This window comes from Bactrocera neohumeralis, unplaced genomic scaffold (assembly GCF_024586455.1).
Source record: "Bactrocera neohumeralis isolate Rockhampton unplaced genomic scaffold, APGP_CSIRO_Bneo_wtdbg2-racon-allhic-juicebox.fasta_v2 cluster10, whole genome shotgun sequence".
Classification (NCBI taxonomy): Eukaryota; Metazoa; Arthropoda; class Insecta; order Diptera; family Tephritidae; genus Bactrocera; species Bactrocera neohumeralis.
The window spans coordinates 11338336-11410424 of record NW_026089623.1 but is presented as its reverse complement, the minus strand read 5'-3'; the positions used below and the strand labels follow the sequence as shown (position 1 = coordinate 11410424).

Genomic DNA, 72089 nt, shown 5'->3' with positions numbered 1-72089 from the left:
CTTCTCACTATGGCTCGAAGGACCAATGTTTCTTTCGCTATTACCAGCCACCACTTACCTCGGCACTTGTTACCTCACCGGCAAAAATGAACAAAGTTCTTATTTGATTTGGTTTAATTTAGTGTTTAGTTTAATGTTTCGGTTGGTTTGTTTAATTTAATGTTTAGTTTGATGGTTTGGTTTTGTTTGTTTAAATAAAATACACTGTTTGGGTAATCTTATTCACTGCCACTTCGAAAGACGGAAACTGACGCTGCGTGACGTTTGCTCGGTGCGAGATCGAAGTAAAAAAAGGGCCCTCGTCCTCTCGAGCGGTCGGTTTTGATTGTTGGGTAGTGTAGAGTTGTGGTGTGATGTCCGCATGTGTGGTGTATATTCGTGTGTAGTAGTGGGTGGTGTCTTCATGTGGAATGTCTGCATGTGTGGTGTCTTCATATGTGGATAGCGTTAGTGTGGTGTGTTGTCGTGTGGTTGTTCAGTGTCGGGTGTTTAGAAGGGAGAGCTAACTCATCTAGCCACTTAGAAATGAGAGGATTGAGAAATAAGTGGGGAATAATAATGAGAGTTATTGTTTTTCATCGTCAGAAGTGATCGTTTCATGATGTGCGATATGGTCCGCATAAGTATGTGGAGAGAGATCGATGTTGTCTGTAGGGAGAGAGAGAGTTTGGATGTTTAGAGATTCTGTTGTGGATATTTTAGGAATGACTGGTATGCTTATTTTGGTTGGGTTTGTTTTTGTTTGGAGAAACGTTAGGTTAGGAAGGTGTTTTGTAGTTTCTTTTGATGATGAGTTTGGATGGTTAACAATTACGAAATTGTTTTTGTTTTCTTTAATAGTTTGCTTTTGTTGTGGAAGAGGGTAAGCTGTTGGGGAATTTGGTAGAGTGTTTGTGGAGAGTGGTAGGGGAGGAGATGATGAGCGGTGGAAAATCACGTTAGTTTTTTGCTTGTTTGTATTTTCTTTTGTAACAGAAGCGAAGGAAGTGTTTGCGGGGGTCGGGAGTAATTGCTGTTTGTATAGCCGCATTGCTTCTCGCATTGAACATTTGTTTTCTGTTTTTATTTTTAGGATATTTTTGGATTGTAGGTACTTAGGGCAGCGTAAACACCACCAACAATGTCAGCCTAGAAATCCAACGCAGGATAACTCTTGCCAACAGGTGCTACTTCGGACTGAGTAGGCAATTGAGAAGCAAAGTCCTCTCTCGACAAACAAAAACCAAACTCTATAAGTCACTCATAATTCCCGTCCTGCTGTATGGTGCAGAGTCTTGGACGATGTCAACAACGGATGAGTCGACGTTGCGAGTTTTCGAGAGAAAAGTTCTGCGAAAGATTTATGGTCCTTTGCGCGTTAGCCACGGCGAATACCGCATTCGATGGAACGATGAGCTGTACGAGATATACGACGACATCGACATAGTTCAGCGAATTAAAAGACAGCGGCTACGCTGGCTAGGTCATGTTGTCCGGATGGACGAAAACACTCCAGCTCTGAAAATATTCGACGCAGTACCCGCCGGGGGAAGCAGAGGAAGAGGAAGACCTCCACTCCGTTGGAAGGACCAAGTGGAGAAGGACCTGGCTTCGCTTGGAATATCCAATTGGCGCCACGTAGAGAGAAGAAGAAACGACTGGCGCGCTGTTGTTAACTCGGCTATAATCGCTTAAGCGGTTTCTACGCCAATTAAGAAGAAGAGGTACTTAGGGCAAGAGCGTGAAGAGGAAGGGTGATCGCCTGAGCAATTTGCACAAAAGATGCGGTTGCATGGCGAGGGGAGATGAGGAGGGAAATTGCACATATCGCAGGCAGGATTGTTGTTGCAACGTTTCGTTGTGTGGCCTAGAAGCTGGGAACTTTTACACCTCATGGGGTTAGGGAAATATGCTCTAATCCGCATTGTGCGCCATGAGACTTCGATTTTTTCTGGAAGTTTGTAGAGGTCAAATGAAAGAAGTATCACACCACTAGGTCTTTGTTTGCCTTCTATATTTTTAGTGAATTTATAGACAGAAGTAACTCCCTGATCTTTTAAATTGTCAACAATTTCTTCTTCTGCAATGTCATTTAGAAATGGAGCGTAAATTGTACCTTTAGAGCAATTCAAATTGTCGTGTAACTTAACTTTAATATCGCAAATACCATTTAATTTCTTTGTTGTAAGGAATTTTTCAGCAATCTTTCGATTTTTAACAAGTAGGAGAAGATTACCATCACGTAATTCGGTGATAAATAAAATTTCCTTACTAATTGATTCTAAGTTTTGTGCACAGCGAAACAAGAGTATTTGGAAAGTGTTTTGTTCGAATCTGTTGCAGATATTAGAACAAACTTTGGGCAATCATTTTTAATCTGAGGCAGCTCTGGAAAATTTTCAAGTGGTTTGTATGTAAGTTTTTTCCTTTTGGGGTTGGGGCTAGAGGCATGCAAAGCAAACCTATTTTCCCCGAGGTTAGGCGGCCCTGGGGCGCGAGTAAACCGTACGATCAAAGTAAAACGAAAACACGTGCACTTATATGCGAAAGGAATATACGAATAAAGCGTAAAGCACAAAAGAAAAACCGCGATTAGAAAACACGTCCGCTCAATGAGAGAGATAGTCGAAGACTGTGTGTGCCAAATTTATTATCAGAATACGAGGAGGCCGACATTTTAAACGCGGTTGAGAGCGCTTTATTTTTAAAAGCATTGCTTGGAAAATACCTTTCCAAGCAGGGATACCGTAACATTGGGTTGGCGGCACCGAAGCTAATATACCCTTCACAGGTTCATTTCTTTTAGTAATTATGTGTTCAGTTTGTATGGAAGCTATATGCTATAGTAATCCGATCTGAACAATTTTTTAGGAGATTACATTGTTGCCTTAGATAATAGTCTATGCCAAATTTGGTGAAGATACATTGTCAAATGTGAAAGTTTTCCATACAAGAACTTGATTCCGATCGTTCAGTTTGTATGGTAGCTATATGCTATAGTTAACCGATCTGACCAATTTCTACGGAGATTACATTGTTGCCTTAGAAAATAATCTATACCAAATTTGGTGAAGATACATTGTCAAATGTGAAAGTTTTCCATACAAGAACTTGATTCCGATCGTTCAGTTTGTATGGTAGCTATATGCTATAGTTAACCGATCTGACCCATTTTTTCGGAGATTACATTGTTGCTTTAGAAAATAATCAATGCCAAATTTGGTGAAGATACATTGTCAAATGTGAAAGTTTTCCATACAAGAACTTGATTCCGATCGTTCAGTTTGTATAATAGCTATATGCTATAGTTAACCGATCTGACCAATTTCTTCGGAGATTACATTGTTGCCTTAGAAAATAATCTGTACCAAATTTATTGAAGATACATTGTCAAATGTGAAAGTTTTCCATACAAGAACTTGATTGCGATCGTTCAGTTTGTATGGTAGCTATATGCTATAGTTAACCGATCTAAATAACTTCTTCGGAGATTACTTTGTTGCCTTAGAAAATATTCTATACCAAATTTTTTAGATTGCCAAATGTGAAAGTTTTCCATACAAGAACTTGATTCCGATCGTTCAGTTTATATGGCAGCTATATGTTATAGTCTTCCGATATCGGCCGTTCCGACAAATGAGTAGCTTCTTGAAGAGAAAATGACGTTTGCAAAATTTCAAAAGGATATCTTAAAAACTGAGGGACTAGTTCGTATATATACAGACGGACGGACGGACGGACGGACAGACAGACAGACGGACATGGTTAAATCGACTCAGCTCAACATATTGATCATTTATAGTTTGAAATAGCAGAAAATTTAAGAGAAGAATCAGGCACGTAGCCAGGGGGGGGGGGTTTGGTCTAGAGGGCTGAAGAGCTCCCCCCCCCCCCCGAAATAAGGAAATTTTTTTAATAAATCGCAAATAAAAAAGATTTATCACTGACTGAATCTTTTGAAACTCTTATACACAACTCAGCTCAAACCTATAACAGTCGTATGCAACTACGGTGACTGACTGTCGCCGTTTCGTCCGCGTTAAGATCTACATATGCGAAATACAAAAAAATATGACACGCGCCAAATAAAACATTTACATTCAATTTATGTAGTGAGTATTTTAGATCAGTGATGCTCAATTGCGAAAGACGCAATAAAATACCAAACACTAGTGTTTGAGCGATAATTCTGCTACTGCGAAAAATATTACACAAACACGAAAGCGACTGAACACGTACGCTAGGTCTAGACCAGGCCTGTCCAACATACGGCCCCCGGGCCACCATCCGGCCCGCATAGGCCCTTCATCCGGCCCGCCATCTCTTATAGTCTTTGGGCATCCCAGTTGTATTGGCCTGAAACACGTGATGGATAAAGTAGTGCAGACAGTTAATTTTATACGCGCAAGAGGGCTTAACCACAGACAGTTCCAGGCTTTTCTGGCTGATGTCGGTTCAGATCACGAAGACATTGTATACTTCAGTCGCGTTCGCTGGCTCAGCAGAGCAGCCACACTAAAATGATTATATTCCCTGCTGGACGACTTAAAGATTTTTCTTGGCAACAAAGACCAAGAAATTACTTTCCTTACTGATGAGGAGTGGTTGGCTGATCTGGCTTTCCTGGTTGATATAACTAAATATCTTTCTGATCTTAACTTAAAACTACAAGGGAAAGACTAACTATGCACACAGTTATACGAACACGTTCTAGCTTTCACAAAAACCTTTTATTGTTGGAAAAGCAGCTGGAACAAAAGCAGTTGATTCATTGGGAGACCTTATCTACAAAAAAGCAAGATATTATTTCAAAATCCATTTGATGTTGAAATTGAAGGCTGCGCAGAGTTTACAGCTGGAGTTAATAGAATTGCAAAGCAGCTCTCATCTAAAAACAGCATATAATAATTGTCTTCCAAACTTAATTGAATTTTACAAAAAGAATATTACAACCAGTCAATACCCAAACCTTACTAAGCTGGCTATTCAACATATTTCTTTATTTGGTAGTACATATGTTTGCGAGCAGCTGTTTTCTCGCATGAAATTTAACAAATCAAAAACCAGATCATCTTTATTAGATAGCCATCTTAAAGGCATTTTGCGCATAGCCACTTCTAAAACTCCAGCTCACATAGATGTGCTGTGCAAACAGAAAAAATTTCAGACATCTCATTAATTAGATTTTAAGAATAAGAATATCTTTATATGCTAAGGCCATAGTTACATTAATAATGATATATTAAGATTTATGTGATGTTGCTTATTATAAAAAAATAAATATACCAAAACTGAAGGTAATTTTATTTTTTTTTGGCCCGCTACGGTTATGAAAATGCTAAACCTGGCCCTTCACAAAATTATGTTGGACGGGCCTGGTCTAGACAAAGAATCGGCGTTTGTTGCTGTTGTTCTCCAACAAACATACAAATTTGGCAGCGAAAACGTGTAGTAGTATTTGTGCAGCGCAAACGTAAAATGTACTAGTATTGAGGCTTGCACACGACTGTTTTAGATCATTGGCATACATACATATGTATACAAAAAAGCAACAACAAAATCTGGAGTGTCATACTATGCAATTCGGCGTAATACTACAAAATACCGTTATTTTGAGCATATACATGTTATGTGTAGGTATCTCACTTGTTTGGCTGGTTCATTATTGAAAGTTTTATGCAAGTGTAAAAAAGTGTCGAAAAATAAGATTAAAAAATAAATGAAAACTAAACCAAAAAGATGAAGCGATCAAAAAATCAAAAAACTATTACATCTTTTTTTAAAAAACCAAAGCAAAGTGGTCAGTGCTAAAATTTAACTCTAAATCTACTTCCTAAAAACCTAGTTAAATTTGGCAATGCATATTAAGAGTGATTATGGTTGATTTCAGGAGAAATTATTGATTATGTTAATCTAACATAATCCAAGTCACTGAATTTAAACAAACTACCAGTATGTTATTTATGTATGTAAATAACAAATAACAATAACAACAATAAGAAATAATAATAAATGTATATGCATAAATTCTTAAGAAAAGTGTTGACAAATTTAACTAGTTTTTGTAGTAAATAAAATTACGCTGTTTAAGTTCATACATGTGTTTGTTGTGATTATGGTTTATGTTTTTCTTCTATGTTGTTTTTTGTCTATTTGTTTAAATATTTATAGATGTTGTTTTGGAAAATCCAAGCAGTACAAATGTGTATAGTTCAAGTTCTTTAGTTGATGTCACTGAGAAAGGTAAAAAGAATGCAAACAAAATTATAAATTAAAGATTTTCAAATTTTTTTGTTAATACATATCTAGATCAGCATGACAGTTTAAATCAAACTCCTGAAATAGACATGGTTGATGCATTCCAATCTGAAGATAGTCTTGATATTTGGCAAGCGGATCAGTTTGACATTGCTAAGGCAAATAGCAAGTCTTTAGACGACACAACAAAAAAAAATATTCTCACATCGACATTGCTTCCAAAAGAACCACTTGAATTTCCAGCTACAGAAACAAAATCGCAAAAAAGATGTTTTCTAAAGAAGTGGACTACAGATGGAGATTTCGCTTGGCTTGCCTACTCTAAAAGTGGAGACAGCGTTTTTTGTAAGCCTTGTTGCTTATTTTTTCACGAAGGTGTGGGAAAAGGTGGGCATCAAAAACCTGGATATTTTGTGACTGTCTATCGAAAATGGAAGAATGCAAAAGAGAATTTTAAAAAACACAAGCAAAACATATACCATTTAGAATGTGTTCAAAAGGGCACTTTATTCTTAAATGTGATATCTAGCAAACAAGAGATAAGGTCTCGATTGGATATGCAGCGCGCAAAGGAAGTAGAAGAAAATAGAAATGCTCTCAAACCTATTATTGAAACAATCCTTTTTTGCGCAGAGCAAGAACTTCCTTTAAGAGGCAACCATGATAGCGGCGCGAGTTAAAGAAAAATAAGTCCACAAACTGCGAGTCAGAATAATATGTCTTTATTCATTAACCTCCGAAACTTCAATTAAAATTATTTCTAACTGCTTAGCCTATTTATAGTAGTGAGTAAACAAATATTTTATATCCGCTATCCTTACAATTTTTTGTTTGCTTAATCGGACCATTTAACGGTCGCTCTTTGGTTTTCATTACTGCTATGACAACAACAACATTAGCTACAGACATTTGTCAGGTGATTTGGCGGTTGTCCTGATCGCCGATGAATGTTATTTTATCACAGCGTTTGTTGCTGCACATGTTGCTGACAAACAAATGTCTTCATTGTTTGTTGTTGCATTATTTTGTATTACATTTTAACATCTCATTTGTTTACAAGTTATTGTTTTTCGTCTAGCTGTGCATGTACATATATATATGTTTATATTTAAGTAATTATGTGTAAGTATATGATAAGTATGTTTGTAAAATATATATTTATATATATATATGTATATATGTACTTGTATGTACATATAACTCCCCCAGGGCTGCTTAAAGAACTACCCCATATTCTTTTTATTTATTTATATATATTTTTTAAGCTAAGTTTACTAACTATTTTGATTACATATTAATTCATGTATTTTTATTTTCGTTTAAGCTTAAAATAAAGAACAATTTGAAAATTATATCCGTATGTAAATAGCTTAACTTATCTAATATTTAAATGATATTGGTGTAAGTGAATGGAAAGTAAATAATATGTAAGTTTTTCATATTAAAAATGTACTTTTTTTTTCAATTATGTACATATATGTATGTGTACGAAAATTTTTGTTTATTTAATCTTAATCCATGTCTCCTGCTAGTGCTATTATGCTTGAATTGTCATCAACAATAGAGTCATTAGTATCTCGACTTTCATTTTTTGAATGTTTGGAAGGCCTTTTTATATTAGATAAATGGACGTTGCTTAGTGGGTTTATTCTAAAGTAAGGTTGGTCTTTGTGCCGCACTCTTATAATTTTTAATTGGTCCTATTTCTCTACCTTCCTTATAGTCTTCTCTGGCTTTATTTATTTTATTTATTACTCTTTGTTTTACTTTATTTATATTATCATGCAAGATTTTTGGATCAATATTATTTTGAGCCATTCTTGGGGAATATTTTATAGTGGAATGGAATCGGTCATTGTAATTACCCATGGCTAGCTGCATCCGCATTTCGGTTGAGAGACTTGGGTCATCAATTCCCGTTAGCTTTTCTAACAGGGTTGAGTGCAGCCTCTCAATGTCCGCGTTACCGGTATGGCTGTTAGGCTTCGTTAAATGGACCTCAATACCTTCCTTTTTAAAATACTCAATAAGTTGTTCAGCCCTAAACTCATTGTCCATTATAACTTTACTGGGTTTACCAAATTTCGCGAATTGTTCTACTATAATCGCTTTCTTTGAGCGCCAATTTCGATCAGTAATGGTGTAAGCTGAAGCAAATTTTGTAAGCTTATCAATAAACGTAACCAACGATAACTTTTTAAAATGGAATATATCTATATGGATAATTTGATTTTTTTTGTTGGCGTTTCAGTAAAATGAAATAGAGGTCTAATTGGTTTTCTTGATTATTTAATTTGTTGACATTTTTCGCAATTATTAATAATAAGTTGTATTTGTTCTTTTAATTTTGGAAAATAAATTTTGTTTTTTAACGTATGATATGTCTCATTGATACCACTGTGCATAGACTCATTGTTATGGTATAAGGCTATTTGTTTGTGAAGTATTTCTTCATTTTCTATTTCAGTTACTCTTTGGGTACATTTAACAAAATTGATTTTATTATCATGTGAAAACATAGAAATTAATATTTGTTGTATTTTATGATAATCTTTATCTGATACTTCAGAAAAAATTCCTATTCTACCCATTGTAATATTATTGTTCAAAATATTTCTAATGATTGTTTCATTTTCAAGTGGATTTATTTGAATTATTTTTCTTTTATGCACTACTTTTACTTCAAATGAAGGACTAAATGTTAATATTATTTGAATTTTGTATTTATTTACTATTTCCTCTTTTTTAATAATATGCTCCAAAAGCTCTTCTGCTGCTGAATGAATAGTTTCTGACATTTCGAAATTCGATTCATTAGAATTATTTTCGTTTATTTTTGGAGAATTTTCTAGAGAATTTTTTCCATATATATTTGGCCTGAGGTAAGTAACAGCATAAATAATTGCAAGGAATTCCTTATCCGTTGTACTATAATTTTGTTCATGATTATTAAGGGTCCTGGATATGTAACATACCGGATGTCCTTGTTGGGATAAAACTGCCCCAATCGCATAATCACTAGCATCAGTTGTTATAACAAATTCCTTGTCATATTCGGGATATTTTAAAATAGGATGAGAAGATATTAATGATTTAAGATTCTCAAAACTTGCTATATATTGTGGATCATTTATATTAATTTTATAATCCTTTTTCAAATACTTTATCATTGGATACGCAATGTTTGAATAATCCTTAATAAATTTACGGTAATAACCCGTTATACCTAGAAATCCTTTTAATTGCTTTTCAGTTTTTGGAATCTGTAAGTTTTGTATTATGTCGATTTTGTTTGGATTTGGTTTTATTCCATTTGCCGTTAAAATATGACCTAAAAAAGGAGTTTCTTTTTGAAGAAAACTACACTTTTCGGGTTGGATTTTTAAATTATGCTCTTGTAATTTGGAAAAAATTTCCTGTAAGGATATTTCATGCTCTTCTAGAGAGGTGGAAAATATAAGGATGTCATCCAGGTATACCACACAGATTTTATTAATATATTCTCTCAGAACTTCATTAATTAATCTCTGAAACGTCGCAGGGGCGTTTTTGAGACCAAATGGCATTCTAACATACTCATACAATCCAGATGGTGCTACAAATGCTGTTTTCTCAATATCCTTTTCTGCCATTAATATCTGGTGGTAACCCTTTGCTAAATCCAAGGTGCTGAAGTATTGCGCTTTACCTAATTTATCTAAAATACTGTCGATATTAGGCAAAGGATACTTATCATCAATAAATAGTAAGTTGATTTAGCCTCCTATAATCCACTACAATTCTATACTTTTGAATACCAGACTTATCTTTCTTTTTTGGTACAACTATAATAGGAGAGCTGTACTTGCTTCTGCTCTTCCTTATGATCCCTTGTTTTCCCATATCATTAATTTCTTTTCTAACTTCCTCTTCGTGTTTTGGTGGTAATCTATAAACTCTTGAGTTAATTTGTTGATTACTAATAGTCCTTATTTCATGAACAATTGAATTTGTATTAGTTAAACTATCACCTTCTCTATATATTAATTTACTAAATTTTTTCAAAAGTTTATTAATTACTTGTTTTTCTTGGTTATTCAAGTGACTTAAATCTATAGTTTGGTCTTCACTAATTTCCATAACGTCTCCATAATTTTGCATTATTTTTGATAAAAAAGGAAGACGTATATTATTAACTAATTTAATTTCGAAATTTTCTACATCTATACTTTTTACATTCTTTACTATCCAATCCATACCTAGTATTAAATCAAATGGTTTATTAAATTGCAACATTATCCATTTCATTCTAGCATTTTGTGGAGCACTAAACTCATTTGGACATGGTGTAATTACCTTTTTACTAGGATTACTGACCAAGCCATTAATTGTATTTAATATAGTTTTTTCTTTTTCATTAATTGTAGGTAAATCAAATTTATTAAAACTGCTTTCCTTAAGTATGCTTAAAGTTGATCCTGTGTCTACTAGTGCTATCCATTGTTTATTAAATAAAGTAATTTTTATATATATTTTTGTAAAATCCGAGGCTAATTTAAAAAAAAAATTTCTTCTGCATCATTTCTTTCTTCTTCAGTATGACTTACTGTATCTACTTCCATTGGAATAACTGATTGCCTGGTTTGCTGTGTATTATTATAGCTATTATTATTACGTCTATTGGAACTGCCAGGATTTGCCCTTTGACTATTTAATTGATTAGAAAATGAAGCTTGATTGGTAAAATTTCCGCTATTACCCCTAAGAAGGTTATTATTAGTAACTACATTTTGGTTAGAAGGCCTACTGCTACTATTTTGATCCCTAAAACTACTGGTACTATTTTGTTGATAGCTTGGTTCGCTGTTAAATTGATTTTGAAGTTTATTGCTTGAATAGTTTTTTGAATTATTCTTTAATAAAAAAAAAAGTATTTAAATTTCCTTCATCCATTCCTATGAATTCATGAATGGTAGCCTCAGCACTAGCTAAACTAATTATATTTCTAATGGCATATGCAAATGTTCCAGAAGCTAACTGTTTAATCCTTTGGATTAACATTCCGGAAAAAATTTCCCTCATCGTTACACCATTATCATCAAATGCACAAAATTCAGTTATATCATTTATAATGGCTTTCACTTTTTTGCTTAAATCTAAAATAGAACTTACTCTAAGTAACGTTATATCCCTAGTTAACTGCATCTAGTCCTTTGATGCTTTGAAGTGCTGCTTCAACTTCTTCTTGCAAGTATCCCAGTCTGCTGGTCTGTCCAGTTGCAAATAATTTTTGGCATCTCCTTGTATTTTCAAGTCGAACACAATTTGAAAAGTTAATTCTTTCTGTGACTCATAATCCACCATAACCCGATCAACTGAGTTAATAAATGCAGGTAGCATTTTCGATTCACCATTGAAAGGGGGTAAATATTTTAAATCCCTTTCAATTTTATTTCTTAAGGATGTTGATTGCTGCGCCGCTGATTGGGCCAAAAGCCTTGTGATCGCACTAAGGCATTGAGCCATGATAGCATTATCTGGCAAATTTTCATCAGCCATTGTTAAATTATTTAGTTTTGTACTACGTTGTAAAAAATTCAAATAGTTTTTGTAAATTTTAAAGTTTTTTTTTTTCAAAACCCAAGAAGTCACTACTTTCAGAGTTCACAATACTTTCGAGAGCAATATAGTTGCTCAAAAACTTTTTGCCTTCACTTTGTTTAAGGTTCACCGTGGTAAAAAGTATTTCGGTTGATTCACTAGTTTTATAAACTTTATAATATGAATTTAACTTGTTTAAAGTTTTTGAACTCGCACAGTTTCTTATATTTTTCTTTTTTTTATTAGTAAACGTTCACTGTCTGTGTTGTTTCTGCAGCAAAAAATGCCTTTGTTTTCAACACTTTTTATTTGTTTAATTGTTTAAATTTTTTTTTATAAAATTAACTTTTTATTGCCTGCGTTGTTTCTGCGGTATAAATTTTAAACACCTTCGTTTTCAAACACACCGACTGCGCCAGTTAAAGAAAAATAAGTCCACAAACTGCGAGTCAGAATAATATGTCTTTATTCATTAACCTCCGAAACTTCAATTAAAATTATTTCTAACTGCTTAGCCTATTTATAGTAGTGAGTAAACAAATATTTTATATCCGCTATCCTTACAACTTGTTGTTTGCTTAATCGGACCATTTAACGGTCGCTCTTTGGTTTTCATTACTGCTATGACAACAACAACATTAGCTACAGACATTTGTCAGGTGATTTGGCGGTTGTCCTGATCGCCGATGAATGTTATTTTATCACAGCATTGTTGCTGCACATGTTGCTGACAAACAAATGTCTTCATTGTTTGTTGTTGCATTATTTTGTATTACATTTTAACATCTCATTTGTTTACAAGTTATTGTTTTTCGTCTAGCTGTGCATGTACATATATGTATGTTTATATTTAAGTAATTATGTGTAAGTATATGATAAGTATGTTTGTAAAATATATATTTATATATATATAAATGTATATATGTACTTGTATGTACATATAACTCGCGCTGTCATTAACTCGGCCTGAACAGAAGGATGGAAAATTTAGAGCCCTATTACGCTTCAGACTGGATGCTGGCGATGAAAATTTGAGAGCTCAAACCGCGAATAGTGCTAAGAATGCCAAATATTTAAGCCCAGATATTCAAAATGAGATTCTCGAGACTGGCGCTAATATTGTGACAAACAAAATCATTAATAAAGTGAATAGCGCAAAGTGTTTTAGCATTCTTGGTGATGAAACAATGGATGTTGCAGGTAAAGAGCAACTTTCGTTATGTCTACGGTATGTAGACTTCTCATCCAAATATCCAGCACTTCGTGAAGATTTTGTGGGCTTTATTCCAATTACCGATCAGTCTTCTGAAAACTTATCAAAAGTCATACTTAAGCGTTGTACAGATCTCCATCTTGATATGGCGAAGTTGGTTGGACAGGGATATGACGGAGCAGCAAACATGTCAGGGCATTTAAGTGGAGTGCAAACCAGGATAAGACAACTGTATCCAAAAGCACGATATGTTCATTGCGCTAGTCACCGATTGAACCTTGCGCTTTCTAATACTATGTCATTACCTTCAATACGGAACTGCCTTGGTATTGTCAATGAAATAGCAAATTTTTTTAGAAACCATTCAAATGCAAACACAACTTTCCAGGACGTTATACAAAAGCATGCACCAGAAAGCAAAAAAAGACGACTTGTTCGCCTTTGTGAAACAAGGTTTATAGAAAGGCATGAAAGCATTATAAGCTTTGTGGAGCTTTTCAAATTCATTGTACTAAGTTTGGAAATAATTTCGAGTAACACATGGTCCATTTCGTCTAAAGCATCAGCCTTCTCAGCAGCGGTAGAGAAAAGCGATTTTTTGCTTAGTCTATTCGTCTGTGAGCAATTGTTCAGCTTAACGCTGCCACTGTCTGTGCAACTCCAAGAAAAATCTATGGATTTTGTATCAGCAATGAACCGAGCCAAAGAATTAATAAGAACTCTGCACCAGATAAGAGAAACGGCGGATGGTTTTTTCAACGATATTTTCCAAACAGCATCACAAATGTCTAAAGATCTTTTTGACACAGATCTTGTAATGCCTAGAGTGACTTCGCGTCAAACTACTCGTGCTAATCCACATTGCACAACCCCTGAAAGCCACTTCAGAGTTACAATATTTATTCCATGCGTTGATGCTCTGATTCAAAACATGACAGAACGTTTATTAGTGAATGAGGATATACTCTCGTCATTTCAAATTCTACTCCCAGGTTTTGATGCAATTGATAATGCCGAAGAATTAAAAAATTTAACTATTTACTACGAGGAGCAAATATCAATGACAGCATTAAAATCAGAGTATCGATTGTGGTGTGCGAGCTTATCAACAATAGATCCAACCATAGAAGTGTTGAAATTACTGCAACATTGCGATGCAACGTATTTTAAAAATATTCACTTTTAGCAACTCTTTCAGTGACGACCGCTTCCGTTGAAAGAACTTTTTCAACCTTAAAAAGAATAAAAACTTTACCACGCAGTGTGATGGGCAATGAGCGGCTGAGTGCACTTGCTGTTATTGCAGTGCACTGGGATATTAAAATAGATCCAGATGAAGTAATTAATGATATGGCAAACAAGAAGAAAAGTTAAAAATATATTTTATTTAAGTTACAACTACCAAATAATTTAAGTAATATGTATATGAATTTATATTGTTTTTTTTAATAAACAGAAAATTTAAAGTTTATATACATATGTTATTTCTTCAGCCCCCCCCGAAATGAAAAGCTGGCTACGGGCCTGAGAAGAATGTGAAAAATTAGTCACATGTGACGACAGCGAAGAGTGTAATGGAGTGTTTACTGATATAGAAATTATTGAAAATATATTGGATAGGAATGATGTTGAGGAACAAGAGAAAGAAAACAACAAATACATACATAAGTATGAAAGATACCTATGTAAACTGTTCCTGTTACATGTACATATATTTTCATTGAAGGGTAAAAAAATTATTAAAAAATTTGAAAAACTTGAATTGTTCAACTAAGCGAGTATCTGCTAATTGATTCACCGCTTAATTGAACGAAAATTTGTGCAAATTTTGATGTGCACTGAAGCGAAAAGTACTATATATCAAAAAAAAATTATTAAACCCGTTTAATCGCTTCACAGCTATAAAAGCATTAAAGTTAAGCCATCAACAACCAAGATGGGAAAAAAGCTTCTTATCCATCATCAGTCCAAGATATAACGCCCTCTATTCACCTTTGTCTTGGCCATACACATTCTAATTTATTAAATTGAAACACAATTACACTCTGCCCATATTGCAACTCGTCTTCCTTAACCATAACCCATCTACACGATGAACTCAGTAAGAACTAGTTTTTCAGAATAAAAACTCTTGATTTATTAAAAATAGAATCTATTGTAAATATCAATAAAAATTCCGAATTCCTACCTCGTACAAAGTCCAAAAAGAAGTATTTAAGTTATCTTTCCTTTTCTAAATTTTAATTCCATAAAAACATATTGCTTGTAAATAATTCTAATATGGAACGTTTAATTTTTATTATTTAAGCCGCGAGTTGAAAGGCTCTGAAGCTAGTGCTTCTTTTACTTTGTGTATTATTAATTTTACTTCGGACTGAGTAGGCAATTGAAAAGTAAAGTCCTCTCTCGACGAACAAAAGCTAAACTCTATGAGTCGCTCATAATTCCCGTCCTGCTGTATGGTGCAGAGGCTTGGGCGATGACAACAACCGATGAGTCGACGTTACTAGTTTTCGAGAGAAAAATTCTGCGAAAGATTTATGGTCCTTTGCGCATTGGCCACGGCGAATATCGCATTCGATGGAACGATGAGCTGTACGAGATATACGACGACATTGACATAGGTCAGCGAATTAAAAGACAGCGGCTACGCTGGCTGGGTCATGTTGTCCGGATGGATGAAAACACTCCAGCTCTGAAAGTATTCGACGCAGTACCCGCCGGGAGAAGCAGAGGAAGAGAAAGACCTCCACTCCGTTGGAAGGACCAAGTGAAGAAGGACCTGACTTCGCTTGGAATATCCAATTGGCGCCACGTAGCGAAAAGAAGAAACGACTGGCGCGCTGTTGTTAACTCGGCTATAATCGCGTAAGCGGTGTCTACGCCAATTAAGAAGAGAAGAAGATCTGCCAGGTAAAATGAGTAGTATTTGCTTTGTACAATTTTTTCGCAAAGGCTGACTTCCTCCATATGGTCTAAATCAGGGATGGGCACATTTTTAGCCCGCAAAGTTAGCAAAGTGCGCACGAGGGTAAGATGAGGAGAATATCAGTATACGGAGGGAGGGGCATAAAATGTTGCGAAAAAAATCAATTACATTCCTCCGTAACTTAATGTTCATCGCAGAATGGTTGCGGCAATACCACAGTATATACAGTAGAAAACCTTTTCGTGGTAGCTTTCTGCGGGGTGAATAGCGGCCATTTTGGGTAGCAAAGAAGTGCTGTATAAATTGAGGAAGTAAATACTTAGCAAATTTATTTTATTAAATAACAAATACTATAAATATTGTTGCTTAATATAAATAGAAATTATTTATTAATGTTATATATTTACTAATAGGTGATTTAAATGCCATAGTGTGCAATATTTCGCCCATAAAAATATCATTTACTGATATTCAGGTATTCTTTTTGTGGTGAGTTCTTAATAATAAAATGCAGCCCTGTTTTTAGATTTCTCGGTGGTGTGTTTTCTTCTGAATGTATTTGTTTACATTTGACCGACAGAAAACATAAAAGGTGCAGCTTTCCATATTCACAACATTCAAATTAAATCAAAACAAAGTTTTGTTTGTATAAAGTTACTAAATATTTTATTTAAAGTTTAATAATTGGAGTGAACATAGGTTTTATACAATAGAAAATGTACTTAAACGAAGTGAAAATATACCGGAAAACACACCCATCATGCGGGGCTATGATTGGAATCAAGGAATTGGTTACTCAAAATTATTTGAGTCGTATGTTAATACGGGGTTTCAAGCTACTAATCATGGGTTGGCAATATGAGAAATCAATCTAATGGTAATGTAACCATTTTTTTATGGAAAGGTTTATGTATTTTAAAATATTCTTAGCTTGATTGTAGGCAGCAGCCGTTGAAACCTGAAGAAGCCGATTTGCATGATGAATTCATTAGACGAAAACATAGCTGTACAATATTCCTTGGATTCACATTTAATCTAGTGTCGTCGGGATTGCGGGAGACATTACGATTCCTCATTGAACACCAAATGGTGGATTGTGTAGTAACGACAGCCACCCGCTGTTGAAGAAGACTTTATTAAATGCCTAGCACCCACGTACATGGGATCATTCGAATTATCTGGCCGAGATTTACGGGATCGTGGTATAAATCGTATAAGTAATTTGCTGAACGATAACTATTGCAAGTTCGAGGATTGGTTCATGCCGCTACTTGATGAAATGGTTGAAGAGCAAAAAACGAAAGGCTTGATTTGGTCTCCTTCTCGTATTATACAACGACTTGGGGAAAGGATAAACGACACCAGCTCAATATACTACTGGGCTGCGAAACATAAAATACTTGTGTTTTGCCCTGCGCTTACAGATGGTAGCCTAGGTGACATGATGTATTTCCACTCTTTCCGTCACCCCGGATTAGTGGTAGATATTTTGTCCGATTTGCGACGTCTAAACACTATGGCTGTGAAAGCTACCAAATCGGGAATGATTATAATTGGTGGCGGTATTATAAAGCATCACATATGCAATGCGAATTTGATGAGAAATGGAGCCGATTATTCCGTTTTTATTAACACAGCTTCGGCATTCGATGGCAGTGACAGTGGTGCTCGACCAGATGAGGCTATTTCTTGGGGTAAAATAAAGAAAGAAGCTTCACCAGTTAAGGTGTATGCAGAAGCTAGTTTAGTAGTGCAATTGATTGTTGGTGAGACTTTTGTTAAAAGACATTTCAATGCAAAAAAAGAAACCGAACCATGATTATATATATTTGTAAAAAAATGCAAACTTGTGGACTTTAATTTGTAATAATAAACGAACTTTTTAATAAAGCTTAGTCAATAACGACTTACGATCTTCGTCGCCAGAAGATCTATATTTATATTCGATCAAGGACTGTTAACTCATTTCAGATTATTTAATGTACTGGCATATGTATTTCGCATATACTCTTTACTTCAACGAAAATAAACAAATTTTATTAACATTATAAATATTTTTAATAATTTATTTTTGAATCTTTAAGTTTTGCATTTTCCACACCACCCCTGAGGTTTGCAATAAGGCGCGTTACCGATTTTTTTTAGGTGTTCGGTTCCACGGTAGGCCTATTTTCACCTTTACAACTTAAAATAATCGTCATTAATAATTTAAATAAAAATTTAAATAAAACTATTGCACAAAATAATTTAATAAGATTTTTAAGTTCCCACAATAGATGCATCCAAAATCCTATAACTCTATTATATATATTAAAATACAGAAACTAACTTTTAGAAGAGGGAGGTAGTTACTTATGTGAAATGCACAAAAATTCGATGTGCCGAAAATGAGGGCTGTCTGCCTACCTATTAAAAATTCTTAAAGAAAAATATGTTCTAATTCTTATGAAAAGGTATTTTAAAACGTCGGGTTGTGAATTTTCGCAGCAATAAAAAGGCTCTGCATCTCCCATCATACTATGTAATTTTTTTGAAAATCCTCCAAGATGACAACAAGAATCAAAATTGTCTTTCAGTATTGCATCAAGTTTTTTCAAAAAATCTTTGAAGGGTTCAGGAGCTTTTACCAGATTTGACGAATCGTACACTTTTTATTTGTAAAAATGAATGCGTCTTCAGGGATCTGATCTTTTTCAAAAAGTGGCAAAGGTTGGGAACAATTATGCAATTAAAAATATTCATAATATGTACATATAACCACAAAAATATGCAAATGAATTTCGCTGTAGGAAATCGCTTTCAATTACATCGATTTCGATACAATTCCTAACATTATAGGGGCTATCTAAGAACGCTCTTGGCAAACATTTCAAGGTTTGCCGTATCTATCTTGAATCAAAGGGTCATTACATACCCTTTCAAGGGTATTGAAAGAAAATAGCTCTAAATCCCTACCCTGCAGAGGTTCACAATTGCCACGTGTCACAAATTTGACATGTCTAAGGCCCCAAGATTGGCGGAAAAGGTCAGAAAACATAGAATCAATCCTCCCCCTTTCCTAATATGTCCGAAGTAGTGTTCTAGTTCGTCTTGGTAAAGTCTTCTTGTCTTGATATATTCAAATCCCTCCTGGGACAATATGCGCCAAAATCGTCTAAACCGCGAATGTTAAGAAGCCAACCTCTAATAAACGAAAATGTATTTGTGATATCTCGACCAAACATATCACAAACAGTGATAGAGTTAAGTTCTTCTACGGCTTCTACTAAAAAATTCATTTCATGTAAGATGCCCGAAAAGGGTTCACCATATTTTTTTAATGCTCCGAGGCATTTACTATTAAAAATATTGAAGAGTTGGTCGAAAAACTATACAAACTCCGCGGTATTTAAAAAGGTTTGAGACTGAGATGTATTTAAGTGACCCGTTGTATACATGGCTAACATTGCGCTAGCAACTGTATTGCTAAAGACTTGGGCGGCTAAACGTGCATTCATTTTTTGAAAAGTACTGGGCTTTAAGTGTGCGGAAGTCAATTTTGGCGCACATCGAATATCACGTTGTGAATCCTGTTCATGGAAATGAACTATATCTTTCCAATCTACAGAACCCCCACGATATTGCATATGGTTTTTGAAGTTTTCAATCTCGTACTCGTTAACTTCAAAATAGGGCCTATCATCTGTAATCCCCACTACTTTAGCAAAATTAACAAAATTGGATTCTTGATCACAGACTAATTGACAGGTATGAGGACCTACTCCCTGAAGTTTCTCAATCACTTCAAAAATATACTTCCGAACCACATTTCCTTTACAAGAATTATGGACGAAACAGTATGCAACTGGTTGAGACCAGGAGTTGACTCCAATGCCTTGAGCCATTACTGTAAAAACACTGTTGGCTATCCTGGACGTGCGATTTTCATCCCCATAGTCATCCAATTCTACTATAAAATCCCTACACCTATCATATTTCAAATGAGTTTTCAATGGCATTTCATCACAACACAATGAAATGTATTTCTCCTCATTACTTAAGCCTCGGCTACGCAACTCCAGAGACTTAATGCTGCAAAATGAGCATCCAGGATTTCTTGGCCAATCTTTTATAAATTTTGAAAGAGTGGTTGTAGAAGGCCAATGAAAAAGGGGTCGCAAATATCTATAGGCCAAAGGAGATGTGAATTTTACTTCAAGGGCTATAGTCTTCATATTTTTACTATATCTGCGACCTGAAGGGCTGCGAGAAGTATTTTTTACACTATTTCTGACACATATTGCGAGATGAGGTGGTAATTTGTCACAAATCTCATCAATTTGGGGATGAATATGGTTTTGATTAATTAAATAATCTCTTTGGGCTTTTAGCTCTAATATCTCCTGTTCCTTTTCTTTAATTGATTTCATTAATAATGAAATTTGATTCATCGCATTGTCAAGTTGTTCTTGGCAATTTTGATGACTGAAGGATCCATCGCAGAAATATGATTCGGTTTGGGTCCCCTGACATCGAACCCCAAAAGGAATCACTTCTGCCCTAGCTTTTTCTATTTCCCTAAAATAATCAAAACTCTCCTCCTGAGCAGCAAAATCCTCAGGCCCCAATCGAATTACCCCGTGCGTCCGTCTGTTCGACTATTCTAAACACTAAATTATTTTTTGTAATTACATCCACTGTGGGTGCGTACAAATTACTATCGGGGACTGCCCCTTTACTTAACCTTAATTTGTTCCTTATTTGGAACGAGAAATGGCGCTGGCAGGCGAATAGCTCCTTTTTTGGCGTGTCTGTTACCCCCAAAAGTTCCATCCATTTTCCTTGCCTATGAAAATTTTCATAAATTTAACGAAAGAATATGCAAGCAAAATGGTTACAAATGGCACAAAAAATTAAAACGCATGAAAAGCATTAAATGAACGCATGAAGTGAACCAACCTTTAGAGGCATCATTTAAAACGTCGCCGAAATTTTTAATAAACTATTTATAAGTTTATTTACATACAAAAAAACTTATCTTTTAAAAACTATCATATTATCTATCACTAATTTTTAAGGTTTAACAAAATGAATTACCTTAAGTAATTAATACTATTTGTGGTATTGATAATTTAAAAGTAACACGTAGTCATATTTTGTATAACTACGCTCTTATAAGTTAATATAATATTTACTAATGAATTATATTTATAATTAAACACTAATGAAAACTAATATAGTTTTCATTACACTTAAAAAAAGTTCTTAACTAAAACTGTATTCCGTAGGACATCCCGAAAAAAAACATAACCACTTCACTTGGGTAGTTTGTATTGGTGGAAAGGCTGCCTGTAGATAATACACATGTGGCAAAAAAATGTTTTTGAATTAATAAAAAAGAGGTTTTAAATTTTTATAATGCACAGTTTTATATATGCATAAAAACTAATATGCATTAAGGGGCTATACCAGTGTGACACTTTCAAAAAATCGTTTTTTTTTCCTTTTTTTTGACAGTTTAAACGACATTTTCAAAATTGCTGACATCATAACTCAACGAGATATTGACCAATCGACTTCAAATTGAAACTGAGTATTCTATAGTACATATATTATTTACTATACAATGACCTACGATCTTTTTGATTGGTTGAAAATTGTCAATTTGCATTAAAAAAACGACAATTGTTTAGCTAAAAAAGACACTTTTTTTGGAACCTCTGAAGACAGCACATAACTTCGCTATTTTTCCATATTTTTGTAAAAAACAAAGACTTAAAATATAGCCGAAAATATACCTTACTATGTCCAAAGAACTTCGATATATTCGATTAAGTACTTTCTTTAAAAAATCACGAAATTCGCCTAATTTTCCATGGGTAACACTGGTATAGCCCCTTAAATATTTGATGAATGTACATATATAGTATATGCATATATGTACATAAAAATTCACCCAAGTATCACTAAAATACTTAACACATATTCCAAAATAAATTCATACCTTGCTAATTCTCGTTCCGATGGGAATTTATAGAAGGACTCAGCTGCCGCACATCTGCACACACAAGATTTCGGCATTCCTCTGTAAACACAAACTTATTAAAAACTTCGACGTATCTAATATATTTATACACCTTACGTTAATCTTGCTTTATTTCAGCAACAACACTTATACACAATATAATCAATATAAACTTATTAATAACACTAATATGTATTATTAAAAACTTCAACATATCTTTCTGTTTAAACTCAATTTCCAATTGATATTTTCCTAAAACGGCTAACGAATTGTCAATTTGTATACATATGTCAAACGACAAATTACCACCCAGGATTGTATGTTATTGCATGCAAAAATTTAGAAATACTTGAAGCGTGTTTAAAAATTGCACAAAAAAAACAACTTATTTAACATTAAACAACAAGTAATATCCCAATAAAATTTAACAGATATTCAAAGTAATTTAATATAATCACTTAAATAACGTAAACACTTGCATTATTTAATTAATTTTAAAGTGTTGATCATCAAAATTTAAAATTTATATGTAGCTAAAATGCTAACACAACACCCTAAGATTTTCTAGAGTTGAGTATATGTATTGTGGCGAATGAAACACCACAATTATATAAAATTACAGATTATTTATTGAAGAACACTTGTATTCTTGTTGGCGTCTGTATAATGAGTGACGCTTCTTTAAACTAAAAACTAAAAATTAGGAATTCAGTTGAAACTGAAATTCCAGGAATGTACAGAGAATGAATAACTGACAAACAGTGTTGCCATATGTGAGTGCACACAGTACTCCCCCCAAATAAAGACTTGCTGGACTTTTTGAGGTTGAGTTTCAATATCAAATCCTAACGCGGGTGCAAATGTTTCAGGTACTTTGGCGCATAGGTAGGCTGGTTGATGTACGTGGCGAATTCATTGGCTCGGTGAGAATACGACTATGTGGCGTGCTGTCGAATACTTCATCATTGGCCAAATGAGCTGGTTTTAGACGCTCGATACTTACATTTATAACCTTGCCGTTAACCTCGATGGCAAAAACACGTTCATCAAGTCTTTTGATCATTTTGTGTGGGCCTGAATATGGCTGGTCAAGTGGTCGTTTAGTTGCGTCGATCCTGAGGAATACGTGTGTGCATGTTGACAGTTCTTTGAAACTGAACGTTTTCTAACGGTAATGGTGGGTTGAAGGAACTGGTCTGATTTTCCTCATATATGAGCGAAAACCTTCAAGGAAAAATTGGGAATCTCCCGGTGGATCCCCATCTAAGAAAAATTCGCCAGGAACCCGGAGTGTTGTCCCATATAGATATTCTGCGGGTGATGCCTTTAAGTCTTCTTTGTAGCAAGTTCTCAATCCCAATAATACTGTTGGTAGAACCTGAGTCCACTGAGAGATTTGATGACACATGATGGCGGCTTTGAGCGTGCGGTGCCACCTTTCTACCAGACCGTTGGCTGCTGGGTGTTATGCCGTGGTGCGAATACGTTTGCCGCCGACTAACCGTGCTAGAGCAGTAAAAAGCGCACTTTCGAATTGAGTACTTTGATCGGTAGTGAGTAGCTTGGGGCATCCGTAGCGGGCGATCCAATGGGAGTAGAACGTGTTGGCAACCGTGCTTGCCGTTATGTCTTTAATGGGTACCGCTTCTGGCCATTTCGCAAATCGGTCGACCATAGTCATGCAGTACTTGAATCCGTGAGAGTCCGGCAAAGGTCCGACTAGGTCCAAATGGACATGATCGAATCTCTCGTCCGGGAATGTGGCGGGTGCTGCGTGTACATGGCGACCTATTTTGGAACGTTGACATGGGACACAATCTCGAGCCCATTGCGTAACATCTTTGTTCATTGATAGCCGCACGTATCTTTGAGCGATGAGTTTCACTGTCACTCTGCCGCTGGGATGTGCGAGGTTGTGTAAATTGTGATGACACCATCCGCACATTTGTTATGGGACTCCGGAGCAACTACACCAGAGATATACTTTATTCAAATAAACCAAAGAGCCGTGGTGAAGCATATGCGATTGTTTGCACGATCTACCATGATAATCAGGATCTACACTTCGAGAGCACTGTGCCCCGTCGACATGCTTCGAGACATGAAGATCAGACCACCTTTTATCAGCAAAGGAATAATCATCAACTGAGACCAGCATATCGCGTTAATGCTCAACGGCAACCAACGTATGAAGAGAGAAGGAAACATAATTCTGGTAGCTACATCCAGCGAAATGGCCAACAACAATCAAAACCTATACCAATGGAAGTGGACTTTTCACACCAATACGTGAAGCAAACGCATCAAAACTCACCAAGAAATCCGCCTCACCAACAAAACACATTTAAAAGGGAGAGAAACGTATCATCCCAAAACCTTAACCACAATAAAGTACAGCGTATCAACCAAACCGAACAAGCTGACATAGAATTTGTGAACATCTCCAACTACGAGGAAAATTTTAAATCTGGCAGTACTTTTTAGGCGAATAAACGGGAGGATGGAGTCATGTGTAGAAGTTCATGGAAGTGAGAAAAGTTCTCAGATCGCCATTCACTTGGGAGTGGCCAGAAACGATTCTTTTACACATGGCTCAAGCAGCTCACTACTTCCGATCTTTGACCAAGTATCCTCTGGGTAGCCTAAAAACATCCATTCCAAGGCGAGATAATGTGAGAAGGCGAAACATCCCCCCCTCCTGCATGGGGTTGTGCGCTGGGTTTGGGACCTGCCACGTAAAAAAACACCCCCAATGAAAAGGAAAACACAGTATCGGATGAGAGACCCTTTTGATGACGACTATGGCAAACGAAGTAAGGACTACGATTTGAGGGCATGCACCTGGAATGTCCGGACCCTTAATTGGGAAGGTGCCGCTGCCCAGCTGGTTGATGTCCTCGCAAAAATAAAGGCTGACAACACCGCCATCCAAGAAATGCGATGGACGGGAAAAGGACTGAGACGAGTAGGTTCTTGTGACATTTACTACAGTGGCCATATAAAGGAGCGCAAGTTTGGTGTAGGATTCGTGGTGAGAGAGAGACACCGTCGCCGAGTACTTTCATTCACTGCGGTGTATGAACGTCGAGCCACAATCCGCATCAAAGCGAGGTTTTTCAACATATCGCTTATTTGCGCCCACGCCCCGACCGAAGAGATGGACGATGTGACCAAAGATGTTTTTTATGAGTGCTTGGAGCGCACTTATGAAGGCTGCCCCCGCCACGATGTCAAAATCGTGCTTGGCGTCTTTAACGCCAGGGTGGGCAAAGAAGGTATCTTTGGCACTACGGTCGGTAAATACAGCCTCCACGACGAAACATCCCCAAATGGGTTGAGGCTGATTGACTTCACCGGGGCCCGAAATATGGTTATCGGTAGTACTAGATTCCAGCATAAGAAGATTCATCAAGCTACCTGGCTGTCTCCGGATCGAAAAACCAAATCGATCATGTTGTGATAGACGGAAGACACGTCTCCAGTGTTTTAGATGTGCGTACGCTCCGAGGTCCTAACATCGACTCGGATCACTATCTTGTTGCAGCTAAGATTCGCACCCGCCTCTGTGCAGCAAAAAACGCACGCCACCAAACATAAGGAAGGTTCGACGTCGAGAAGCTGCAATCACAACAGACAGCCGAACGATTTTCTACTCGGCTTGCACTCCTGCTCTCTGAGAGCACTCGTCAACAACTCGCTATAAAGGAACTGTGGGACGGCATTTCAAACTCCCTACGTACAGCTGCAACCGAAGCCATTGGTTTTCGGAAAGTGCAAAAGAACAGCTGGTACGACGAGGAGTTCCGTGTCGCAGCAGAGAGAAAACAGACTGCCTACCTCGCAACGTTACGATCGACAACTACACGTGCGGGATGGGATAGATACTGAGAGTTGAAGAGGGAAGCGAGACGCATTTGTAGACAGAAGAAGAAAGAGGCCGAAATGCGTGAGTACGAAGAGCTTGATAAGCTGGCCGACAGGGGTAATGCTCGAAAATTCTACGAAAAAATGCGGCGGCTTACGGAAGGTTTCAAGACCGGAGCGTATTCCTGTAGAACCCCCAAAGGTGATCTAGTCACTGATGCCCAGAGCATACTTAAATTATGGAGGGAACACTTCTCCAGCCTGCTGAATGGCAGTGAACGCACAACACCAGGAGAAGGAGAACCCGATTCCCCAATCGATGACGATGGAGCAGACGTTCCATTACCCGACTATGAAGAAGTTCGAATAGCAATTGCCCGCCTGAAGAACAACAAAGCGGCAGGGGCCGACGGATTGCCGGCCGATCTATTCAAACACGGCGGCGAAGAACTGATAAGGTGCATGCATCAGCTTCTTTGTAAAATATGGTCGGACGAAAGCATGCCCAACGATTGGAATTTAAGTGTGCTATGCCCAATCCATAAAAAAGGAGACCCCACAATCTGCGCCAACTACCGTGGGATTAGCCTCCTCAACATCGCATATAAGGTTCTATCGAGCGTATTGTGTGAAAGATTAAAGCCCACCGTCAACAAACTGATTGGACCTTATCAGTGTGGCTTCAGACCTGGCAAATCAACAACCGACCAGATATTCACCATGCGCCAAATCTTGGAAAAGACCCGTGAAAGGAGAATCGACACACACCACCTCTTCGTCGATTTCAAAGCTGCTTTCGACAGCACGAAAAGGAGCTGCCTTAATGCCGCGATGTCTGAATTTGCCGTTCGATACCAAACGAGGTTTCAGACAAGGGGACTCCCTATCGTGCGACTTCTTCAACCTGCTTCTGGAGAAAATAGTTCGAGGTGCAGAAGGTACCATCTTCTATAAGAGTGTACAGCTGCTGGCGTATGCCGATGATATTGATATCATCAGCCTCAACACCCGCGCCGTTAGTTCTGCTTTCTCCAGACTGGACAAGGAAGCAAAAGAAATGGGTCTGTCCGTGAACGAGGGCAAGACGAAATATCTCCTGTCATCAAACAAACAGTAGTCGCACTCGCGACTTGGCACTCACGTCACAGTTGACAGTCATAACTTTGAAGTTGTAGATAATTTCGTCTATCTTGGAACCTGCGTAAACACCACCAACAATGTCAGCCTAGAAATCCAACGCAGAATAACTCTTGCCAACAGGTGTTACTTCGGACTGAGTAGGCAATTGAGAAGCAAATTCCTCTCTCGACGAACAAAAACCAAACTCTATAAGTCACTCATAATTCCCGTCCTGCTATATTGTGCAGAGGCTTGGACGATGTCAACAACGGATGAGTCGACGTTGCGAGTTTTCGAGAGAAAAATTCTGCGAAAGATTTATGGTCCTTTGCGCGTTAGCCACGGCGAATACCTCATTCGATGGAACGATGAGCTGTAGGAGATATACGACGACATCGACATAGTTCAGCGAATTAAAAGACAGCGACTACGCTGTTGTCCGGATGGACGAAAACACTCCAGCTCTGAAAGTATTGGACGCAGTACTCGCCGGGGGAAGCAGAGGAAGAGGAAGACCTCCACGCCGTTGGAAGAACCAAGTGGAGAAGGACTTGGCGCCACGTAGCGAAAAGAAGAAACGACTGGCGCGCTGTTGTTAACTCGGCTATAATCGCGTAAGCGGTGTCCACGCCAATTAAGAAGAAGAAGAAGAAAACGGGTTGCCATGCATCCAGACGAAATGCGGACTAACAGGCACACCCGTCACTTTATTAGTGGACACTGGATCCACAAATAACTACATTAGTAAGAACTGTTACATATGTAAGTCAGTATCAATAAAACCATTTAGTACAAAAACTCTACATGGCTATTCGGTTATACATTCAAAAAAAGTGATCACAATGTACGGGCATCACTTAGTATTCTTTGAAATAAGCGAATTAAAAGTATTCGACATAATCTTAAGTGAACAAGGTCTCAGATTAATTAAGGGAAAGATTAACCTCTTTGATTATAGTTTAAAGTACCAGAAGAAAGTAGCAGGAAAAAAGGAACCTTTCATTAATTATACTGTAGATAATGCCAAGTATGAGGAGGAAATTAAGGAAATAATGAAAGCAAATGAAAATATTAGTGACACCCTACCCTTCACAACTACTATTCAAGCTACAATTAGGACGCAAACAGAAGATCCTATTTGGACACAGCAATACCCTTACCCCGTGGCAGACCATGACTTCGTCAATAAAGAAATAGAGAGGCTTTTTGAAAATGGAATAATTCAGCCGAGTAAAAGTCCATACAATTCCCCTATTTGGACTGTTCCAAAGAAAGGATTAAACGAAAATGATAGACCTAAACGGAGAATGGTGGTCGACTACCAAAAACTTAACGCGTATACTATAAACGACCGCTACCCTATACCTGATATTAAGATGACAGTTCAAAATTTAGGTAAAGCTAAAGTTTTCTCGACCATCGATTTAGAATCAGGATTCCATCAAATTTTAATAAAGGAATCCGATCGCGAAAAAACCGCATTTGCAGTGAATGGCGCAAAGTATGAGTTTGTTAGGATGCCGTTTGGACTTAAAAACGCACCCTCAATCTTTCAACGATGCATAGACGACATTTTGCGGCAATATATTGGTACATTTGCTTACGTTTATATAGACGATGTTTTAATATTTTCTTTTACGCCTGAAGAACACATAGAACATATTCGAACTATAGTCAATGCACTGCATGATGCTAATATGAAAATTTCGGACGAAAAGTCGCATTTTTTCCAACTACAGGTTGGAGGTTGAGTACCTTGCTCACATAATTAAACATAACAGAGTAACGATTGATCCAAGAAAATTCAAGCTATAAAAGAGTATCCAATGCCAAAAACCTTAAAAGAACTCAGATCATTTTTAGGTTTGGCTTGCTACTATAGGAAATTTGTAAAAAACTTCGCACAAATTACTAAACCACTAACCTACGAGGTGATTCAGAACTGATTTAAAAAAATCAAAGTGCGCGAGTAGAAGTAAAGCTCGATGAAGCGGCAATTACTGCCATAGAAAAAATAAAAGATGCTCTGCAAGAACAGGTAGAACTTTATCAGCCTGACTTTACCAAACCATGTGAACTAACTACCGATGCCAGTAACCAAGCAATTGGAGCAGTTTTCTCTCAATTTCGCCAACCTATTGCTTTTATTTCTCGAACGTTAACCGACACTGAAAAAATTACAGCACAAATGAAAAAGAACTTCTTGCAATCGTGTGGGCGCTACAGAAGCTCCGCAATTTTTTATACGGCATCACTGATTTAACCATTTATACTGACCACCAATCACTCATTCATTCTATTTCGGAAAAAACCCGAATACCACATTAAAAAGGTGGAAGAAATTTATTGAGAAATTTAGTCCCAAACTTGTCTACAAACCTGGTCACCAAAATGTAATAGCTGACGCACTCTCCTGTCAACAAATCAACAATACAACAGATTGTTCTCAACATTCAGCACAGAGCTCTCCAACTGACGAAATAAAGAGGGTGAAAAAACCTTTGAACTCATTCAAAAATCAAATAATATCTATTCTAGATCCCACAAACGAGGCAATTGACTCCAAAACTTTCCAGGTAGGACGCGTCACACATTTGATTACAAAAATAAGCAAGATTTTTTAACAAAACTACAACAAGTAGCTAAACCCAATGTAACTAACGCACTAAGAATACATGAAGAGCTAATATTCCACTTTAAGGATGATATTCTTTCCCACTTTCCCAATTGTACCTTTGTAATAGCACCAAACTTGCTAATTAACATTACTAACCAAAACGAACAATTAGAGTTAGCAGAAAAAACACACAGACTTGCACACCGAAATTGTAAAAACAATGTGCAAGAAATATTGCTTAACTACTTTTGGCCTAACATCAGAGAAATGTGCAAGAAAGAAGCGATAGACTCCCTGCAAAAAGTGAGCCCAGTCTTAGACTGTATAAAACACAGTCTTTCGTTGACTTACTACCGGACCAAGTCTAGACCAATCTCATGTAAAATCATAGGACCAATTTACACGGAGCATGTCCTAGTCTTGGTCTACCATTCTACCATTTATGCTGTCGACAGTCCAGACCAAAGATAGACGGTTTGGTCTATGCATAATACAGTCAGATGCTATGTAGACCAAGTAGACTGTACAAATAGTGCCTATTCTGGTCTATATATATTGCAGACCAAAGTAGATATAATACCTATCCGATTGGTCTATGCATTTGACTGTCTTATGCATAGACCAATCGGACTGCATAATACCTATCTACTTTGGTCTGCAATATATATTTTTCTAAAAATGAAAATTGCTGGTTTTTTATTTTGGTTTTTTTATATTTTTGATTAAAATCTGTTTTTATTAATTATATTAGTTATTTCCGATTTTTAGTTTATTAACTGTGGTCAATCTATACAGCCTATTTTTTAACAATGTGGAGGCATTTCGATAGTTGTTTATCGGGCTTTTCTGACGTCGCCGACAATCCACCTGTTATTAAAAATAAAAGAAATTGAAGAATATATTTAAACAAAATTTATTTTATATACGTACTTATAATCGCATCATACAACGAAGCATATTTTTTGAGGCAAATCTTGCCATGGACGCCGCCTACATTGACTTCGTTGCACATAGATCTGGAGATAATTTCCTCAAAGTGCTTTTCAGGATCCCCCTTTAATAATTGTTTTATTGCGTTATTCTGAAATGTTCATTCAAAATTATTAGTGGAATTTACAATAATTCAATCATTAAACTTACATACTCATTGATGTTCACCTGTGATGTTTAATCATTTTTAAAATTATTTGCATCAAAATTTTATTTAAAAAAATACCTAGCATTTTGCCAAATTTGGTGTTCAAATCGTCAATTTTAGCCTCCAAAGATTTGCACCTTACACAAGTTTTGTTATTGCTATTGCTGTTGGGGAGTTGGTATTATTATTGGTTTTGAGATAGTTGTTGTTATTGCTGCTGCCGCTATAGTTGTTTTCGGAATGAATTTGCGAATCATCTATAGAATTATTTTAAAAATTATTAATCCGTTATGAAAAGTTAGAAACAAAATATACTCACAAAATATTATTTCATTCTCTTTGAAGTCAAATTGTCTTATCTGATTTGGTTGTTGCTGAGTCATTTTCATATAAATATTTGGTTTTTTTTATATTATATTTTTTATATCATATTTTTTTTATATTCGTTTTGGTTTTTGTTATCTATTAAAAAGTGCAGCTATTTAATAAAGGCAATAGTAGAAAATTTTGTGAAGAAGGAAGCAACATCAATTTATATGCTACATCATCTGCTTTAAATTCTTCAATTTCTTCAGATAATGAATCCGAAAGTGCTATTCCTAGAGCTAATGAAGTGAATGGAGCTAACGGATGGACATTTTTAAACCGGATTGCTTCCAATATTATTTCTCCTGCATTTCACTTTTTAATTTTTTAATTGAAATGCGTATATCTGGCAAAATAACGCCGAAATTATCTGGTGCCTTTGAACTTAAATAAAAATGTTTCATCCTATAACTTGTAATTAAATTATTTTTTTCTTTAATTTCTATTTTGCTTTCATTGAAAAAAAATTCCGAAATTTCATTTATATTTGCCAATTGTTGAAGAATTTATGTCGGCTTCCTGACATTTTTTTAAATTAATTGCAAATGATTTTCAAAATCATATGCTGAAAATGTGTAAAGACAACCGAATTCTTCAACACAGTCGCAAATATGGAGTAAACCATGGACGTTGTACGATTCAGACTCCCGGCCAAATATAACTGCAAAATTGTCAATAAACAATTGTAACATAGCTCTGGCTGTACTCAAATTTCGTAAATAATTAGATGCACAAGAAAGAAGTCTACACGCGCAATGAAGAAGCAGAAATTCATAATAAAAATCTTCGTACACGTGGTCTTTTAACAATAAGATTCCAGTGTAAAGCAGAAATTGTCGAAACTCTATTGCTTTCCAATGGTGAATTTCTTTGAAACTCCTTGGCAATCTAACAAACTCTTTTGGAATATATTTCCTTATCAACTCAAATTGGAATGACATTTGTTCTTGGCTACTTTTGCTCATTTTGTACTTTGATTTTTTTTTCAATAAGGCAATCAACATTTTCTTGGTAACACCCATGTCAATCAAATGCATTGGATCCAATGGCACTTTACTGATCATATTTAAATTTATTTTTTCCAAAGGTGATTTTGAAGAAATAAACTTATTCAAATGATGATCTTTATATTTTCTTGCAGCAAAATCAGCATTTGTAATTTGAGTGGAATACGCAAATTTTTTTTTATGTTTTGGCTATTTGTGTACATTTGGAGCAGCCATGAGCTGATGAATGATGAGCAATACCACAAACAAAAGATTTTGCTGGTGCATCACATATCACAACTCGTACATTCAGTGGAATAAATTTGCCATTGATGGCAACTCCATTATTTAATAAAATTTCCAATTCTGCAACAAAACTCTCCAAATGTACACAAATATCATCAGGTTTAGTTTTTCCTTCGTAGATTGCAACAGGAAATACAACAGATTTATTACAGCTAACCACTTTCACTAAAATTGGCCATAATTGTTTTTGTGAAGATTTGAATAGAGGTAATCTGTCAATATTTATGTCCACTATGATTTGAAGTAAACTCGAAATTCCTTCAATTTTTTGTATTTGGTTTTGTAAACCAAAATATATTAAATCACCAGGAGATACATCTTTTGTTGATATTTTTTCCAAGTTTACTTGCATCAAAGTAGACGGACTTAACGAAACATCTAATCCACTTTCATTTAAAATTTTCAAAAGTGCAAGCACATTTTTATAAGATAACCTTGCATCTAATTGCCATTTCCTAATTTTTTCAAGGAATGTTCTTGCTTTCGGAATTTCGTCATGAATTTCACAATTAAAACTGTCTTCAATTGTGTTTTCAAGAATGGCGTCATGACGCTCTTCTACCGCGTCATTTGGATTTTCGCTACCACTTAAAACATATTCAACACTTCCTTTTCACTAATCTGCTCATGTGTCTTTTAGAATAACTAATTTTTTATTGATTATTTTAATTTAATTATATAAATTATAGCAATTACACTTACATTTTTATAAATTTTTGTTCAACACTCACAATTCAAAACGACACGTGTTCACTTGCAGCCTTTTTTCTTTTTTGTGCTCATTAACATAACAAGTGAATAGACAAGTATTTAGTCGTCATTCGGCAATGCAAAACTACATGCCACCATCTAGTCACATTGGTCTAGATAAAAAGTAGATTTTTCTATCTATCTTTATACCACTGATTTTGTGTTATAGGAGCAACGCTTTTTGCAGGGATATCTCCGAAAATTTCATACTAAAGCAAACTGTCATGAACATATTGAAGAAATACTTACACAAGTGTATCCAAATGCAAAACATCTAATGACTGATAACGAAAATGTATTTATCAGCAACATAGCAAAGGCCGTTTATACTCGACTACATATACAACATACTGCCACACCATTAAATCACTCGGCAACTAACGCTCAAGTAGAACGGTTGCACAGTACGTTGATTGAAATCAGTACGAGTTTAGCTAGTGAAAATAATACGACTCCAGGTGAAGAACTTTTTAACGCCATCCGACAATATAATTCTACAATTCACTCGTCTACAGGACTCAAACCTGAAGTAATTTTCTTTAATCGCGAAAAGTATCCCGAGATTAAAGAAATCCTTCAGAACATTCAGGAGAAGCTATTGCTTTACCACAACAAAGGACGAAGAAACATCCCGTATAAACCAGGAGATATCATATATTCCAAAACAGATCGTAGGAATAAAATTGCTAAACGATATAATAAGCACAAAGTTAAGGAAGATCGCGGGGACACGATCCTTACAACGAGAGGGAAAATTATTCATAAAGACAGCATCCGCAAACAAGCCACACAATGCGATTCGAGACGGTATTAATTAATCTATTTTTATTATTTGTTGTATCCCATTCTGATCTAATCACAGATCTTAAATTCAAGAAGTATGTTTTAACAGAGACCGATCCAGTCTACCTATTTGAAAATACGTCTTATCTGTACCACGTAGCAAACTTGTCAATTATCCTAGGTCCATACGAGAATATCATGAAATCCAAATACGTTGCAGAAAAAAACAAAGAAGAAATAATTCTTATTAATAAAATAGAGGCACTTAAGACACAGCTTATACCTTCTAATCGTAGACTCAAACGCTTAGGTTCTATTCTCAAGTTTGTCACCGGTACTCCTGACCATGACGACCGTATAGAGATCAAGACAGGACTCAATCAGTTGATAGAAAACAATAATCAACAACGGAAGATTAACAGTCAATTTGAAAAAATACTAGAAACACTAGACCCAAAGTCAATTACTGAAGAACTAATTATTACAGAAGTTTACAAGGAATTAGAAAAAATCACGAATACCATTAATTTTGCTAAAACAGGAAACTTTTATTCTGGTACTCTAAACCTCAAAGACATTCAAGAAATTGCCTCCATAGAAGATTTTAACATACCCATAATTAATATTTTAGAATATTCTGATATTCATATATGCATGTACAAAGATGCTATAATTACAATATACAAATATCCTGTAATAAATAACCGCTGTAAATTATATAACTTAATACCTTTAGCATACAAACACGGTAAAGTCCGATTGGACTCTCAAGTTGCAAGATGTGAAGCGAATTTCAAAAGAACTTCCAAATGTAAAAATTATCTGGGATTAAATATTTGTAAACAGGAGTCTTCCGACAACTGTACCATCCCATTGCTTGAAAATAATAAGGCAAAAAGTAATGTTATTCAAGAAAATAATAGACCACTTATAGTGTTAAATCACGGAAACATAATTATTGATGGAGAACATCTGTGGAACGGACAACGTGTTAACGGTCCAAACCTATTACAATTTAATCACAGTACTAATTTAGATAATAAGGTATATTTCAATCACGATCAGGAAATTAAAGATGTGATTCATGCCCACCAAGATGAACAATTAGAAGTTCTAAAAATATTCACCTCCAATTCAGATTATACATTTTCAAATATTCAAAAAATGTATAAATACATGATTCCTATTGAAGAACAACCAGAAAAGTTCATATTGTACCTAATACTTATTTTAATACCTTTAGCTTTATTAATCTATGCTGCAGTAAAATTATGCGAATGCTATCGAGTACATTTAGAAGATAAAAAGGAACGATTATTCCGCCAGACATACGAGATCGAACTTCGTCGACTCCAAGCCCAGCAACTTGAAATAGGAATAGTTCTTTCGTTGAGTCTACGGTAGTCTCCGCATGGTCTCCAGTCTCCATTTTTCTTCTTGGCCATGTGTAAGGGACTAGCCCAGGGGCTATTTGACGGTCTGGCATGATCCAAATCGATTAGGAGCTCAAACTCCTTTTTGGCTACTTTGAGGCGTTCAGGACATAGCGGTCGAACATTTTGCATGCACGGTGGTCCGGTGGTAGGGATGAAATGTTTGACGGAGTGTTTGATGGCTGTGCGGTTCGAGGGGTTACCCCCCAAAATCTTTGAGGATAGCCGTAAATTTGTTGCTTTCGGTTAGGGCCGTGACCGCTGTAATGGAGGCGGTTGCATAATGGCCTACACTGTGCGAGTTTGAATTAGGATCTACCAAGCGACCACGTTTGAGGTCCACAATTATTCCAAATTTATGGATGAGATCTGCACCGATGATTGGATACGGTACGTTAGCTATACAGAATATCCAATGGATCGGATACCGTAGCCCTATGTTGAGGGTGAGTGCCTTATCCCCGTAGATTTCGATTTCGCTACCGTTTGCAGCTTGCAGTCGAAAAGGTGTTGGCATTTTCTTGTTTTTACGAGAAAGTGGAGTTACCGAAATACCCGCGCCAGTGTCGACGAGGAATTTCGTACCCGATATGCGGTCATAAACGAATAGTCGGCGATGTGTTATGTTGCCACCAGCATACGCCATGTCTACTGGGGGTCGTTTGTGTTTCCCTAAAACGTGCAGGGCCGTGTGCACTTTTTGGCACGTTGACCAAGTTTTCGATGATAATAACATGGTGAGCTTGTAGCATTGTCGTCGCATTGTCGCATTGTCGATTGCTTTCGTTGAATGATGCTTTGTCGAGCCTCTGAGCCAGCTTTTCGACTTGCCGTGCCAATTCGTCAAGTTGTTTTTCTATGTCACTACCAACAGCGAACTTGTGGGCCGCAGCCATTATACCGGGATCTTCATTTCCGCGCTGAACTTCCATGAGGCGATCTGCTGTTCGCGCGAGAATAGTGTTGTTTTCTTCATCAGTGGCAGCAAGTGTTAGTTGTATTTGTAAAGGAAGACGGTCAAACCAAATGGTGCGCACAAATGCTGCGTCTAAATGATTTCCTCCCAGGCGGTGGATTTCTGCCAGCAGTTCAGATGGACCTCGATCACGTAGTTTGACGCCGGATAGCAACATTTTGAATCGGCGTTCCTGAGGAATGGCATAATGATTAAGCAGTGCTTCCTTAAGTATGATATACTTATCTGTTTCAGGCGGATTAGAAATAATGTTTTCAACCACGATGAGTGTTTCTTGATCTAGGCGAGCTAATACTGAATAATATTTCGTTGCGGCCGTTGTTATTTTTTGAGCTGGAAAACCACAATTGAACCTGCTGGTTCCAAAACGGCAGTAGTTCGATTCGTTCAAATCGGTCGACGTGCATAGCTTGTAGTGGTGGGAGCTGGGAAGGTGTGTTTGTTTCAAAAAATTCGCCGGTGTGGTTCTCGTCTTGCGAATCTGGGCCCCATCGCCCGATTTCGTTGCACAATTTTGTTGTTGGTCCATTTAAAGTGTGCTGTTTAATTGTAGGGGGCCACCAATTATGTGGCGAATGAAACACCACAATTATATAAAATTACAGATTATTCATTGAAGAACACTTGTATTCTTGTTGGCGTCTGTTTAATGAGTGGCGCTTCTTAAAACTAAAAACTAAGAATTAGGAATTCAGTTGAAACTGAAATTCCAGGAATGTACAGAGAAGGAATAACTGACAAACAGTGTTGCCATATGTGAGTGCCCACAGTATGTAAACAAAGAAAAGGTTTATTACTGTATATACTGAGAGCAATACTGATATTGTACACAAATTAAAGCGGAAGGCTTTAGAGTTTCGCAATAATATTGGTTTTTATTTACCTTTGCATGGTGGAAAATTGTAATCGCTGTTAGGAAAAAAATTATATAAGTTATACTTGTATCTAAAAACAATTTTATTTAATAAGAAAACAGCACATTTTAAAACTTCACAACAGTTTATGGTTGTTCCTATTTTGTTCACACCACTGTACATGCGATAGAACAGTAATGGTGGTGATGCCAGTTGTAAGAATTCATTTTAGCTACAATTGGGAAAACTTTTCTCAAGTTGTCGGCTTTTATACGTACATGCAAGGCAGTTTTATATATCTGCATATATAAAAAAAAAGATTATGGTCACAAGTATATATATTTTGTTTAAACATATTGCAGTTCCATTTAATGAAAATGCTTATATAAATATATATTAAACTAGCTGTTACCCTGTGCTTTTCGCTACACTTAAATCGATTAAAACTCTTAAGGGTTTTTACTTTGTGTTTTATTTATTGTTGTAAAACTGTTACTTATTTATAAAACATTTATAAAACATATTGGTATACAACATTTTTGGTTTTTCCACCTGGCGCGTAAATGAATAAGTACCTTGGTGTTCCCACTCTCGAGCATGCGACGAACAATTGGCCGTGGGAGAAGCACGGTTCTTCCAAATTGACGCCGCACACTTGAAACGTTTGCCCTTGCGATTTGTTGATGGTCATCGCAAAGGCAAGACGTACTGGGAACTGCAAGCGCTTAAATTCAAACGGCATATCATAGCAGAGTTATACATTTGTAATGTATATAGCAAGTCTGCGTCCGATGCTCGATTATGCGCCAAAATTAATAAGTCCTCGGTCATGCAGTCTTTGTACTTATTCCACAGTTATTGCGGATTTGACGGAAGGCATGTAGATATTATTATGGCGAATAGTAGTAGTATTATGGCGAATAGTGGCGTCATGAAGTGCGGTGTCCCAATGCATATCATCTTCTAACAAATGCAATCGCTGACATGCTTCACGATACGTCGCACACAACTGACAGTCAACAGTTTTCAAATCATCAAATGATCTTGGTCCGCAGCGTTGTTCGGATGGATGGTGTAAATGTGTCTTATGGCATCGGTTTTACGGAGATTTGGATAACCGTCAACACGCTCTCCTTGCTTTCGTCGTTGAAATGTTTTCGATGATGGATTCCAAGTGAAATATTGTGGTATTTCGGAATATAGCAATGTTCTTGCAAATTCATCGTTTTCACACAACTCGAAAAAGGTAGTTAGTGTTGTCCCCGGTGGCTGTGCTAGAGTATGCATATTTGAAATACATAAATAAAAATATGCATATTTGAAGTATATAAATAAAAATGGAAAATTAACCTAAAACTACATCTTAAACTATGTATTTTACCCACACACGCATATGCAATAAGACCCACCAACAGTGTATTTGCGAACCGTATGGAAGCACTTACGAAACAATAACAATACTCACTTGCTTTGTGTGTGTTGCACGGTCAGCAGAAAAACACAAAATCGGTTCGAATAAATCTAGCAAATCGATGGAATTAAATCTGGAAAAAACACACAATGTTGAAATACGTTTTTTTACACACACCGCGCATTTTCGCGACACTCGACACTCGAACCGCATGGCGTCACATATGAAACAACAACAGTACTCACTTGCTTTGTGTTGTACGCAGAATGTTAATCACGTTGAAACCTGAGAAAAATACACACAATGTTGAAACATTTTTTTTGATACACTCAGTGCATTCGGCACACTTACGTTCTGTATGTCTTGTTAGCTTGACGGTCATCCATAGAAAGAACGAATGACAGGCAAAAACGATCAACATACGATGTCAATGTTTTTTATTAATTGTAAACATCCGCCAGTTGTTTCTTTTTTTGTTTTTTTTTTTTTTTTTTGCAAAACGTGCAATGATACACACATTAAATTTCTTATGTGCACCCTCCAAACAGACCCCAATCACCCCTGAAAATTTCATTGAAATCGGGCAAGCCGTCTAGGAGGAGTATGCGAACAGGAAGTTTTGCCACTTAATTTTATATATATAGATATATCTTAATATATAAAAATCACGTGTCACGTTGTTTGTTTTCGATGGACTCCTAAACTACTGAACCGATTTTAATGAAATTTTTAACACTGTGTGCAGTTTGGTCCAACTTGAAAGATAGGATAGTTTATAACTCTCCTTATAGTCGCGTTATTTATTTATTGCAAATTATTTGTTTATTATTAGCAAAGAGCTATCCACCAGTTGGTGGCACTATCAGCGGTGTTGAGTAAGTGCGGTATGTTACAGTAGATGGCGCTACATTTCTTTCTAAATTTTCGTGGTGTTAGGCTGTCATAACAAAAGCTGCCACTTGCTAAAAACATTAAATGAAAATGCGTTGTTTGAAGTTTATATTATTTGTGGTAAAGTTATACGAATCTATGACTTCCAATATTCTAAATTTAAGATAAAATCACATACAATTCGTGAAATAAATAAAGTTATGTACATATGTATGGTCAGACAAATAAGCAATGCTGCCACTCTTTTCCAGTAAATCTTCCTCGAATTTGGGAGATTTCAGAGGAATTTAAGAAATCGCAGAGTGATTGATTTCTGCATGTATTTCCTAAATGCAAAAAAAAATTTCATTTAGTTGCATTTAGGTATAGAATTTTGTATGGCTAATGCCCGGTTTCACAGTTCATACTTAAGTTGTGCCTAAATAAAGTCTTAGCTAAGTATTGTTGCAAACTGAGTAGTCGTTTGCGTTTCACAGTCAATGCTTAATTTTTATAAAATTTTATTATGATATATGGCAACGTTATGGGCAACATATGTTTTACAAATGTCATTCATAAAAATATGTTTGAAATATTTAAATTATAACAGACAATACATAAATTTGCGAGGAAAATTATATCAAAAATTGATGAAAACAACAAAAGAACCCCAAATTTCATCACTAGCGAGTCGGAGCACCTATGGGAACTGAAGGAAAAGTATAAGCTGTTATTGAGTGCAAACGAACGGACACTTGCCCTACGCTACGAAAGATGTCGCTGAAAATTCAAAGCAAATTCAAAACAAAAATCAGCTGTTATTTAAGCATTGCTTAAGCCTCCCATTTTCAGTGCTTATGCCACCACATATTCTTCGGTTGAAGATTGGTTCAATTATTATTCTTCTGCGTAATTTGAATCCCCCTCGGTTATGCAATATATATGGGAATATTCTTGAAGCAACCATTTTGACTGGAAAGTTTAAAGGAGAAGTGGTCCTGTTGCCCCGTATTCCAATGATACCGTCAGAATCTACGATACCATTCAGAAGACTACAGTTTCCTATTCGTTTAGCTTTTGCCATGTCCATTAATAAGTCTCGAACCCAAACAATGTCCATTTGTGGGTTAGATTTGGATAATCCATGTTTTTCCCATGGGCAATTACATATATGTTGCATGCTCACGTGTGGGAAAACCATCAAATCTATTTGTGTTAGCTCGAGACAGGTTAACCAAAAATATTGTGCACCAATTAGTGCTAAGTTAAATTAAAATGTTTATAATTCAAAAAAATAAATACTACTATTAAAAATTAAGAATTATCTATCCTAAGATTATAAAATTAAATGTTACATGTTATCAACTAACAATTTTGTAATTAACTTATTTGTTAAAAACTTGAATATAAAATCAAAAATGAACTATTTTATGAAAATTTGTGCTTATTATCAACTCTACGAAAATTTTCATCAATAATTTTAAAAATTTTGACTTCAAGTTCAAATCTCAATCCCGTGGATTTTTATACCAGATCTATACTAAGGTTTCCGTCTTTATTCATAAATAATAATTTCACTGTAGTGAATAGTTTACTACAACACAGCAAATCTAAAAGTGAGGAAATGTTCATTCTGACTATTCCAATGATTCAAACCGATTTATCGTTTAAGTTCAAAATTTTACAGTTTCATATACATACATAGGTATGTATGTGGCATGTTAGCGTGTTGGAGAGCCATCTTCTTTATTTGTTTACACGCTACACAACAAAACAAAGAACGAACTTCGCCAAAAATATTTAAATTGATCAGAGACGTTATTCCCTGAATATATTAACATTCCATACAAATAAATGGCCTTGAACAGAGTTCAAAAAGCGTTTTAACTATTTCAAATAAAAATTGGGCGGGGCGAAGTTCGCCGGGTCAGCTAGTATATATGTAAATAAATATATATATATATATATATATATAAATATATATATATATATATATATATATAAATACATATATATTAACTAGAGGACCCGTCCACGCTTCACTGTGCTGAAAATACTACAACTACCATCTATGTATATGATTTCTATTAGTTGGATTATAACTGTTAGTTAAGGAGATTTTGAATTTTTGTGAAGCAGCTTGTGTTAATTTACAAAAAAATGGATCATAATACATTTCGTGTGTCAATGAAGCATTGCTTTTTTTGTGAAAATACTGTTGTATTTTGGCTCATGGAAATCCACCGATGAAAAGATATTTGCTAAGCTTAAAGAGGCGAAAGCTCTGGGCAAAGTGTGTGCCTCGCAAGTTCATAATCCAACAAACAAAACGAATAACTGATTCTGAGAAGTGTTTGAGTGCTCTTTAATCGTAATAAAACCGAATTTTTGCGTCGGTGTTTGACAATAGAAACATAGCTCCATAATTTCCCACTGAAGTCTAATCGACAGTTATTCTAGTGGACTGCACATGATGAAAAGTCCGCTGGAAAGGTTATGACATCAGTTTTACTGAGCCAGTTATAATCTATTTAACTGCGTATTTGGTTGCAGCTCTTTTCTACTATTCCAAATACTTAGCAATTGTATTATTTTTGAGGAAGAATCTGTTTAAAATTGTACGCATATATTCAAATGATTCCTACAAACATGAATTTTGAACAAATGCTTATGATTTGAAATATAAATTTTGTATTTATGAGTTTTATTAAATTTTGGTATAAAGAGGTAAAAGGTATCCTATGTCCTTACGCCGGTTCTAGGCTACCTCTCCACCAATTTTCAACCAAATCGGTTCAGCTGTTCTTGAGTTATAAATGGTGTAACTAACACAACTTTCTTTTATTTAATATATAATAAAACAGGAAAATAGTGTTTTACAGTTCATACTTAGGTTATGCTTAGGCACTGAAAATGGGAGGCTTAAGCAATGCTTAAATAACAGCTGATTTTTGTTTTGAATTTGCTTTGAATTTTCAGCGACATCTTTCGTAGCGTAGGGCAAGTGTCCGTTCGTTTGCACTCAATAACAGCTTATACTTTTCCTTCAGTTCCCATAGGTGCTCCGACTCGCTAGTGATGAAATTTGGGGTTCTTTTGTTGTTTTCATCAATTTTTGATATAATTTTCCTCGCAAATTTATGTATTGTCTGTTTTAATTTAAATATTTCAAACATATTTTTATGAATGACATTTGTAAAACATATGTTGCCCATAACGTTGCCATATATCATAATAAAATTTTATAAAAATTAAGCATTGACTGTGAAACGCAAACGACTACTCAGTTTGCAACAATACTTAGCTAAGATTTTATTTAGGCACAACTTAAGTATGTACTGTGAAACCGGGCATTAGCCATACAAAATTCTATACCTAAATGCAACTAAATGAAATTTTTTTTTTGCATTTAGGAAATACATGCAGAAATCAACTCTGCGATTTCTTAAATTCCTCTGAAATCTCCCAAATTCGAGGAAGATTTACTGGAAAAGAGTGGCAGCATTGCTTATTTGTCTGACCATACATATGTACATAACTTTATTTATTTCACGAATTGTATGTGATTTTATCTTAAATTTAGAATATTGGAAGTCATAGATTCGTATAACTTTACCACAAATAATATAAACTTCAAACAACGCATTTTCATTTAATGTTTTTAGCAAGTGGCAGCTTTTGTTATGACAGCCTAAATCCATGAAAATTTAGAAAGAAATGTAGCGCCATCTACTGTAACATACCGCACTTACTCAATACCGCTGTTAGCGCCACCAACTGGTGGATAGCTCTTTGCTAATAATAAACAAATAATTTGCAATAAATAAATAATGCGACTATAAGGAGAGTTATAAACTATCCTATCTTTCAAGTTGGACCAAACTGCACACAGTGTTAAAAATTTAATTAAAATCGGTTCAGTAGTTTAGGAGTCCAACGAAAACAAACAACGTGACACGTGATTTTTATATATTAAGATATATGTGATTTTTTCAGTTTGGTTGTTTTATCAAAATATTCAAAGAATTGAGGTTTTTTTCTATAATTGTTCTTTTAAATTTTAAAAATCTAAGTTACTTCTTGACGCATAAAAATCAAAACAAACACACGATCAATAGCTATTGGCGCTGGATACTTTCCACCCAGACACACAATCAGTTGCATAGAATATGAAAATATGTTTAGCGAATTCGGCTCGACATTCTTACTCGGAGGAGACTTTAACGCCAAGCACCCTTGGTGGGGCTCTCGCTTAAATAATCCGAAAGGTAACGAACTATTTAAATGCATTATGAATAGGAATTTATCAGTTCTCTCGACCGGTATGCCTACCTACTGGCCATTGGATCCCACTAAAGTTCCGGATCTGTTAGATTTTGTTGTGTACTCAGGCCTCTCTAGTAATTTGCTAAAAATTGAAGAAAACTTTGAACTAAGCTCTGATCACTCACCCTTAATTGCGGTACTCCAATCATCACCTATAATTCTTCAAAGTAAACCAAAAATTGTGTCTCCACGTACTAATATTCCATCATTTTCTTACTGGTTAGACAATAATATTGATCTTAGTGTTAACTTAAGAAACACTGACCAATTAGACGGCTTTGTTGAAAAATTTAACAACGTCATTGTAGAAGCAGGTTTTATCTCAACTCCACAAGATACTTTTGTAGTAAACAGTACCTTTATCCCTGCGGAAATCAAAACCCTAATTAAGGAAAAACGATCGTTGAGGAAAATATGGCAAAGGACCCGGAATCCAAGTGACAAATTAATTTTAAACAGAGCTACTAAATATTTAAAAACAAGGCTTAAACAATTAAAAAACAACTCCCTTGAAACCTTTTTAACCAACCTTAGCCCTAACGCAACTCGCTCTGAATGTCTGTGGAATGCCACAAAATTTCTCAAACGCCCAAAAGCCAGAAAGGTTCCAATAAAAGACTCCAGCAATTCATGGTATCGGTCAGATGAGGATAAAGCAGAGGCGTTTGCTAAGTACTTAAATGAAGTATTTACACCATTTAATTTTATTAATGCATCTGATGAAAGGGAAGTGATGCACTTTTTGGATACTCCATGCCAAATGGATTTTCCAATTAGGCGTATTATTTTATCAGAAGTGAAAGAGGAACTGGCAAAATGTAGCAACAAAAAAAGCCCAGGCTACGATCAGATAGACCACGCAGTACTAAAGCACCTAACGGAGAAGTCCATGCGAGCTCTTACAATTATATTCAATGCCATACTAAGGCTTCAGCACTTTCCTACAGCCTGGAAATGTGCAGAAATAATTATGATTGCTAAACCAAAAAAACCCGAAAACTTAGTTAGTTCGTATCGCCCCATAAGTCTACTGGTCGCTTTCTCAAAGGTATTCGAAAGAATTCTCTTACGAAGACTGATACCGGTATTGGAAAATTTAAATATAATTCCGGACCAACAGTACGGGTTTCGCAGACACCACGGAACTCCTGAACAATGCCATAGAGTGTTTAATAAAATAAGGTCAGCTTTAGAGCAAAAAGAATATTGTTCAGGTGTATTCCTTGATGTGCAACAAGCATTCGATAAAGTCTGGCACCCCGGACTGCTTTACAAATTAAAGAAAAATTTACCTGCTCCCTTTTTCTTTCTTATTAAATCTTATTTAAAAGATAGACAATTTTATGTCAGGGTTGGAAATGAATACTCAAGTATGTATAAAATAAAATCAGGCGTACCACAGGGAAGTGTTTTAGGGCCATATCTTTATTCGATATTCACAGCGGATATACCAAAAAACAACGATGTTACGATAGCAATATTCGCTGACGACACTGCAGTCCTAACTTCAAATAAAGTACCTTCAGAATCTTCTGACATACTACAAAATTACTTATTCCAACTAGAAGATTGGCTCAAGAGGTGGAATATTAAAGTCAATTCAGATAAATCTGTCCATGTTACTTTTACCCTAAGAAAAGGTGATTGCCCTTCAATCAAAATTTTTAATACAGCCATACCTGTTAGTGATCATGTGAAATACCTGGGGTTACACATAGATAGAAAGCTTACCTGGAAATATCATGTAAAAGCGAAAAAAGAACAAATTAATATTAAATTGAGAAGTCTTTATTGGCTTCTGGGTAAAAAATCTGTTCTTTCTCTTGAAAATAAACTGCTAATTTATAAAACCATAATCAAACCTATTTGGACTTATGCGATACAAATATGGGGCACGGCAAGCAATTCAAATATTGAAATAATACAGCGCGTTCAATCAAAAACTCTCAGGTCAATTACAAAAGCTCCATGGTATGTTTCAAATCATACTATTCACAGAGATTTAAAAATATGCAAAGTGAAAGATGAAATAAAAAAGTTTAGTGAAAGATACAAAATCAGGTTAGAGAACCATCCCAATCCTTTAGCAGTGGCATTACTACAGGTACCCACTACAACAAGGTTAAAAAGAAAAGACATATTGAACTTGTAAACCAGCACGCATGCACGTAATGTAAATACATAACTTTAGCACAAACTAGTGATGATTATGTTATTTTAACATAAAGAAAATAGCAAATAATTATGTAAATTAGTATGTATGTAGTTTGGAATTTTATTTTTATTTTTATTATACTGTCACTAAACAGAGGGTCACTTAATGAAGTAACACTCACAATTTGTTTGTACCTTAACAGCACATTTACTTATTGTCTATTAACATTAAGACAGATTGTAAATTTAACTTGAATAAAAAAAAAAAAAAAAAAAAAAACTTCTTGAAATGTATTAAAATAATAATATGCGCTATAAAAAGGGAACACATATTTCCAATAATATAAAAAAACATCAAACAAAAATATATTTGCGTGGTATGGCATTATTGATTGAGAGTGGCTAAGCACACAAATGGGATACAAACGCTAATGGCAGAAGCATAGAATTCCGCTTCTCCCTTCGCTACGAGCGGCAAGCGTTTTGTTCTCGTTTTCATTCGAACAATGTTGCCATTACTCAATACGCATATGTAGTTTTATACACATCTAACTTTTCAATTATAATTTTTCATAATATAAAATATCAAAACTGAAATCAAACTATTAAAAATAGTTTATATATTTTTAAATAATAGCATTCGACTCTGATTTTGAGTTAGTTAAAGAAAATTTCGAACATATTGAAGACATTTTTTGTAATTACTACAGTAAATCGAGATTGGCAACCATGCGTTGTTATCGTTCACATTGCGCTCTCATAAGACTAATTTGGGCATATGTGTTGGAAGAAACAGTGGTGCATAAACTGAAGTTATTATTAAAATTACTTTTTTTTTATTAAGAAGTTTAAAGAAATAAGCTAGTTTGAAACTTCTTGATTCGAAAATTATATCTATGTTTGGAAGTACCTACACATGTGAATAATTTTTTTCAATAATGAAATTAAACAAACATAAAATATTAAAAAAAAAATGATTACTAAAATAAAATATTTGTTATACTTTTTATAATAGTTACAAATAAACTTAAAATTGTTAGGCAATTTTACAGTTATTACACACAGTTCAACTTCCCATATATGCACGCATTCTCATTTGTAAACATGGTGTAGTAAAATACGTTGCTCTCATTTGTAAATATGGAGTGGTAAAATACGTCTTACTTCCCTCTTCATGTTTGCCCGCGATGATCCCCTCATCTAGCCCTCAAAAGGTGCAATCGTGCCCGAACGGGCAAAATGCCACTGAGGGCTAATGTGCCCACCCCTGGTCTAAATTGAAGTATTCTTCTAACAACTTATTGTTTTCTGATTTTAGCTCGTCTTTGTTAAGTAGGTCCGTTTCCATACTTAAAAACTGTTGGTTAGCAGAGCTGCCGGAATGACCTAAAGTGAGTGTATGGGGAAATTCTAGTCGGTCTTACGACGTATCGGCTATTGTCTGATCGAGTAGTTGTGGCTTCAGGGGTTGTGATCGATAAGGGAGGAACTTCTTCTAACTCCCAAAATGTTTTCAATTTGAGATTTCCTAAACTTGAGTTGCAATGGTGGTAACTGATTCCGTAGCTAGCTAACTAACTAGGATCCAACCTGAAATAGTATTTTGTGCCAATAATGTGCTTGAAGTTTTTTAGAATACTATATATACGTACTATACTTAAGGTGTGAAACCTTTTTCCAATGCTTGCTATTTATATGATAGCTTGGAAGCAAATTTGTTAGTTGCGGTAAGACTATAGCTTCTATCTATATCTTATCCGCTTTTGAGGAAATTAGGGTAAATTCAAAGTTGTCTTGTTTTGTTGGCAGTTGTACCTTATTTTGGCGCTATGAAAGATCGTTGTAATCCTTGGTCTATTAAGGGGTTAGGGGTAGTCAGAGGCACGAAAAAATGAGAGTTTTCAGTATCTTTTTTTTGCTATTAAATCATGTTATTTTACAAAAGTAGAAATATGGCATTATTATAGGATGTGTTGACGTGAAGTCACGAAAATTTCAAAAAAAAAAAAACTTTATTTCCAAAGTGATAGTTGTTTGTGTTGACCCTGTTCCAAAACAAGGTACTTGCGGTGACAAGCATAAGTCCTTGGAGATTCATCTAAAATCAATCGGACAAAAAATTAGTTTTATAAATATATAATCCTGAGCCTGATCCAATGATTTTTTTTCTATTTTCAAAATTAACAAAATGGCGGCCTCAGGAAATTATTTTCTAAATTTTTGCGAAAAAATCAACAGTTAATTGGTCTTAAAAAATCGAAATTTTCGAAAGAATAAAAATCCTTCGATCAGGCCCGAGTTTATTATGTATTCTAAAAGCTGTATAAATTTCATTAAAATCTACTGAACGGTTTTCGAGTTACAGTTGTCACCGGTTCAAAAAACATAGTTTTGAGAAAAACGCGTTCAAAGTTTCCCACTAGCGCTTTGAAGTGGCCGAGCTCTCTTTGTTATTTGTCGAATAACTCAAAAACTAATTATCGGATCAACATGAAATTTTCAAACAATATTTTTAAGATATTGCACTTAACGAAAATGCAAAAAAAATATTTTTTTGAAAATTCTAACTACCCCTAACCCCTTAAGGCCTTAAGTTAAAAAAGTTCTTCGACAATAAACGCAGTTAAATATGCCTTTTCACTCGTTAAGTGTATGCGTATGTTCCAACAGTTTGAGCGAAGTTTGTTTGTTTTTACGAAAATGTTGCGGTCGATAATATTAAATTTTTTTAATATTTCGTAAGACTTCAGCGAAAGACCTATGTATATCTATTCTGTTCTCATGAGATCGGTTGTGTTTTGAAATAGCTTTCATTTAAATTAGCGTGCGCGTTCGAACTGTAATCGGTAGAGGGCGTTCCCAGCTAACAAATAAGCGGCTGGTTGTCTCCGAGCACATGGATAATCAGGAAAACCATTTGCGCGCAAGCCGGAAATGCAGCGTTCGTTAGAGCAAATTCTGTGTGAAACTCGGTACATCTGCGACAGAGACGTTTGATATTATCAAGTAGGCTTATCCAGATGTTCCCTTAGCAAGAAGTGGTGTAGCACCAGGCCTTTTTGGAAGGCCGGACGAGGTCGCTGATCAAAAAGGGAAAAATGAGTAAATCCAAAGTGAAAACGATGTTCATTGTCTTTTTTGACATCAAAAGCATTTTCCACCAAGAATTTGTTCCTCCTGGACAAACCATCAACGCCAAGTTTTGCGCATGTCGAAAATGCAGCGTTCGTTAGAGCAAATTCTGTGTGAAACTCGGTAAATCTGCGACAGAGACGTTTGATATGATCAAGCAGGCTTACCCAGATGTTCCCTTAGCAAGAAGTTGTGTGGCACCAGGCATTTTTGGAGGGCCGGAAGAAGTCGCTGATGAATAAGGGAAGAATGAGTAAGTCCAAAGTGAAAACGATGCTCACTGTCTTTTTTGACATCACAAGCATCGTCCGGAGGGCAGAAGGTAGAGGAAGCAGCATGCACTTCGGCTTTCAAGGCTATTCCGGAGAATGCCTTCCGTGACGCCTTCAATGATTGGGTATTGCGCTAGCAGCCCTGCATCGACGCAGAAGGAGCCTATTTTGAAAGTTTTAAAGAATTGTACCGATTGGTTAAACAATTTTGACGAGAAAAAAAATTTTGATGAAAAAATCTATGGATTGGAATCTTTTGATTATCTGATATCCAAAATGATGGTAATTTCGTTGAGAATGCATAACTTTCGGTTGACTGCATTGCTTTATAGAGTTCTCTCCCCTTTTTGGTCGTAAGCCGTGAACCCCAATGCGTGTTCTTTGCGTTCAACTCTCCACACATTATAAATCTATACCTGTGTCCGTTTAATAAGTTTTAGTACTCTTCAAATTGGATTTGATGCCTTGGTGGACTATACACAAAGTTAAGTGAGAGTGGACTTTTAACTCCTTAAATGGTCACTGTTGTAGCTTGAAAATTATTAGTAGAAAGTTTTTCCTCAAAATGTTTAATCGTGTTATTAATTAATACTGCACTTCCACCGTGGGCGCAATTCTAGAATTATTTGTGTGGTAAGTTTCATAGTTTTTAATTTTAAAATAGGTTTGTGACGTAAAATGTGTTGCCGATATTATAGTAGGTCAAGATTTTCCTTTCAATACAAATTCGATTTCATTCTTATGTTTGATTAGCACATTTGAGTTCCATAGAAGAATTTTTATAGAATTAGACAGCTTTGATATTAAGAAGATATTTTTCAACCGTATTCGTATTGTTTGCTGAGTTTTTATTATTTGATTTAAATCATGAGCAAAAGTAGATTTTTTTGATGTTTCAGCTGTAATTTTGGGATCTTCTTGTTGATGATGTTCATTGTTTTTTGTTCTGAAGTCTACAGGACCTTCTATCATTCGGGCTAGACCATCACATTTTTTGTGGCCAATTGTGATAGCTCGTATTTTTTGTAATTCTTTGGCAACAAGGCACCCTTGATAGTTAGCTGGATGTGCTTCGCCACAGTTACAACATTTAGGCTGATGTTTCTCTGGTTTCGAATATTCAGATGTCTTATGCCCACTCAACTGCAATTTGCCGCGTTTGCTTATTATCAAAGCTATACCAAGATATTTTACTACTCGAAAGTGCTTTTTATATGCATCTGCTTTATCGGTTTTTTTCCGGAAGATCAGGAGAATACTTCGCTTTTCGTTTTTTAACTGGTCTTTTTTTTAGAATTCATTCCGTTTCTCTAGCTAGTTCTTCTTCATCCATTGAGAATTCAACCTTATTGTCCAAATTCGGAATTTTCTTTACATCGGTTGACTTGAGTATTTATATTTTCGGGTTTTAAGTATTTACTTCTAGTGAGAGTTTTTTACACATTTGTTCCAATTTCTCAAGCTTTTTTGTTAGTTCTTCGATTGTAACATCTTTTATGGCTGTTTAATTTAATTTACCCCCTCCTGGAGGTGGTGTCTTAATTTTTGGCATTGCTTATAATTATATTCATATAAACAATTAAAACAAGAAAAAACGTTAACTTCGGCTGCACGGAAGCTAATATACCCTTCACAGGCGCATTCCTTTTAGTAACTATGTGTTCAGTTTGTATGGAATCTATATGCTATTGTAATCCGATCTGAACAATTTTTTCGGAGATTATATTATTACCTTAAACGGTAATCCCTGTCAAATTTCGTGAAGATACCACTTCAAATGCGAAAGTTTTCCATACAAGCCCTTGATTCCGATCGTTCGGTTTGTATGGCAGCTATATGCTATATGTAAGCCGATCTGAACAATTTCTTCGGAGTTACATTGTTGCCTTAGAAAATAATCTATACCAAATTTCGTGAATATATCTTGTCAAATGCAAAAGTTTTCCATAAAAGCCCTTGGTTACGATTTACGAATAACGTTTGCAAAATTTCAAAACGATATCTTAAAAACTGAGGGACTAGTTTGTATATACACAGACTGACAGACAGACAGACGGACATGGTTAAATCGACTCAGCTCACCATACTAATCATTTATATATGTACATATGTACATTATAGGGTCTCCGACGCTTCCTTCTGGGTGTTACAAACTTCGTGGCAAACTTAATATACCCTGTTCAGGGTATAAATATAAATACAAAATAAACAATACTTGTCAACCCTATAACTCTGTAACCTTGTGGATAATTATTGATCTAAATATTTAGTATACTTTTAGGCTAAGGTAATATAAATCATTTTTTATGGCGCCAAAATAGCTGATGGCTTTTTCCTCTGTGTCCAACAAAAAGTGATATCGGCAAAATAACAAACGTTCCAATCCAAATTAGTCAGGGGTTGTACGCATTGTAGAATCATACAAGTAACAAAAGAATCATATGGTCGTCAACAGCTGAGATCACCTGATCCAAAAAGTTGATTTTTCGCCACAGAGATTTAAATAAAAGGACTTAAAAGTAGTAAAGAGGTTGCTATATAAGCGCGTTACCGATATATTTTGGGTGTTGGGTTCCCCAGGATGCCTATTTTCACCCTTATAATATGTACTTTATTATTCTTCAAAAATAGAAAGATTTACCAATATTTTGATACAATAAATAAAATTTTAATCAAAACTAGGTAAATTACATCTTTATGAAAATTTAACAAAAACGTACTTAATGTAATAAATTGTATAAGATAACACTCTTGCCTTTTTTTAAGGCATTTTGCCGTTTTAGTAGTAGAATATTTAGGAAACCCTAATGAAGTACCTGGACTTTGGCCCTGTGTTTCCCTCATTCTGTATTATTCTTAATATAATTTTTGCCATTATATAAGCTTTCGCCTGCACATGTATGCGCGAGTTATGTTTCTATGTTCCTTCGTTAAATAAAACACCTTATCGCTTTGAAGGTTACACCAATAATGAAATTTATTTTAAAATTAACTTTACATGAAGGTAAATACGAAAAAGAAATTTGATGAGTCAAGTAAAAATTAAAACAATAATAATTGTATAAAAGTTGGTAAACAGGAAGTAAGTATCAATTACAATTGTTGCAATGTTTTAAATTTGATGAGTCAGTAAAAATAATAAAGTACAATATTTAAATTTGATTTACATGAAGGTAAATAAGTAAAAGTAATTTGATGAGTCAATAAAAATAATAAAGTACAATATTGAGTCAAGTAAAAATTAAAACAATAATAATTGTATAAAAGTTGGTAAACAGGAAGTAAGTATCAATTACAATTGTTGCAATGTTTTAAATTTGATGAGTCAGTAAAAATAATAAAGTACAATATTTAAATTTGATTTACATGAAGGTAAATAAGTAAAAGTAATTTGATGAGTCAATAAAAATAATAAAGTACAATATTTAAATTTGATGAGACAATAAAAATAATAAAGTACAATAAGAAAATAATAATTGTTGTTATTGTTTTATAGGTGTCTTCTGGGTTTTGGTGGGGGTTGATGTGACGATGTAACTCCTCCCCCCTTAGAGTAGAGCGATGGCCACAGAGCGGCTTCAGTGGGCTTAGGATAATACCGAATTATGGGGTTTTTCCATAACAGAGTTACACTAGTGATAGTTAAGGTGATGAGTATCAACGTTGTTATCGTTATTATGTTTCTCCTTTGAATTACATCCTTTCTTAATCTCGTAATATCATTTTTGTTGATGAAACTGTAGTCTTTGATCTTCTCTAGGCTTAAAGTCTCTGTTATTGTTGTTATTTGCACTTTCTCTAGATTTGGTGGTGCTACGAAGATTGTGTCCCAATGGACTGAAGGGTTGTCTTTATATGTTGTTCCCGCTATCGTGACGGAACAATTCGTGTAGTGGAGAAGGGAGGTTCCTTCAATTGTCAAGTTATCGGTAGTCCCTTTACGTTGATAACCATTATATAATTATCTTCCGGTTGGAATATATTCGATGTGGGCCCCACATCGTTTACAGGACATATTGGTGTTTTATTATTCAAAATTCTAGCGATACAAGTTGAATTATTGGTGCTTTCGAAGTCATTTGACCTCTTGCAGTAGTACACGTTCTCAATTTTTGGGCAAATCTCTGTTAAGTATTGGAGCTCGTGGTTATTGTAACTTACGTATGGTTTTGTTTTAATTACTTTCGTATTATTTATAGGAAGAGGAATGAGATGGAAAAGCGAATTCGTACTTTTAGCCAAATTTGGAAGTTTTATATTAAAAATTAGGTTGCTATTATTATAATATGCTCGGAGTTCCAGAAGTTCGTAAAGGTGTCCGTCCGAAACTAAGTCAATATTCTGGGACTTCGTCAAAATTTTGTATTTCCAAGACTTGTCCATAAGCAAAGGCTATTCTAAAGGTAAATAATTGTTTATTATTTTCGTGGTCTCAGTTTAATTTTTGATTTGTGTAATTTTTTGTCTTTAGTAGTTTGTAAAGTAACGTCATTATCTTTTAATACTTTATTTGAGAATCGTGCAGTTATTTTGTTTCTCCTACATTCTTTTCTATATATATCCTCTTCTTTGTTCCTACGCTCTGGAGGTTTCCTAGATTTATTAAGACGACTAATATTTTTTAATTTAGCTTTCATAACTTTTTCTTTAATTATGGGGTATAGTTTTTCTTTAAATTCATTTAACTTAACTAAAAATTCGTGTTTGTTGTCGTATTTTATGTCTCTTGAGAAGTTATACGGTCTTCCAAAGAATAACTCATATGGTGTAAATTTTGTAGATGAATGGATTGTATTATTGTAAGTTATGAACGTCTCATCTAATATCTCTTCGTGATCTAATTCCAATTTCTTGGATTTTCTGGTTGTCATTATAATTCTGTATATTTCAGTTAGGGTTGAATGAAGTCGTTCTACTGGAGAGTTGCTACTGGATTGTTGAAATGATGTTAAGTGAAGTATAATTTCATATTGTCTACAAAAATCTTTAAAAATGTTAGATGTAAATTCGGTACCCTGATCACAAACAATTTTCTTAGGTATTCCCGCAAGGTTCATAAATGTTTTTAAAGCTTTAAGCACACAAACGCTTGTTCTCGATGGTAATGTATAGCCTGTCGCATATTTAGAAAATTTATCGATGATGGTCAAAATACATTTACTATTTATAGTATATATGTCAATGTGCAAAATTTGAAGAGGTTCGTTTGGTGTTTCTGTAACTTGGAATTCTAATTTTGGTGGATGTCTGTCATATTTGAGTGTATTGCAAATTTCACAATTATTTAAAGTTTTATTTATTATAGATTGCATAAGGGGAAAATAATATTGTCTCTTTAAGTATTCATAAATTTCGGTAATTCCTCTATGGTTCCTATTTTCATGACAGGTACGAATTAGTTCAACTTGCTTATCATTGTCAGTTACATCTGATAGGATTTTAGTGCATCGGACAATACGAAATTGTTTTCCATTTGAAAAGTATTTTGAGTATATCAGTTGAATAGTTCTGAAGGTTGGTTCATCGGAGAAAATGGCAGTTAGTTTACCTGAGGGTATAAATTTTTTGAAAATCTGAACTATTGTGTCTTGAGAAAATTCTTTTTCTCTTATAGTTCTACGTTGTTTGTTTCTAAAGATGGTTTCAACAGTCATACTGGGTTTTTTGTCAGATCTTTCTAATAAAAGTTGCAAGTTGAATTCATTTAAAGGTTTTTCTGAGATTGGTATGCCATCATTCACATTTTCTTTACATGAATGTATTGTAGACAGTTCTTCCGAATCACACAAATTTATATCAGCGGTTTTATCATGGTCTAATTTTATCCTGCTCAATGCATCTGCGTTACTGTTCAATTTTCCTTTTTTGTATACGATCTCGTAGTCATACTCTTCCAACTTCAGGCGCCATCTCACCAATTTCGAATTGGGCTCCTTGAGACTCATTAGCCATGTAAGTGGTCTGTGGTCAGTAATTATTTTAAATTTACGACCGAAGAGATATGGGCGGAAATATTTGGTTGCCCACACTATAGCTAAAAGCTCTTTCTCAATAGTGGAATAGTTAATCTCACTCTCAGAAAGAGTCCTACTTGCGTAGCAAATAGGTTTGTCACTACCTATGTGACCTTGAGAAAGGACTGCACCAAGCGCAATGTTACTTGCGTCTGTTGTGAGTAAAAATGGCTTTGTGAAATCAGGGTATTGCAGTATTGGATCGTTCATTAAAATGTTCTTGCATGTTTCGAAAGCTTCTAGGTATCTGGCGTTTAGTGTTATGCTTCTGCCCTTTTTTAAGCATTCTGTCATTGGTTTTGCAAGTCTTGCCAGGTTCGGGATAAACTTCCTATAATAACTAAGTAGGCCTATGAACGATTTTATTTCACGATTAGTTCGTGGTATTGGAAATTTCTGGATAGCTTCTATTTTTGTCGGATCCGGTTTTATGCCTTCCGTCGTGACTACATGTCCTAAAAAAGCAATTTCTTTTCGCATAAACTCTGATTTGTCCATCTGGACCTTAAAATTTGAACATCTTAACTTTAGAAAGACTTTTTCTAGATTCTCAATATGTTCTTGGAGGGACGTCGAAAATATAATAATGTCATCTAAATACACTAGACAGATTTTTCCAACTAAATCATTTAGGACATTATCCATGACCCTCTGGAAAGTTGAGGGTGCGTTTTTTAAGCCAAAAGGCATTCTCACGTATTCGTAGTGACCCCCTTCCACAGTAAAGGCTGTTTTTGATATGTCCCGTGGATCCATTTCAATTTGATGGAAGCCGCTTGCTAAGTCCAAAGTCGAAAAGTAAAGGCATTTGCCCAGTTTGTCCAAGATCTCAGATATGTTCGGGAGTGGGTACCTGTCCGAGATGGTTTTCTCGTTCAACTTCCTATAGTCAATGACCAGTCTCCATTTCGTTTTCCCCGATGCGTCCTTCTTTTTTGGAACAATCCATACTGGAGAGCTCCATGGGGAAAAGCTCGGTTTAATAATCCCTTGCTCCAACATCTCTGATATCTGTCTTCGAACTTCCTCTTTGTGAACGAAAGGATACCTGTAAGACCTAGTATGGATAGGAATATCGTCCGTCGTCCTAATTCTGTGTTTTATTTCATTTGCAAACGTCAACTTTTCATCCTCTCTATAAAAGATATCACTATATTTAGTACATAGTTTCAAAAGTTTATGCTTTTCTTCGCCATTCAGATGTTCCATTCGGAGTAAGTCAGATAAATTTGCAATTCTTTCATTGTTTGATTTGCAATGCATATTAAAGTTATTAAGTTCGACGAAGTTTTCTGAATCATACGGACTCGTTTTCAGGGGTTGCTCTAAGAAAATTGTTTGGTCATTCCCCGTGGGGTTAACTACTTCTATTGTACTAAACCAGTCTTTCGCAAAATATATGCCTGGAGAAATAATTAAGCCGTTGTCCAAAGTTATTGTATTTATCATAATATCTCCTTCCTTAGAATCAACTGGCAGTTTTACGATTTGTTTCGAATTTGCCTCTATTGTGAATTTATCAGAGGAAAAATTTGGTTTCATTTTAAGAGGTATTGTAATATTATTTGTAATTAGTATTTTATTTTCAAGATCAATTTTAGCTTTAATTTTTGTCAGAAAATCTAAGCCTAACAGTCCGTCAAAATAATCATGGAATTTAAAAACTAAGAATGTAAGAGTTCCTGTTTTCCTAATTTCTTTGAAAATAGGTAATGTCACTTGCTTGTCAATTATATATTTATGTAAGATGGTAGATATAGTTATTGGAATACATTTCTTGATATCTAAGGGATTTATAAATTCCGGGTTTATAAATGAAGAAGAAGCCCCGGTATCTATTAGGAATCTTAATTGTCTGCCAAATGGAGAGCTTATACTGATATAGGGTAAAATACTGCCATGTTTATTGCAGTCTATATATCCTGTTTGTTTCTTGAGGCTAACTGTAAAAAATCCTGATTATCGTCAATATTGTAATTTTCATATTGGTCCAGGTTTATCTTGTTAGCGTGGTCAAGACATGGGACAGAGCTTTCATTTCGAAGACTTCTAAATTCGTTAATATTATTCATTTCATTCCTATTTGTTATCCTACTAAATTGAGTGCTTGGGCTAGTTTTAAATTTATTTGTGCCCCTTTCAAATTTTGAAAATCCACTACCGGTATCCATAGGTTCTGGTGGAGGCTGTGATTGCCTCCAATTTGTTTGTCTCGAAAAATTATCGAAGCGTTGGCTGGGTTTAAAATTTGAAAAATTCTCGCGATGTACTTGGGAATTTTGGAGTAGCAAATTACGATTCTGATTGTTTGAATTTGGCTCAAAATTATTGTTATTAACATAGTAAGGTCTGGTTGAAAAATTAGAATATCTTTTAGGTTGGTAATAATTTTCTTGTCTTGGTGCATTATTTACAAAATTTTGTGGATATTTAGGATATGGATTATATTGGTAATTTGGTCTCCATTGAGGATATTTGGGTTTATTCAAATTGGACCTAATATAATGAATATTCTGTTCTCTGATGCAGTAGTCAAGGGCAATCGGCAATGATTCTGGTCTCATTGCTCTAATCGTAGATCCCATAGGTTCCCGTAAACCCGACAAAAATGAGTTAAGGCACATTTCAGAAAATAGATTTCTCTTTGCATTAATTACATTAGTGTCGGACTCATGGATAGATAAATTATTAGACAAGGCTGATTGGATTTCCATTATTTCGCTGTAATATTTTTCGATCGGTTTGCCGTATTGTTTTAAACAATGAAGATCTCTAATTAGGGATGTTTCTGTCCTTTTATCTGAATAATGCGATATCAAGTTTCCTCTGATCTCATCCCAATTGAGGGATGTGCCATACATGTTTAAGACTTCGTTGGCTTGACCATCTATTTTATTTCTTATGGCCCTCAAGAGGATTAGTCCATGAGGAGTGTTATCTGCTCCACTAATGTGAAGGAGTATTTCTTCCACATTACTAATGAATTCGTGGAGCAATCTTGGATTACCATCAAATTTGGGTAGGTCCTTGATTGCATCTGGAATTCTAAGTGAGTTAAAAATGTCGATATTATTCATGTTGTTACTATTAGTTGTCGTTTGAGTCCCTGATATACTTGGAACTTCTGTATTTGAAAGCATATTAAAATTTAATGTACTGTCCTCGGATATAACGGGTAGGCTTCTTGACTTAAAAATCTTAAAACTTTTAGGATATGGAAAATATCTAGATTTACTACTCATCAAAAATAATTTGTTTTATTTACGTAAGATAATTTGGTTCCGATTGATAGGAATTTGGAATCAAATAATGCCTACACAAAAATAATATGTAATTAATTTTTTATTAAACTTTTTCTACTTTTCCACTTCTTCCTTTTCCTTTTTAGTTTTATTGATTTTGGTAATGTATGTTTAAATTGTAAAGATTGTATATATATACATATACAATATATATATATATATATATATATTTTTTTTTTTTTTTTTTTATGATCCTTCTTATCTTTCTTTTGAATTAATATATTTATATAATTTTTCTTATTTCATCTCTTTTCACAAATTTCACTTTATCTACATACGAGTATGTTAACTATTGGTTTTTTTTTTTTTTTTTTTTGGTCTTTGCAATCTTTCTTTTGAATTAATATATTTTTATTAAAAAAAAATTTTTCTAATTTCATCTACTTCCGCAATGTACATATATTAACTTTTCTTCGATTTTTTTTTTTTGTTTTGATCTTTCCAATCTTTCTTTTGAATTAATATATTCTCATTCCAAATTTTCTAATTTCATCTACTTTCGCAATATATTTATGCACATATGTTAACTTTTCTTCAATTTTTTTTTTTTTTGTTTTATTTTTTTTTAATATTATTTTTTTTTATTTTTATTTTATATATATATGTAATTCAATAACCGCTCATTTACTTACAGAGCCCCTATGAGAATGGTATGCATGAGGGGTGTAGGTCCTTTTTTTCAACGGTTCACTTATCTCCTTGTGGCCTTATACCAATGTGCTCTTGGTATTTGTTTTCCGTCCGATATTCCCTCGGATTTAGAACAGGCGGCCCCTTATGTGGTCCAAGGATTCACAAAGTTTTATTTCGTTAGCACTCTTAGCTTCGACTCGAACCGTTGGCTTTTCGACTGCGCCAGTTATGTTTCTATGTTCCTTCGTTAAATAAAACACCTTATCGCTTTGAAGGTTACACCAATAATGAAATTTATTTTAAAATTAACTTTACATGAAGGTAAATACGAAAAAGAAATTTGATGAGTCAAGTAAAAATTAAAACAATAATAATTGTATAAAAGTTGGTAAACAGGAAGTAATCAATTACAATTGTTGCAATGTTTTAAATTTGATGAGTCAGTAAAAATAATAAAGTACAATATTTAAATTTGATTTACATGAAGGTAAATAAGTAAAAGTAATTTGATGAGTCAATAAAAATAATAAAGTACAATATTGAGTCAATTATAAAAGTTGGTAAACAGGAAGTAAGTATCAATTACAATTGTTGCAATGTTTTAAATTTGATGAGTCAGTAAAAATAATAAAGTACAATATTTAAATTTGATTTACATGAAGGTAAATAAGTAAAAGTAATTTGATGAGTCAATAAAAATAATAAAGTACAATATTTAAATTTGATGAGACAATAAAAATAATAAAGTACAATAAGAAAAGAATAATTGTTTTATAGGTGTCTTCTGGGTTTTGGTGGGGGTTGAATAATTGTTGTTATTGTTTTATTTAGATTCTACTATTGCTTGGATACGTATGAAAAAATTGTTCATTAGGTGTCTTCTGGGTTTTGGTGGGGGTTGATGTGGAGCCCCAAAGAGGACTCCAAGCAGTGAAATCGTCAAGTATAAGTACGGATGTTTGCATAGGTCCGATTATATCGTACAGTATTCTTTGATACTGAAGTTTTGGTGTGGTGGAATGTATATTGTTAGGATGGTTAATTTAAATCCAACAAATATTTTACTGCTATTGTAGCAATACACTTGCACAAGTAGATGGACAGAGATCGAAATCGTTTTTGGAATGAGATGTTTGTTTATTTTGGCTCAGTTTATTTTTGTTTGGGAAAATGTTATGTTAGGAACGCTTTTTGTTTTCTCATTTGTAATTTCATTTGTTGAAACTTGCTCTCTTTCGAAACACAATATCTGTGGAGATTGGTAGGAGAGAAGAAGATGACCGGTGGGAAATCACGTTAGTTGTTTGCTTGTTTGTATTTTCTATTGCAACAGAAGCGAAAGTAGTGTTTGTTCTTCATACCTATTTTTCCCGGAGATAATAGGCTCTGGGGCCATAATAAACAAAATATAACTTTTTTTCACACTAGCTTCGCGAGTATACCACTACAAGAAGAATTACGAAAATAAATCGTAAAGCACAAAAGAATAACCGTAGTTACGCAAACACGTCCGCTCAATGAAAAAGATAGTCGAAGATTGTTTCAGCGAATTATTTTCCGAAAATCCCTCAATAGTCCACTACGCGTCAACTTTGCCCAATATTTAGTCATTCGAACGCTCCATGAATTGGCAGAAAACATCACGTCAGAATTTCCTCTGGCAACCCAAGTGTTAAAAACACAAACGTATGTAGAGGATATCTTGTCGGGAGGTGATAGTCTTCCACAAGCATACCACAAAACTGCAGCGTTTCTGTTAAAAAAGATGACAGAACCGCTCTAATATTTTAAACGACATATCTAAAGCAAATCCGTTGGAAACTAATTTCCTTAAATTTGAAAAGGAAAGTACAAAGAAATCTTTGAAGATGCAACGAAATGACATATCAGACCAGTTTCATACACTACGGAGTCAATATCTGCATTATTCGCCATTACAAAACGCCAATTCTATCCTCTGGATTTTTTGGAACCCTGTAGGATGGATTTCGCCAATTATGAAGACAAATCATGATACAAGAATTATGACTAGGTGGTCCTCCCAGTCGATCGGGACGTAAAAACACTAAGTTTATAAAATTCTCCCAATTCGGGAGAAATCTAAATGATATTTCACATTTTGCACAGCTTCTGTGACGTCATTGAAAAGGCATATTGCGCCACTATTTATGTTCGCACACAAAGCGAGAATGCGACCAGAAGCCACATACTAAAAAATTATTAAAATATTATACTTAATTGTAATGTTTTTTTGGTAAAAAAAACCAATAATAATATTTAACATACTCAATTTAATCTATTACTATAAGTTAACTAATTGAATTATACTTATGCTTACTTATACTTACAGAGCCTATTATCTTTTTTGTAAATACATACATACACACTTACATTACAACTTTTTTTCGCCGTTAGCTTAAGTTTTAGGATAAGTAACATGAAATGTTATAAAAAATTTAATTGTATTAAGACCGTAATCGGAATCGCACGCTTTTCTTTTTTCCCTATAATTTTCGGCAATTTTAATAATTTTGATAAAATCTCAAAACACTTGAGAATTTTCATGTCGCCCAAGCAGGGACTAGTAATACACGTAATAGTGCAAAAAATTCTTTTCGCAACCATTTGCCTGAGCTACACTTTTCACTTTTCGGATTTTCGTTGTTCGGTTTTAACGCTTCAGTGATAGCGACAGAAACAAATTACACAAAACAAAACTTTATAATGAATTATAACAAGGATTAAAAATCCTTACATATCCATATCCATATTAATATTATAAATGCGAAAGTAACTCTGTCTGTCTGTTACTCTTTCACGCCTAAACGGCTGAACGGATTTTGATGAAATTTGGTATGGTGATAGATGATAACCTAGAAATGGTCATAGGCTATAAAAAATCACGCCATCGTTCTTAGGGGGTAGGCAGTAGGCAGATAACTAAATTGAGTTAGTGCTTTTTAGTCGTTTTTTTGGGACTTTTGCTCTTTCACGTCTAAACGGCTGAAAGAATTTTGATGAAATTTAGTAAGGTAATAGATGGTTACTTAAAAACGGATATAAGATCAAGATGATCACGTCATCGTACTTAGTGGGTAGGAAGTAGACAGAAAACTGAATTGAGTTAGTGGTGTTTTTATGGTTTTTGCTGGGAGTTTTGCCCCATCATTCCTAAACGGCTGAACGGATTTTGATGAAATTTAGTTAGGAGATAGATAGTACTTAGTTACATTTTTATTATGAGGTAGGTGAGGTAGCTGTTAGATGTAGGTATTTTTTTAACCAATCATTCATATCTCTAGGTTTACTCAGATGCGTATTATTCTTTATTTTTGCAGTCGCTTTCATTTGTTAATTCTACATTCAAGTGCATGTTCATATGTATGTAGCATATTGTTTATGCTACATGGTATGGTATTGTTTTCAAGTGCACATGTTGTGTGACCTTGGGTTTGTTTTAATGTGAGTAAATTTACAAACAGTTGCTAAAATGTATTCTAACCCATGGGTTATCATATGTAAACATTTTATCCTTAGTAATGCTTGTATTATTGTTTGTTGAATGCTATTGTTTTGCATGACAATGCATTTTAAGGGGTCCCGGTGGTCTAGAACGCTCAAATTAAGGGTGTTTTCTGAATTTTTTTTTAAGGTTTAAACAAAGAGCAATCAATTTAAAATTTTTACAGTTTATTTATACACTTATGAAAAGTACAAAAATATTTCTTTCTTAAATAAAAAATTTTTTTAAAAATATTAAAAATGGCTTCCAAAAAAAGCTATCTTAAAAAATTACTCCCCGTGCCTTTGTTGATTTTGACTCTTCTAAACATCTGAGACATAAAAACCAAATAAATTATTACTCAGTAGGAGTGCAAATATCGCTGGTACTACAACCAAAAAATAAAATTTAAAATTAAAAAAATTTCGCGCTTTTGAAGTTCAGATTCTGAAAACAGCTACTTCTGGACCAGTTTTGGATCGAAAAAAAATCGATGTTCTTAAAATTTGATCGTAGTCTCCGCGATAGATATTGATCTTATAAACACCATATTAAAATTCAAGTGATTCGGAAGGACATTTTTTTTTTCATCAACGGCACGCCGAAAAAAGGAGTTTTGAGATAAATGAGTTTAAGGTATCCATTCATCGAGCGCCTCTACCGCGCGCTACCTGCTAAAACGACTATAGAAGCTAAAATAATGTGAATATCCTTCCAATTTACAGTATATTGTTAAAGGACTATACTTTCGAACAAACCAAAAAAAATCGATTTTTTGAAAATTCTAGACTACCGGGACCCCTTAAATATGTGTCTGTTTATGTATTTGCTTTGTACTGCCTCAGCATTGGCGCAGATAAGCCTGTTGAGTTCATTTCAACATAGTTGTTTAGGTTCAATAAGTTATTGATTGATTTAGATATTTAGGTTTTAAGTAAAAAGGTTTGCTTTATCGAAGTTTTTATAAAAAATTGTCTTACGTTGTAGTTTTTAAAACTACCGATTTAAAAAATCTTTAATTATTGTTTTCGATATGCCACGCAAACGTAAATCCAATCTAAGTCGTCGTTCTAGCAGAGCTCGAACTGCAAAAGTTGCTAAAAGCAAAGAATCTGAAGAGCAGACTTAGAGATGTTAGATTCTCAGCGCCACGCATCTCAAGGGGCCTCTGAGACGTTTACGCAGACTCAGGCCCGTCAGACCCTGGACGCTGAACGCCACGCATCTCAAAGAGCTTCTGAGACAGTAGAACAGACTCAGACACGTCGAGTTTTAGATGCCGAACGTCCGCGCAATTGATTGCGGCAGAGACTGACGAAGATTCACAAAGACGACGTCTTTTAAATGCTGAACGGCAGGCAGAAAGAGGACGTACGTTTTCAATGTGTACGTGGAAGGCATTTAATGGTGTCGCTTTTGAGTATGACCCTTTGATCGACTATATTAAGCACCGATTGGTTATCATTGAGAGAATGGAAAAAAATGCAGATATTGTGAAGCACTGAAATGGAAAGAAGAAACTCCAGGTATGTGCTGTTCTGATGGAAAGGTTAAAATTCCATTACTTGGCGAGCCAGAGGAACCTCTTAAATCTATACTTTTATACGACAGTAACGAATCTCGCCGGTTTTTAAGCAGGATTATAAAGTATAATTCTTGCTTTCAGATGACGTCATTTGGTGTAGATAAAGAGGTCGTAATGCCTGGAGTTTCACCTACTTTTACCATCCAAGGACACGTTTATCACAGGATTGGTTCCTTACTTCCCGCATACAATAAACTACCAAAGTTCTTGCAACTTTATTTCATGGGTGATGAAGAAAACGAAGCTGATCGCAGGTGTTAAAATATACAAGGAATCGAAAGGGATACTGTTTTTTAAAATCCAGAGAATGTTGCATGAACATAATCGCCTTATCAATACTTTAAAACCAGCACTAGAAAGAATGCTGGGAGATGGTTATAGGTTGGTGATGCACCCCGATCGCACGCCAACTGCGGAACATGAGAGGCGGTATAATGCACCGTTAATAAATGAATTCGCAGTCGTGGTTACAGGCGAACAGTTTGCTTCCCGTATTATAGTTTTGCAGGCCCGAGATGACACATTAACCAGAGTGCGTTGCAATATCCGATCATATTTAGTAAGGGACAAGAGGGGTACCACTTTCAAGTGCCTCAAATTAATCCTGTAACAGTTCTTTCCTTGCATAACAAAAAGGTTTCATTCATGGATTTTTACGCCTACAACATGATGATACGAGAAAACAACTTTAACATTTTACAAAGACGCAAGCAAATGGCCAATCAGTTTTACGTTGACATGTACGTTAAAGTTGAAAGCGAGAGGTTACGGTACATATCATTAAATTAAACTAAACTAAGAGCAGAGAATTACATCCATCTTCAAGACGCTGTTGCAAATGACGCCAATTTAAATCCAAATAACCTTGGTCGCATGGTCATTTTACCGTCTTCATTTGTAAATAGCCCGTGGTTCTTACACGTATATACTCAGGACGCGTTTGTTTATGTGCGTACACATGGTCGCCCTGGCTTATTCGTCACCTTTACTTGCAACCCAGCCTGGCCCGAAATAGTCAATGAGTTGATGCCGGGGCAAAGGGCAATAGATAGACATGATGTAGGCGCAAGAGTTCTTAGACTAAAAGTTAAAAAACTAATGGATGTGATTAATAAAAGCCGAGTATTCGGAGAAGCGCGCTGCTTTATGTACTCTGTCGAATGGCAGAAACGTGGACTGCCACATGTCCATATATTATTGTGGTTAAAAGATAAGTTACGACCCGATCAAATAGATAACATAATCAGCGCTGAAATACCGGATCCTAACTTTGACAAGACTCTCCATGACATTATTGTAAAAAATATGATTCACGGTCCATGCGGACCCGAAAATCCACAGAGCCCCTGCATGAAAGACGGAAAATGCACAAAAAATTTCCTCGCAAGTTAGTGAAAGAGACCGTTCACAACGACCACGGATACACGCAGTATCGCAGAAGAGCGCCAGCAGACGGAGGTCGAACAGAAACCGTGAAGCTCCCACATAAATGTTGAGGCATGCGGTTCACTGATCTTGCGAATCCCGTAGATGAGGTACAAACTTATCAGTCTGGTCGGTATGTCAGGAGCAACGAAGCCGTGTGGCGTCTGTTAGGATTTCCATTGCACGAAAGGCATCCCACCGTGATACATCTCAGCGTGCATTTAGAAAATGGTGAACGCGTTTTTTTTAATGAACACAATTTCCACGAACGAATAACTACTCCGCCAAAAACCACTCCCACTGCTTTTTTTGATCTTTGTATCTTCTTTATGTCGAGGTGCCGAGGTATTATACTTGGGATGCAAGTAGGAAAACTTGAAAACGCCGCATTCAAGGTACTTCTGTTCAGGATTGGCCTGGCGTCAAATCTGGAGATGCTTTAGGACGAGTTTATACAGTTCATATTAGTAATATGGAATGTTTTTGTCTACGCATGCTTTTACACCATGTGCGTGGACCTACCTCTTTCAATGATCTAAAAAAATATAACACACAAGATTATTTTACATTTCGAGAGGCATGTGAAGCAAGAGGATTACTGGAGAATGATAACCATTGGGATGTGACACTGGAAGAAGATGCTCAATGTGGATCAGCAGGCAAGATGAGAGAGCTATTTGCTGTATGGTGTGGTCTTTCAAATCCTCAACAATTGTGGGATAAATACAAAAATGATATGACGGATGATATATTGCACAGATTACAAGAGCAAAATCCCAATGTCACGTACAGTGATTTGATATACAATGAGGGTCTGACAAAAATTGAAGACCAGGTTAAAACAATTTCTGGAAAATATTTATCAGATTATGGAATGAAGAGACCACAGAAAACCTAAGAAATCAGTAGCGATTTAATACGGGAACTAGATTACGATACTGCTTCCTTACAACAACAATTAACAGAGTCTGTTCCACGTTTGAACCCAGAACAAAGGTTAGTATTTGACAATGTTGTCAAAAAAATCGAAGATGGCGAAGGTGGTTTGTTATTTTTGGATGCTCCTGGAGGTACGGGAAAACCTTTCTTTTAAACTTGCTTTTAGCCCAAATCTGAAAAGATAAAGGAATTGCTGTAGCAGTTGCCTCTTTAGCGTTGCTACTTTAAGCGTGCGATTTTAGACAGATGAAAGGCACCCCTGCAGATGAAATAAATGCATGTTTAAAAGCGTCAACGTTATGTGTGCACGTAAAAACGTTTAGTCTGTCTACAAATATGAGAGTGCAACTACACAATGATGTACAGTCTGGACAATATGCTGCTGCTCTTCTTAAAATTGGAGAAGATAGTATGGCAAATGATGGTAATGGTATGATTACATTGGATCGTGAATTCTTCAATGTTGTGCATAATACAAATGATCTAAATAACTTCGTCTATAGCGAACTGCTAACTAATATGAGGAATAGAGAATGGTTATGTGAAAGAGCAATTTTATCGCCGACGAATGAAATGGTGGGACAGATAAACGAGCAAATTATGTCACGCGTGGGAGGTGGTATTGTTGAGTTTTTCTCTGTAAACACTGTAATGGATACTGAACAAGTAACAAGTAGAATTTCTTAATTCTTTAGAACTGTCGGGAGTACCTTCAAACAACCTGAGGCTGAAAGTAGGCGTTCCTGTCCTTTTGATACAGAATTTAGATGAACCAAGACTGTGTAATGGCACACGGTTGCAAATAACACACCTCGGTCGCAATATTGTAAAAGCAATCATAATGACTGGAATGGCAAAAGGAGAGAATGTTTTAATCCCCCGTATACCCATAATTCCGACAGATTTGCTGTTCCAGTTTAAGTTCCAGTTCAGTTTCCGCTGAAAATCGCATTCGATATGACGATAAATAAAGCTCAGGGGCAAACATTAAAAGTAACCGGCATTAATTTAGAAAATAGTTGTTTTTCTCAAGGACAATTATACGTGGCTTTCTCACGTGTTTCAAGTCCACAGAATCTCCATGTGTTGGCCAGAGAGGAAAATACAAAGAACATGGTTTACAAAAATGTACTACAGTAATGAGGCCACTTATTTTTAGCTTCCTACATTATTATACTACTTACATTAAGTTAGTACTTCCTACGCAGACGATGTTGCGGAGGTCACACTGTCTAACATCGGGGGTTGGCAGGTAGGTAGTTAGTAGTATTTTAAACCGATTTACATTATTTACTTTTTATATTTACTAAGTAAACATTCGGAGCTATCCATTATGTGCTTAGGCTGCTTTTGAAGAAATTTTGATGGGAAGTTGAGGACCGGAACACGATAGTGGGACATTGTTGCAGGGGGACTTACAGCCGGGAGAAAACGAAAAAACTTATGCGGACGAAGTCGCGGGTAAAAGCTAGTATACATATAAGTACGTATACTTATATACTGATATATAATCAGTAAAGTGGAAGAGCGCAGTGAAACCTGTAACAAAAATATATACATACATTTGTACATGTGAAGTGCAGTGAAAACCTTTAACAAAAAATATATACTTGTACATATGCATATGCGTGAAATGGAATGCTTAATACTGAGCCATATATTTACAATATACTTACCTAAGCCTATAAGAGCAAAAACAAAAACAAGCAAGGAAGGACAAAGTTCGGGTGCAACCGAACATTTTGTACTCTTGTAACTTGCAAGAATCAAAACCTGGGATCTACTGTAAAGTGTAAATCCAATCATATAGAATAAAATCAGTCGGATGTTCGAAAATTCATTATTTTCATTGGGATAACTCATATATTGGCCGATATGTGCGGTGCAAAGGCACACCGCAGTTCAAAAATCTTTATATTAAGTATATGGGTCTAAGAGAAGGATTGTTCCGATTCAACCCATATTTGACATACAGAGATACCATTATAAGAGAAGGATTATCCCTTAATTTCAATTATATATCTCATACAGTCACCGACATTTTCTATCAAAGGTCAACTATGGGGACCGGGGTCTAACTATTCGGTACCTAGGGGCTTGAACAGTTTTTATTGGTTGAACAAATTTTTGGTCATAAGGTGACGCACATTAAAGTCATTATTCATGTTAAGTTTTATTCTGTTATATTAATTGTACTGGAGTGTAAGTGTAAGTGTACTGGAAACTGAACGATTCAAGAAGTAGGCGTGGTTGTTGTCCGATTTCGACCATTTCCATAATGTGACATAAGAATGTAAGAAGAATGCTACGTACTAAATTTTGTCGAAATCGAAGTATGGGATTTCAACAAAAAGGGGGCGGTACCATAAAGCTCTCTCATACCATCTCGGTGGAAAAATTTGATCTCTCTGGTGTATTATTAATTTATCGCGCTTTTTATCGCTTAGTTCTTAACAGTACCGATATATGGGGAGTGAGCGGGGTTATCCTACGATTTCATCTGTTTTCATACTGTCGGTAGAGTTCTTATAGGATTCGTACTCAGTAAATTTGATTGTTGTAGCCTAGGTGGTTTAGGAGATATCTACATTACACTTTTTAGAGTGCGGGGACACGCCAACTGCTCTAAGTAAGTTGCAATATTACCACTATGGAGCAAGAGAAATAAATATTTCCACTGATCACCAGCCCCTTACTTTTGCCATCTCAATCAAACGATGGAAGGCATTCATTGATGAACACAACGCAAAAGTCTTCTTCTCACTAGTCAGATACAGTCAGACGCTGCGAGGATCCACAGCGAAAATTTGTTGACCTATACGATCACAGAACGACAGAAAAACCTTTAAACTGTTTCAAAAATCAAATCGTTCCTTAAGAAGCAAAATTCTCATTGAAACGAGGTATCATATCTTTAGCCAAAAAATGCTAAATTACCCGGCAACTAAAATCCGGCACTGCAAAAATATTGTGGTCGACATTACCATCGAACATAACCGCGCGCACAGAGCCGCCCAGAAAAATACTTAACAAATCCTTTGCGATTATTATTTTCCAAAAATTGCAAGATATGGACTAAAGCAAAGTACGATAGGCATATAGCATGGGGAGACTCTAATTCCTACATACGCTGGAGAAATGCTCCATATTGATATCTTTTCAACTGACAAAATCTTTCTTATTTTCATTGAAAAATTCAGCTACTGGCGTCTCACATAATAACGGATGTAAAACCTCTCATTGTTCAGCTGTTAAATTTATTTCCACAGACCAAGAAAATTTACTGCGATAATGAAGCTTATTTGAATTCAGAAACTATCAGGGCCCTCTTAAAAAACGGGTATGGTGTCAAAATTATGAACACACGACCACTAAACAATTACTCAAATGGCCAAGTGCAACGCTTTCACAGCACACTCGTAGACATAGCCAGAACGTTTCGCCTACAAAAAATATCTGACAAATGCAGTCGAGTTGGTACTAATGGTATTAATCAGATATAACTCTCCTGTCACTGGAAATGTGAGAGTCGCTCACCTACCGAACTTTGACAGTTGACTGGATTGGGTAGGTTTTGACGTTTCGCAATTGGAAGAAAAGAGACGACCGAATTGAAATCACGCCAAAATAAGATTAGGTAGGTAGGTAGGTAGGAGTGCAGCCCTATCGGGCTCAATTAGCACTTGATGTGCCATTTTGATACAATATTCGTAGAACCTCCTGTATCTGCTATTACGTTTCACCTTCTCTCTCAAACCATTTTGAGGTTTCGATGAAACTACTTATGTTCGATATGCTTTTGGTGGAAATCAATTCAAGGTTTGATGCTTGTTTTGTGTCGGATCTGTGCTAGAGCTGGGCATTCGCAGAGAAAGTGGAAGATTGTTTCCTTGTTCCCTGCTCCTCCGCAGCCGCGGCAGATGTCATTGTAGGGCATACTCATTTTGGACGCATGTTCCCCAAATGGCCAGTGCCTTGTTGTGGTAGCTGTTATTCTGTAAACACTTTTTCTTGACCTATTTAATTAGTCGTAGGTTCTTTTCCTGTCATATGTTGGCCATAATTGTTTAGTTAAGACGCATTTTGTAATGTTTTTGCACCTGTTGTTTGCAATTTGTTGAAATTGTCTATTGATCTCTCCTTTGATCGATCCTAGCGGGCTTGGTATTAGCTCAGCCTCGGATTCATTGAAGAAAGCTCCTGCCTTTGCCAACTCGTCTGCGTTTTCGTTACCGAAAATGTTCCTGTGGCCGGGAACCCAGATCAAATTTAGTTGGAGCTTGTCTTTTATTGAGCTTAGTGCTCTCTTGCAGTTGTGAACTATACTGGAATTTGTCATGGGTGAAGACAATGCCAGGAGGGCCGCCTGGCTATCCGTAAACATAGTTGCTTTATGTATATTCCCGTGTTTTACTAATAGAACTTCGCAGGCTTTTTCTATGCCTAGTAGTTCTGCTTGGAAAATACTAGCCGAGTTCGGTAGACGTATAGAGAGAGATATGCCTAGATCAGCGGAAAATACCCCCGTGCCTACTCCGTAGTCCATTTTAGACCCGTCGGTATAGACTGAGATGGTATCCTCCTCTCCTATTGAACCACTTCTCCATTCTCGTCAAGATGGTATCCTCACCTGGAAGTGTCTATTGAAATCCAGCTTTGGGAGAATGTAGTCTGATTAATTAATAGTGAGCTTGTTTAGGATTACACTATGACCGTAGTTTTGCTGATTCCAACCTCCCAATTCTTTTATTCTTATCGCCGCAATAGCTGCTGTTTTGTGAAAAAAAATGTCCATTGGTAGTTGATGCAGAATCACATTGAGCGAGTTAAGGAATGTATTCTTTATAATAGTAACAAACACAAAAGCAACCTTTGTTTCAGTATGCAGAATGCAGAAACAACCTTGAGTTGGTACAAGTGAAATGCACTATCACTACAACAAACAATCCTAAACAAACAAGTATCAAAACAACATTTAATTTGAATACCACAACAACCTTATCTTAAAACAAAGCAATTGTATCTAAGCAAGCAATATATATGTATGTAAACAAACCTAAACAAATACTATAATCTGTATCTTAACAAACTATCAACTAGTAATAAGTAAACATATTAGTCAGTATAAATAGAAGTAAGAGCCATGTAATAAGTTAGTCTTAAGAGTATAAATAAAGAGTACACATTTCGGTGCAGCTCAAAATATATTATTTTGACTCATTTTTACTTCTGGTAAAAATTAACTAGCGTATCAGTCGGACATGACCTGATTGCACCCGTAACACCCGCACATGCTTCTCTTTGCATTCCATTAAATTTTCTAATGTTGTATTGTTTGTTTAGCGCTGGCCACCATACCAGAGCTCCAT

At 35.4% G+C, this 72089-nt stretch overlaps 1 protein-coding gene, 2 long non-coding RNA genes and 1 pseudogene across 8 annotated transcripts; 1 reads left to right on the top strand and 3 right to left on the bottom strand.

The window, feature by feature from the left end:
- The first annotated feature begins 16719 nt into the window (after positions 1–16719).
- Positions 16720–17778, top strand: LOC126765179 (probable deoxyhypusine synthase; annotated as a pseudogene).
- Positions 17779–21164: 3386 nt separating this feature from the next.
- On the bottom strand, positions 21165–33436 carry LOC126765447 (uncharacterized). Its single transcript, XR_007668404.1, has 3 exons — positions 33359–33436; positions 21943–22023; positions 21165–21287 (listed from the first exon to the last, which is right to left on the bottom strand). It is a non-coding gene; the product is annotated as an uncharacterized LOC126765447 (long non-coding RNA).
- LOC126765407 (uncharacterized) lies at positions 30244–33321 on the bottom strand. Of its 5 annotated transcripts, none has more exons than XR_007668346.1 (6): positions 33062–33321; positions 31021–31811; positions 30780–30958; positions 30704–30721; positions 30494–30644; positions 30244–30430 (listed from the first exon to the last, which is right to left on the bottom strand). It is a non-coding gene; the product is annotated as an uncharacterized LOC126765407 (long non-coding RNA). The 5 variants fall into 5 exon arrangements; XR_007668345.1 differs by having other exon boundaries at positions 30248–30430; positions 31021–31179; positions 33062–33305; XR_007668344.1 differs by having other exon boundaries at positions 30248–30430; positions 31021–31163; positions 33062–33304.
- Positions 33437–37282: 3846 nt separating the features above from the next.
- Positions 37283–39426, bottom strand: LOC126765390 (uncharacterized). Of its 2 annotated transcripts, none has more exons than XM_050483120.1 (4): positions 38918–39426; positions 38812–38851; positions 38621–38699; positions 37283–37454 (listed from the first exon to the last, which is right to left on the bottom strand). In XM_050483120.1, exons 1-4 carry the CDS (start codon positions 38985–38987, stop codon positions 37323–37325), a joined length of 321 nt encoding a protein of 106 aa, XP_050339077.1. In that variant the 5' UTR covers positions 38988–39426; the 3' UTR covers positions 37283–37322. The 2 variants fall into 2 exon arrangements, 1 of the variants encoding a protein (XP_050339077.1); XR_007668339.1 differs by lacking the exon at positions 37283–37454 and adding an exon at positions 37580–38429.
- Positions 39427–72089: the final 32663 nt, after the last annotated feature.

Coding starts and splice junctions, on each gene's coding strand:
- LOC126765390 (XM_050483120.1), bottom strand. CDS start 38,987: ATGTTGATCGTTTTTGCCTGTCATTCGTTCTTTCTATGGATGACCGTC. Junction 38,852..38,917: donor GCTAACAAGACATACAGAAC/GTAAGTGTGCCG, acceptor TATTTTTCTCAG/GTTTCAACGTGATTAACATT. Junction 38,700..38,811: donor CTGCGTACAACACAAAGCAA/GTGAGTACTGTT, acceptor TGTTTTTTCCAG/ATTTAATTCCATCGATTTGC.